This window comes from Pinus tabuliformis, chromosome 2_2, assembly GCF_031772625.1.
Source record: "Pinus tabuliformis cultivar Carrire ecotype Pingquan chromosome 2_2, CPIR1, whole genome shotgun sequence".
Classification (NCBI taxonomy): Eukaryota; Viridiplantae; Streptophyta; class Pinopsida; order Pinales; family Pinaceae; genus Pinus; species Pinus tabuliformis.
Window position 1 is genome coordinate 1,213,809,230 of NC_142300.1, and position 72,089 is coordinate 1,213,881,318.

Genomic DNA, 72,089 nt, shown 5'->3' on the forward strand with positions numbered 1-72,089 from the left:
CTATCAAACGAATCTGGAGGAGAGGAACTAGATAAAGCAGAAATAAGAAAATATTCAGATTGAGTAGCAGCTGCATTATTTCCATACCATGAGTTCCTTGATCTCTTGGGTGGATGATGGCCTTTGTCATCATCAACAAGAGCATCTCTTCTTCTTCTATTATTGAACTTGTTGTTGAAGCATCGGTTGTTGTTGTAGGACCTAGGAACATCTCCATTTTATGGGAATTCTTTAGCGAAGTGACCATACTTATGGCATTTGAAACATTGAACTTTGTCCTTTCTAAATCTCCTTTGGGAGTCCCTGGATACTTGTTGAACCTCAGAATTACCCTCTCCTTGATAGTTTTTCTCACCTTTTTCCCTCACTTTCTCATAATATTACAGACCCAATCAATGATAAATGCTAAGTTTTGTCTTAAGGAAAGCATTAAAATGGTTGCTATATTATATTTTCATGTTCTTGCTATTTGAGTATATTTTTGCAATTTAGCTACAGAACGCGGCCTATTTTGCAGCTAATTATGGATTTCGTAGCTACTCTCATGGTTTGGTAGGTTTCAGGTGTCAAATGAAGAATTGGGCCACATGGGCATTTCTAGAATCATCTCCACATGGATTCTATCCTATTCACTTGGTCCAGATTGATAGAAAAGTGAGCCTAAGGTCATGGTCAAAGATGGAGTCAAAATACGTTATCCGGAAGCAGTAGGACTCTTGATTTGCTATTTTGTAGGAAATCAAGAGTCCAACAGTCCTATTGCAAATCTAATTCAAATTAGCCACCTGTAGCAAGTTTATCTCACAAACAGTTATGTTATTTTCCTTTAAATATCAGTTACATAGAACCAAGAAATAATTCAGAAATTAAGTGTTAAATTCAGGCTTTTTGCTGATACTCTGTATTCAGACTTCATTTTATCATAATATAAAGTTTGTGTGGTGAATGATTGGTTAAGAGCATCTTTAACTAGCTAGCAGTCCAGCCAAATCAGTTGCAGAGGGCCCCTGCACTGGAGGAGGTTTTTCATTTGTTGTTTTTAGTTCAATTTGCATTACTCTGTTTTCAGCAAATCTGTTTTCTAATTAGGATAATATTTCATTCCAGTTTTTTATCAATAGCATAGTGATAATTCACAACTATGCAACCTTGTTCTTCTAAGATATTTCATGGAGAAAAATAACTCTGTTTCCAAATTGAATTAAGATTGAAGTGATAAGAATACACAGTTGCTTAGTTTTCTTACTGTTTTGTCATTCATTTTCTTAGAACAGAATTATCAATTAACTGTGTTAATGGATGTTTTCAAAAGCCATTTCAAGATGATGAGGATCCTAAACTAAATGGTTAAATGTCTAATTCATATAGTGATTGAAATTACTCGATACATTATTATTAGCTTCCTAGGAACTACAGAGCTAAGGCATAATTGACTTCTTACACAACACTTCAAGAGGGTAATGCTTCACATTTGAATGTTGGAGAAAGTCAAAATTGCATTAGTTGTTTACAATTATTTTTACATGCTTTCACTTTTTTTCTTTCAGATTCTCACTTAGTTGCATACTCTGCTTATTTTTCTAGGATGTTAAAGTATAGAAAATTGCATATACTCCATCTCAAGAAAATCATACTTCATAATTGAATGCTAAAGTAACCAGGAGTACTTTAATTGATTTCATTTTCTGTCTTTACTTCAAACAAACACCACAATTTCATTTTTGGTTTTAAGAATTAGATCCTTGGATTAGGACTAATGATAAGATAATATAGATTCTCTATTTTCCAAATTAGGTTCTAACTAGCCAACAATTTTTGGTTTAAAGAATTAGATTAACTTAGGAACATTTCTTTAGATTCACTTAAATCTTCTCATAGTTTTAGGTTGAACATTCTTAGACATCAAGGAACGAAACCACCCAAAACAACATAAAATACAAAAAAACAAAGTAAGAAAAGGTTAATTAAGCACATATAGTGCACCACACTTCATCAGTTTACAAACCTCAGTTGATATTTTATGCAAGTGATTTAGGACACTAAATTGACTAAACATTTTGGCACCGTTGCCAGGGAAGTGTAATTAGGTAACCTCATCTTACTTCTAAAAAAATGATATGCGTAGAGAAAGAGACTCTAGGGGTAAATTCATAGCTAGAGGCGGGAGTTCATTTCCCACAACACCACTTACTCCACCAAGACTAAGAAGAGATACACCTCCATCTCAAACTCATATTCCACATTTCACTAGCCATAGACTTCCTGAAGTTTTATGGTTAGAAATCCAATCAAGAGGATCTCCTACTTCATCCACTGAGGCAGCGCTAGAGGAAGAAAATCTTGGATCTCCAACAGAAAGAGTAACCTTTTTCACCTCTACAGGGGAACATATTTTAGCTGGAGAATTAGAATTCCTAGTGGAGAGGAAGAAAGAGAACCCTTCTTCAATACACCATTGATAGAGGAACCAGAGGAAGAGTAATTAACCTTGCAGGTTGAATCTTATATTAGCTCTGAAGAATCTATAATGGCAGGAAGAGAAGGAGAAGGAGAAGTTATAAATGGAGAAAATTTACTATTTGGAGGAGGAAGAGGTGGAGGAAATAGAGAACTTGATAATTCTTTTGGATGCCCTATAGTTGATGAAGATACAAATGCCACAATGAAAAATATCTCACCTTATGTCCTCCCAAACTTCCATGGATTAAAAAGTGAAGATCCTAAAACCTTTTTATTTGAATTTGAAGTCTTGTGCGGAACTTATGATTATTTACAAGACTCTCAAAAACTTAAGTTGTTTCCTTCAAAATTGAAAGGATATGCTTTAAAATGGTTCATGGGGTTGCTCACTCAGTCTATTAGGACATGGAATGACATGAATAAAGCATTTTTGGAAAGGTATTTGGATTAATGCAGGCCCATCAATCACAAAGATGAAGTGTTTAAAATGATGCAAAAAGAGGATGAAAATTTGGAGGATTTAATTGAAAGATTAAACTATAACATAAAAAGAGAAAAAATGAGAACTTAGATCATGATACTTTAAAATCTCTTTTATTAAAAGCCATTAGAGATGAGTGGATAGACATCCTTAATATCATGGGGAAGGGAGATATCTCTCAACTCCCATTAAATGATATTGGAGAATTATGTATTCATCTCTCAAGAGGAAAAGCCAAAACTGGGAAAGGTCCAAGAGATCCTTCTCTTACTAGAGTGAATAAATCTGCAACTGGATCAGTGAGTAGGGCAGAAATTGGAAACATGCTTGATGAATTTAAAACAGATATTCTAGGGAGCCTTAGTGAACAGATAGACTTCCTTAAGATACAAAGCAAGCAGAAAGCCAAGACTGATGCTTTAGTTATTTTCTTTTCCAAATGCAGAAAGAAGCATGCTTTAAGAGAATGCCCTTTGGATGCAAAAATCATAGAGACTTGTGTGATTTGTTCAGAAAATCATGAAACCAAGAGTTGTCCTTCAATTCCTGGTCTTAAGGTTGTTTTTCAAGAAGAAAATCTAACAGAATCTCTTTGCTTTGTCTCTAGAAGACCTTGGTAGGGGCCACAAACCCACGGTTTTAACAACCAAATGTATAATCAGCCCCAACCAAATTGGAATTCTTGGGAGAAACTTTGGAAGATTCTCTCAATACTATCAATATCCTCCATAGTATCCAAACTATCCTCCCCAACAAATTCCTCAACAAAATGAATAGCCCCAACTTCAAAACAAAAATTCTCAACTTTCACTACCATTCCCACAGAGACCAAATCAACTACCTGCCCAACCATTACCAAACCCCAACAATAAAAATCCTCAGAATAACTATATGGTGGAAGGAAAGCAATTTCCAACCTATATGATCACTCCTCTAGATCTCAATGATGTCTAACTAAGATCTGGGAGGATATTAGAAAAGAAAAAGTCTTTTGTAGTTATTCAAGAACAAGACAATTCTGAGGAAGATTCTCTACAGCCAAATAAAAGTTTTGAAGAAGGAACATCTCTTCAAAACCAAAACACTGAAAATGAAAAAAAAAAATAACCAATAAACTCAACTCCTATCATAGAGCAACCATCAATATCTACTTCTACACCTCCTTTTCCTGAAAGATTACAAGTTGATAGAGGGGTAGAAAAGCATATTATGTTGCCTAATTATGATATTCTAGATGAATTGAAAAATGTTTGTATCAAAATCCCTTTGTTACAAGCCATTAAGGAAATTCCAATTCTAGCGAAAACAAAAAAGGAGTTGAGCATGAAGAAACCAAGAAGAAAGATAAAAGAAGTAAAAAGAACTCAACTTGTAGGAAAAATAACAGAGATAATGATGGGAAAAATTTCCATACAAAAATATTTAGATCCAGGAAGTCCAGTTGTAAAAACACCTATCAATGGAGTTGAAATTCCGAATACATTGATTGATTTAGGAGCAACAATAAACATCATGAGCAAACAAACCATGGAACAACTCAAGCTTCTTAATCTTCTTTATAAACCTACATTACTGCAGTTGGCAGATAGATCTGTAATCAAACCAGATGGTGTGTTAGAAGATATTTCAGTGTCCTTAGAATCTTAGGAGTACCCTGTTGATTTTATGATCTTAACTCCTACGAAAAATCTAGGAGAACGTCCACTTATATTAGGAAGACCTTGGTTGGCTACAGTTGATGCTTTCATTAGCTGTAGATCTAGTGATATGTATATCTCTAATGGTAGCTCAACTAAGAAATTCACTCTATATCCTCCAGCAAGAACAATCATAGAGATAGATGACAAAGAATGGATTGATGATGAAAATGATATTCAGCATCTCTTTACTATTTCAACCATTAGTGAAGATAGTCAAATCTTAAATACAATGGAAAATTTTGAATCATCTCCATAATATGAACATGATCAATTTCAAGGAAAATCTAATATTGAATATTTGTCATCTAGGCAGATGTCTCTTTATTCTATGGAAGAATTTGGTAGCTCTACAGTTGAAATCTTTCTAGGAAAAACATTGAACATAAACAATAAATTGGAAAAAGTGCAATAGGAAAAGCTAATCAAAACATTACAACAACATTCTTCTGCATATGCATGGGAATACACTGGCATGAAAGGAATTAGTCATAAGACTTGTATACATCACATCTACATTGAGGAAAATTGTAACCTATCAGACAACCTCAAAGAAGGATGAACCCCAATCTTAGGGAAATAGTGAAGGAGTTGCAAAAAAGTGCTGAATGTAAACTTCATTTACTCAATTTCAGACAGCCAGTGGGTTTCCCATCTAGTGATTGTGCCTAAAAGGAATGGTAAATGGAGGGTATGCATTGATTATCGAGAATTGAAGAAAGCTACCCTAAAAGATCCTTTTCATTTTCCCTTTATAGATCAAGTGTTAGATACATTAGCAGGTAAGAAGTATTTCTCATTCCTGGATGGTTTTAGTGGTTACAATCAAATTCAGTTAGCACCTGAAGATCAAGATAAAACCACATTCACCTGTCCATGGGGAACTTATGCCTACCAAGTACTTCCTTTTGGATTGTGCCATGCACTTGCAACATTCCAAAGGGCAGTACTAGGAATTTTTGCTATCTAATACATGATTGTGTCGCGGTGTATATGGATGACTTCACAATTTATGGGAATACATTTGAAGAAGCTTTAGAAAATCTAGAAGATGTAAGGAAGAAAACCTTTCACTAAGCCATGAAAACTGTTTTATGATGTTTACAGAAGGGATAGTTTTAGGACATCACATTTCAGGAGATGGAATTAAAGTTGATAAATCTAAAGTTGAAGTCATCTCTAAACTACCAATTCCAAATTGTCAGAAGGATGTTAGAAGTTTTCTAGGATTCACAGGATACTATTGAAGATTTATAGAAAATTTCACTAAACTAGCATCCCCACTCTTCGAATTACTCACCAAAGATTGTGAATTCAAATGGAATCCTGATTGCCAGTTGGCCATTTAAGACTTTAAAAGTAAAAATTTTTGAAGCACCCATCCTAAAAGGTAAAAATTTTAAACTACCCTTTCACATTTCAACAGATGCTTCAAATACAGCTCTAGGAGCTGTATTAGGACAAAAATATGTGATCCCCTACGCCATCTATTACATAAGCAAGAATTTGACTCCCACTAAGTTAAATTACACTGTAACTGAAAAGGAATTCTTAGTTGTTGTTCATGCTATCAACAAATTCAGACATTACATAACGGGCTATGAAACCTTTGTTCATACAGACCACTTTGCAGTTAGGTACTTAATAAATAAACCTATTACTAATGGCAGAGTTACAAGATGGCTATTACTCTTGCAAGAATTCAACATCACTGTTCTAGATAGAACGGGAAAACAAAACACAGTTGCTGATTTCTTGTCTAGAATTCAAAATATCAAAGATGACACTCCAGTTGAAGATAAATTTCCTGATGAATATCTTTTTGCAGTAACTACTCAAACTCCTTGGTTCACAGATATTGCCAATTACTTAGTCACAGGAAAATTAACTTCACATTTTTTTCCTAGGGAGAAAAGAAAAATCATTCAAATAAGTGCAAGATACTCATGGATTACTAATGAATTGTATAAAACAGGTCTAGATCTCATGATCAGAAGATGTGTTCAAGAAGATAAAGTGCCTGAAATTCTTAAGGAATGTCATGATGAACCTTGTGGTGGACACTTTGCTGACAAGAGGATAGCCTATAAAATCCTTCATTTAGGATATTATTGGCCATCCATCTTCAAAGATGCCAAAGAATATGTCAAAAGGTGTGATAGCTGCAAAAGGGTAGGAAAACCTGCTCCTTCAGATGAAATGCCACTGCAAACTCAGGTACTCATTGAACCTTTTGAAAAATGGGCCTTGGATTTTGTTGGACCAATTAATCATCCATCTAAAAAAAAGAAGTATATTTTGGTATGCATTGATTATGTCACTAAATGGGTAGAGGCTAAAGCATTACCTTTTGCTAATGAAAAATATGTAGTTAATTTTCTTTTTGAGGATATATTCACTCGCTTTGGTGCTCTAAGAGAAATTGTGACAGATCGGGACTCTCAATTTACATCTAAAATGATGAAAAGGCTTGTGGAAGATTACAATATAAAACACAAAAAGTCTACTCCTTATCACCCATAAGCAAATGGTCAAGTTGAATCTACCAATAAGGTGATTGAAGGAATTCTCACTAAGATTGTACATCTACATAGAAGAGATTGGGCAGAAAGGCTTCTTGAAGCCTTATGGGCCTACAGAACTACATGGAGGAACATAATAGAACATACTCCCTATGAACTTGTTTATGCGAAGCAAGTCCTGTTCCCTATAGAGTTTTAAATCATAACTTTCAAGATGGCAGCCCAATTGGGACTTGATATATCAGAAGCACAGAAACATAGATTGGAGCAACTCATTGACCTTGATGAAATCAGACAAGATGTAGTTCAAAGAACTAGTATAGTCCAGTAGCAAAGGGCTAAATGGCATGATACGTATATCAAAGGAAAGAAGTTTCAAGCAGGGGATTGAGCACTTTTGGTCGATTCAAAATTCAAATATTTTCAAGGAAAGTTTCAGACTCATTGGCTTGGGCCATATGAGATTGAAAAAGTCTTTGATAATGGAGCAGTGAAGATACAGACAATAGATGAAAGACATGTACCTGTTCTTGTGAATGGCCATCGGTTGAAGATATATCATTAGCCAATTTCAAGAGAGGATTTTATCAAGATTTTCCAGGATAACACTGAAATGAAGTTGGTGAAGAAGAATTCTTCTTCACTAACTTAGATTTTATTTTTCCTATATATATATATATATATATATATATCGAGAGAGAGAGAGAGAGAGAGAGAGAGAGATAAGTATGAAAACCAATCATTGATTGGCATACTTATACAGAAAATACAGGGCGAAAATCAGAGATTTCTCACATCTTATATTTTCCATTTCTTTTCTGTAATAAGTAGTGACATAAAGCTACATTCATTTGCAGTTCATAACTTGAAAATCCATTTCATTTTACAGTTTCATTCCATTTCACCATCATATTCCATTTCCATTTCATTTCACATTCATGTTCCATAGCCATACTTCATTTTTTTTACAAATCATGTTCTGCAATTGATTCCATTATGCAGCCATATCTCATTCAGCAACTCTGACACAATTGTACAGCTTACAAACAAATGATGATTGCAAGGAGTTGAAGAATTATGTTTTGAAGACCAACACGCTAAAAGGGTACCTAAGTATCAACACCAAAGAAAACAATGAACGAAAAGCTTAAGTTCTAAAAGGTAAAGTGAAAAAAATTATTTTAATAGCAAGGTTGAAACATAAAGCATGTATAATATGGATGTTCATATGTTTCCTTGAAAAATCATCATTTGATTTGATTGAAATCTCCATCATACTACATATCCGCCACATCCTCAATATTTTGTTGCATAACGGTCCATAATTGACTCCCTCGTTGATCATTAACGGTCATGACTACAACGTGACATACTTGTCTATGTTTCTCCAAAACCCCTACCATCTATTTATTCATACCAACCCACAATTCCTTTCACCATATTCGTAGACAATTCATAAAACAGGGAAGGGTAATTCTGAAGGTTGAGAACTTTGCACAGTAGAAGGCATGGGGCTAATTGTCAGATCAGAACCGGTAGGAGCAAAGTACATGGAAGGATACCCACAACTCAAAGAAATGTTGCAGAAAGCTGGATGGCTTAAATTCATTGAGAAATTTGATGATTTTCATAAGGAGATTACAAAATCCTTTGCTCGATCTTTTGATGGCACAGAGGTAGAAATTGGAGATATCAAATTTGCAGTGACTAAGTCATTCATGGCCAAGGCTACAGAACTTCCCAGGCATGGTGAAAGATGGTTCAAGAACAAGGAGTTCCACAATGAATCATGGAAAGTAATACTCAAAAACCCAGGTATGGATGTCTCCGTTTTTAGAAAAGGTATCCCTAACTTAGCTCTTAAAAGTAAATGGAGGAACATGCTCTTGATTTTACATAAATTTATCACTTGTGAAGGGAGGTTTGGTTGTATGTATGTCTACCATATCCATTTACTGATGAATTACTTAAAAAAAGGGAAATTAATCTTCCCTTCTTCCTGCTAAATAGTTTAAAAAGGATGGCCTCAAATGTGCAAAAGAAAATACAGTCCATAGATACAACCATGCATCATCATGGGTTGATAAAGATATTGGTTGAGTTTCATTTAAAGAGCATAGGTGATACCTGGGAGAATTTCCTTATTAGAAACCATTTTCAAGAAGCACCAGAGTCACCTAAAGAAGATAATGTCAGAAGAAGTAGAAGAAAGAAAACATAGATAACTATTGAAAACAAACCTGAACCTTCATTGCAGAAGGATGATGAAAAGCTAATCTCTGAAGAAATGATAGAGATCAGAAAGCAAATCAAGACAAAAGGGAAGATAAGAAAGGAAAAAAAGGTTACAAATGAAGAAAATTTAAGTCCTCCACCACCTAGAAGGAGCTCTAGACTCTGAGGTTTGATGAAGAAAACATCATCAAAAGAGACAGAGTTTATAAATTTAGACGAGGAAACCCCAGTACCATCTCTTGTTAACATCTCTTCTGCACACAGTCCTCAAAATTCTCTTGTTTATTAGTTTAAAGGTAGCCCTAGCAGAAGATCTCTAGGCATAGACCCATTACAACAGCAAATATATGATTATATAGAATCACTGGAGAAGAGAAGTGCCTTAATGAACCCATAACCTTCTGTCAATCCACAATAACCTCTAATTGATGCTCTCAAACAAAATATTTATGAATTAGAGATATTGAACAGACATATCAAACAGGAAAATGAGACCTTGAAGGAACAAAATAAATTGGACAAGACAATTCATGATAATACCATTTTTCATCTAGGACTATGGTATAAGAAAAATAGGAAATTGAAAAGAAAGAATAAAGTTTTGAACAAAACAGTCAATAAAAAATACAAGCTTTTTATGAGAAGGTCCAGAATGGCAGTCACTTCAAAAGAGAACAAAAGAAGGAAATTGGATGTACTAGCAAAGGTGTCTGAGCAAATGTAATAGGGAAGAAGAACTCACATTTTTGACAAAATGCATGAGGACATGCAATGATTTTGCAGTGGGGGTATATTGAACCTCAAAATTACCCTCTCCTTGACAGTTTTTCTCACATTTTTCCCTCACTTTCTCATAATATTATAGACTCCAATCAATGATAAATGCTAATTTTTGTCTTAAGGAAAGCATTAAAATGATTGCCATATAATATTTTCATGTTCTTGCTATTTGAGTAGATTTTTTGCAATTTAGCTACAGAACGCAACCTATTTTGCAACTAATTGTGGTTTTTTTAGCTACTTTCATGGTTTGGCGGGTTCTAGGTGTTAAATGAAGAATTGGGCCACATGGGCATTTCTAGAATCATTTCCACATGGATTCTATCCTATTCAATTGGTCTAGATCGACACAAAAGCGAATCTAAGGTCATGGTCAAAGATGGAGTCAGAATACTTATCTAGAAGTAGTAGGACTCTTAATTTGCTCTTTCATAGGAAATCAAGAGTCCAATAGTCCTATTGCAAATCTAATTCGAATTAGCCACCTGTAGCAAGTTTATCTCACAAACATTTATGTTATTTTCCTTTAAATATTAGTTACATAGAACCGAGAAACAGTTCAGAAATTAAGTGTTACATTCAAGGTTTTTGTTGATACTCTGTATTCATACTTCGCTTTATCATAATATAAAGTTTGTGTGGTAAATGATTGGTCAAGAGCATCTTTAACTAGCTAGCAGTCTAGCCAAATCAGTCGCAGAGGGCCCCTGCACTGGAGGAGGTTTTTTGTTATTTTTAGTTCAATTTGCATTACTCTGTTTTCAACAAATCTGTTTTCTAATTAGGATAATATTTCATTCTAGTTTTTTATCAATAGCATAGTGATAATTCACAACTGTGCAACCTTGTTCTTCTAAGATATTTCATGGAGAAAAATATATCTGTTTCCAAATTGAATTAAGATTGAAGTGATAAGAATACACAGTTGCTTAGTTTTCTTACTATTTTGTCATTCATTTTCTTAGAACAGAATTGTCAATTAACTGTGTTAATGGATGTTTTCAAAAGCCATTTCAAGATGATGATGATCCTAAACTAAATGGTTAAATGTCTAATTCATACAGTGATTGAAATTACTCAGTACATTGTTATTAGCTTCCTAGGAACTTAGGAACTAAGGCATAATTGACTTCTTACACAACACTTCAAGAGGGTAATGCTTCACATTTGAATGTTGGAGAAAGTCAAAATTGCATTAGTTGTTTACAATTATTTTTACATGCTTTCACCTTTTTGCTTTTAGATTCTCACTTAATTGCATACTTTGCTTATTTTTCTAGGACATTAAAGTACAAACAATTGCTTATACTCCATCTCAAGAAGATCATACTTCATAATTGAATGCTAAAGTAACCAGAAGTACTTTAATTGATTTCATTTTCTGTATTTACTTCAAACAAACACTGCAATTTCATTTTTGGTTTTAAGAATTAGATCCATGGACTAGGACTAATGATAAGATAAGATAGATGCTATGTTTTCCAAATTAGGTTCTAACAAGCCAACGGTTTTTGGTTTAAAGAAGTAGATTAACTTAGGAACATTTCTTTAGATTCACTTAAATCTTCTCATAGTTTTAGGTTGAACATTCTTAGACATCAAGGAATGAAAACCCCCAAAACAACATAAAATACAAAACAACGAAGTAAGAAAAGGTTAACTAAGAACATATTGTGCACCACACTTCATCAGTTTACAAACCTCGGTTGATAATTTATGCAAGCAATTTAGGACACTAAATTGACTAAACAATACTGGTGCAACTTTTTTTTAATTAGATGGTCTCCCTCTTCCTTTCTTCTTCTTGTCTTGAGTAGTAAATGCAAAGGGTTCTCCTTCTTCATGCTTTTGAATCTTTCCTTTAGAAATGATCCTAGTCTCTTCTTGAGTGCACTTGTTGCTCTCCTTCTTCGTGCTTTTGAATCTTTCCTTTAGAAATGATCCTAGTCTCTTCTTGAGTGCACTTGCCAACAAGTTCATCAAATGAAGGAAACCTGTCATTGTTGCTTATGGTAGTAATGAATGTCTCCCAAATCGGAGGAAGACCTCCAAGTGCAATGAGTACAAGTTCTCTGTCAGATGTAGTTTCTCCAGCAGATGCTAGTTGATCCTTGAGTTGGGATATCCACATAAAGTATGACTGCGTAGTTTCTCCCTTGTTCATCTTAATGTCCTTGAGATGATTCTTCAAAGGGAGGACCTCATACATCCCAACCAACTTATCATACATTTCTTTGGACTTATTCAATTTAGCAATATAAGTAATCAGATGATCTCTCAAGGAATCAATAATAATTTTCTCGGCCTTGACCTTACCTTTCTTATATTTGGCTTTGACAACAGCGGAAGCATTCTCCGGAGGCACAAGAACTTTTCCTTTAACATATTCCAAAACATCATTTTCATCCAAAGTCACTTCCAACCTAGTCCTCCTACAACATAGTTAGATGAGTCATTTAGCTTCTCTTCAATCTTGAAATATGAAATAGACATCTTGGCAAAATCAAATATTCTTCAGCAGCAGATATGGTATCTTCCAAATTAGTGATTTCTCTTTCTCTTGCCTCCTTGGGCTTGTCTTCACTTCAACTCTGATACCATGTTAATTTTCCAGTGTTTTATGCTTAACATAATCACTTATTCCAATTATTCTTCAATTAGAAATCAATTTCTAATCTAGTTAAATATTCCAACAACAGTAAACAATTGTAGATGGAATAGTAAATCAAATGCGCAATAGAAGACTCCCAAGAACAATAGACATAGTGGTTTGGTCAAAGACCAAGGAAAAAACTCCACAAGGGGTAAACACTTTCCAAATTCTTCTTCTATTAGATTTTCATTAAAATTTCAGCAGAGAGATACAATATCCAAGTACACCAACGATGAGTCAAAGTCCAATCAATATTAACCAATCAATATACAATCAAAGATGAGCCTAAAAGTCAAATCTGATTGATAGTTAAAGTCTGCAATTCTTGTCAAAGTCAACAACAGTCAAAGATGCCCTAACCAGTCTTGGTCAGTGGTCAAATCTACCTTCAAAAAGCTTGATCAAACAGTTAAAGAACTCAGCCTTCTTTCCTTAGTCAAACCCTGTCAAAGCAGCCTCCAAAAGCTTGGTCAAAGGAGAGATAGAACCTGCGGTCAAACTTCAACAAATCTGCGGTCAACTGTGGTCAAAGTTTGCGGTCAACCTTGGTCAAATAGCCCAGAAAAGTTTAGTCTCTTGTCCCTTGGTTAATGGAACCTTGTAACATTTCTTAATGTGTGATCCAAAGCCTTTGTGTTTCAAATCACTTGAAATTGTTTTAATTGGCAAACACAATTTTTGTTTGAAATTTGAATGCCTTATTCAGATTGATAAGTATGCATGTTTCCTAAATCAATTAGTATGGTAAGTGTCATCTTTTTCACATTGCCAAAATTTTTAAAAGTTTCAACACTTGTCCAGGAAACACTTGTTCCCTTCATACAAAGTATTGATCCAACTTCGCTTTCTTTGCTTGACGTGTTTTTGAGTTGACATAATTATCAAAGCACAATGATTAATAACAACTACCATTCCTTGAATAGGGATCCTTTAAGCAGAGTTTGGGAAATTCACTCCGAATGCCAACCTGGAGGTGTCATTAGCTAGAGCTTCATTCTATCCTTCGAACTGACTCTCGAAGGGCGTGGTCGAAGCCTCTGTAGAAATCCCTGCTATGGCCAGAAGAACTGAGTTAGGGTTTGTAAAATTTGTGCAAGAAAATCAAGGAAATTTGACAGTCGATTAAAGATTTAAGTAAACCCTCACCGTACCTGAGTCGACCGAAAGGCGAAGTGTTGTATTCTGGGTTGGTTGCTGCTACAAGAACAAGATTTACATTCCGCATGGCGAAAGGAGTTAACAGTCAACATTATGATGAGCTTACCGCGAACTTTGCGAAGCCTTGTAGCTCGGATGGTCGGACACTGTGAGCGTAACAATCTTTCCTGCCACCATCTCAATAAAATCCTCGTCGGGATTAGTTGAGATCTCAGGGAAGAAAACAAAGAAATAGAACTGCTGAGAAGTTAACACATTAGGATCGAAATCATACCCTATACTGAGTCAGTTAATTATCCTCCAAGAAATTGGAAACGATCGTCCAACAGAATACCACTTGCAGAGCCGCCTCCTTGCAGCGGAAATGAACCAAATGACTTCTCTCCTGGGCTATCCTCGGGGTAGTTACCCTAAAGTCCAAACAATAAACAGGAGTTGTTGGATGAACCTGAGTGAGATCAAGCATGGTGAGAAGCCCATCTGTCAAGCTGCATATCACTTGGAGAACAACGTCGGAAGCATCGAGAAATCTCAAGTGTATCGGCGGTAGGTGAGGTGTTTAGAGTTGAGTTGGAACCACAAATGGTTACCCAACCCAACCTATGGTAATGCGCAATAAAAAAAAATAACAATATTACATATGACCACTGTTAACTATATGTTTATTGCTATTAAGAATGGTAAAAAAAATATGTATCTGATGTTATGGTTATAAAAAAAAAAAAATTATGGATAATTATTTGTTAAGTGAACAGGTTCATTTCATAAAATTCATAAGTTTGGATAATTATTTGTAAAGTGAACATGTTCTCTACCAAATTTTAAATAAAATTCATTTCATTTCAAAAAATATATAGGAGTTTTTTTTAGTGCTATTTTTTGGACTTTACCCATCAAGCTTGTGATTTCAATAAATTTCTATAGTATTTTAGAGAAATTAGACCGAAAACACCCACTAAAAAACTTCCAAAAAATAACGCTAAAAACAACTCTAAATATATATAGCAACATTTAAACTAATTGCATTACCAGTGTCCAGTACGAGCGAGTGAGATGATTAAGGTGGTGCTTGTAAATTGCATTACCAGTGTCCGGTACCAGCCAGGGAGAAGATTAAAGTCTGCGATATTTTTGATTCGATGTTGTAGACCCCCAAATTCTTATCTTTTCATGCAGAATTTGCAATCCCCGTAGTATTCCACATAGATTTGACTATTTTGGTCCACCCTTAACAACATCACTCATTTCACCGAATCTGCTGTGCAGTGGCTGCAAGGGTGAAGGCATTGGATACGTCTAGAATTTGACACCGTAAATTTTACGTGAGTACGACATATATTTCATTAAAAAAATTCAATATTATAAAACTAAACTAATAAGCTACTATGCCTAGAAGAAGAAAATTCTTCTTCTGAATATAACTATCTGCACATAAATTTGAAATGTTGTAGGAGGAATTGCTCGGAAAGTTATGGAAATTTCGGTTATATTTAGAGAAAATCCGGCAAGGATTTTGGTAAATCCAATTTATAGTTGTTAAACTTCACAATTTTAGGTGTCCTAGACATTTTTGATGACGCTCAATCCATTTCCACCATCAAAAACACAATTCAAACACTGCATCTACAAGATTTTTTGAAATTTTTTTGCCTGGATTCCGGCCACTTTTTGCCGTCTGGGCAATTCCTCCACTCAATAGATGACTCCAATTTGAAATTTCCAAACTTGGCAATTGTAGTGGAGAATTAGTCGCTGCAATTCGCAATTTCCTGGAATCTACCACACCTCCCTCACTTTCCTCATTTTTTCTATTACTAATAAGTCAAAACATCTCTCGCGTCCATTTTTTCTACCTTCCTACAATGTTTGTTAGTCCCTGCCATCTGGAAATGCCCAGGGACTATAGTAATCGAAATGTGCTGCTATAGCATTAGTTTAAGGTGCTATGTTATTAATTTAAGCTGATTAATGGCGGGTAACCAAAGTTTTTAAATGCAACGTTGTTTGGCATTGCTGGAGTAACGAAATTTTTTAAATGCAAACTTGTTTGCCATCTTATTTGGCCTCTTCCTGAGGCGGAAGAGGTTGGACCATAGGTTTGTCCTACTTTACCTAGTTCATTATTAGTGGCTGTCAAACAATTGATATTAATGCTAACATTAGTTTGCCTACTTTGCCTAGCATTTTAGTTTGAGCGTTTGTTTGCAGGTTTGCATAGTTTGAGCATATTAGTTTGAGCGTTTTTTTGTAGGTTGGCATTTTAGTTTGAGCATAGGTTGGCATTTTAGTTTGAACATAGTTTGAGCATGTTAGTTTGAGCGTTTATTTACAGGTTGGCAAGTGTAGATGTGCATGCAGGTGGTGTAGGTGTCCATGCAGGGTGTAGGTGTGCATGGTGCAGGTGTTCTTTTGCTGCCCTCCCTTCCTGGTTTCCTCTTTCTGCTGCCCTTCCTTCCCGGAATCTAAGGGCTCAGTTCTAATTTAGGTCAGGTCCAGGCTATTAGCAAGCAGGTCCAGCGCAAGAAGGGCTGATAGTTAGGGAAGGGCTAAGAGTCAAGGAGGTACCATACTTCTCAAGGATCCTACCTTTTGGCTTTTCTTGTCGGCAATGGTACGGGCGTATTTGGGTGGGTGGTTTTCTCGGCTTGCAGATTGGTATGGGTTCAAGGTGATTTTCTAGGTCTTCTTCGGCTTGCGATATAAGGAGGGGTCTAAGGAAGGGTGATAAAGGGGGGAAATTTATCTCTGAAGAAGGGAAGGAGGTGCCGGAAGGAGGAGGATCAGGAAGGTTAGACTGTTAAATAGCCAATAGGGCATCCTTGGCACCATGGGCTGCTGGTCCGGGGAGATCTCGCTGGTGCCTACCCCCACCCCCTGGTAACTCTGGACAGGAAAGAAACCAATTCCTTGTCAGCCTCTTCCAGATTCGTCGGTGGGGGGGCAGAGTCATCCCCTCCAAATGCCTATTTAGAGGCGCCAGTTTCAGAGCCAATTCTAGGCACCAGCACCAGTAAATCCAACAGTAACAAATGCAGGAACTGGGTAGGCATGCTATGAAACCCCTATTGAGCTCATCAGCTTGAGCCCAAGCAACTTTAGCTAGTCTGTGTCGAGATCTAAATGATGGCAAAAAAAATGAAACCTAAGTGATGGCAGGCTTACCGAGACTGAAAGGGAGGTACCATACTTCGCAAGGATGGTCGAGCGGCTAATCTCAGTCCAGCTAATGAAGGACAATCCTACCTTGGGCTTTCCTAACTAAGTTCTCTAGGCTTGCCTTCCTATGCATTCATGCCAGCCTGACGGACAGATTGTCCCGACACTCTCTGAACAGGCAGTGGAACTGACTATGTATCTCATAGTAACAGTGCAGGGAAGGGCTGATAGTCAGGGAAGGGCTGACAGTCAGGGAGGTTAGACTGTTAAACAGCCAACAAGGCATGGAGCTTAGATGGTTAAACAACTTAGACGGTTAAACAGCCAAGAGTTTAAACATTTGAGACAACAGCTAAGGTAGCAAGAAGAGCAATGGTTCTGACATCTGTTTGGGAAGCTATGACATTTGTGCTAGTTAACCTGCAGGCTGATTTGATGGAGGTTAATGTAAGTGAGGGCATTTTTATGTGTTGGTTAAGAGTTTAAACATTTGAGCCAGCAGCTAAGGTAGCAAGAAGAGCAATGGTGGAGCCATCTATTTGGGAAGCTATGATATTTGTGCTGGTTAACCTGCGACGCTGATTTGATGGAGGTTAACGTAGGTCAGGGCATTTGTACATGTTAGCTGCTAATTATTCATTGTGTACACATTTCATTCTATTCAGCATTATGCATGCAGCATCTGCTACGTGTAAGTTACTTTTGTTGTTATATAATAAAGTTAGAAATGATTTCGTGGTTACCTCACTTCGACTTTTATTTTTGCTTCAACTCCACTACATTGGTTTATATCAGGTACTGTTTATGTTATTACATTGTATTGACATATTTTAGCCTCTGTAGGGTTTGAGTTTTTTACCTAGGCTGTGTACAATTTCAGTTTTTGAGCTACGGGAAACTTGTGTTTTCATCAGTGGCGTGAGTTGTCCTAACGTTCTTTTTTATCTTGGCAGTGGTTTTTTTTTGTCTGTAAACAAACGATTGGTTAGGAAGGGACCTCAAACTGTAGGACCCTCGCAAGTTACGGTTACCATTTACCGTGGCAAGCACTCCATACAATAGTGATGACTATAGAGCCTCTGTTGAGTGTTAAATCAATACTGTTAGATTCTAACCGGCACTTAAGAGCTTGAAGGAGAATATGTATTAGTTTCGGTCCTCGAGGGTATGCTTTCGGTCATCAAATTACCTCAAGTGCTTCGAGACATGCCCCTGACTTGACTTTGATTGACCTTAATACTGAGATTACGCATTGCCTTGAAGGTCTGGAGATTCTTGCTATGGCTCCGCCAAATCTCCCCTTGAAGGTATGCTTTCGAAGAAGCCCTGATCTGACTTGGTTCTCACCTTGATGGATCGAAATCCTTGCCCCTCCGTCTCTTACTGACCGACGCTCTCTGGTCCATTAGGCCCCCGATCTTTTTTCTGGCTGAACAAGGGACATGATTCTTTTTTACATTGATTTAACAATGGAATGCATACATAGAGTCAATGCCAATAATTGGTTTAGATAACCTCTTGAATTGCTCTGGTAGGGATATATAATTTTGTGTGGAAGGTTCACAACTAAACTTTATTTTGCTGACCTTAATTAATTTATATTTACACGAAAGATTAGTTTTTTGTCGAGAACTTTGGACCAGAAGTTTGAGTTTTTGAGAGCCGGACACAAGCTGTTCTCAAATTTTTAGTATTTGGGGATTCCTAAACAGAAGTTTGAGTTATTGAGAGCCGGACACAAGCGTATTTTAGCCTCTGTAGGGTTTGAGTTTTTTACCTGGGCTATGTACAATTTCAGTTTTTGAGCTACGGGAAACTTGTGTTTTTATTAGTAGCGTGGGTTGTCGTAACGTTCTTTTTTATCTTGGCAGTGGTTGTTTTTTGTCTGTAAACAAACGATTGGTTAGGAAGGGACCTCAAACTGTAGTACCTTCGCAAGTTACGATTACCATTTGCTCTCGCAAGCACTACATACAATAGTGATGACTATAGAGCCTCTATTGAGTGCTAAATTAGTACTGTTATATTCTAACCGGCACTTAGGAGCCTGAAGGAGAATATGTATTAGTTTCGGTCCTCGAGGGTACGCTTTCGGTCATCGGATGACCTCAAGCGCTTCGAGACATGCCCCTGACTTGACTTTGATCGACCTTAATACTGAGATTACGCATTGCCTCGAAGGTCTGGAGATTCTTGCTACAGCGCCGCCAAATCTCCCCTTGAAGGTACGCTTTCGAAGAAGCCCTGATCCGACCTGGTTCTCACCTTGATGGATCGAAATCCTTGCCCCTCCGTCTCTTATTGACTGACGCTCTCTGGTCCGTTAGGCCCCCGATCTTTTTTCAGGATTTCTCGCTTTTGGAGGCAATGCAACCTCATTTTGTCATATCGAGAAGTTGATTAAGGAACTCCAGAACATTGGTTCCTGCATAATTGCGTGGTCTTGGCCGGAAAATCCATATGAAAACATAGTCACACCTAGATATTTGGAATACTGTGTCTGGACTCTGAAACCATTTGCAACAAGATATCTGTATGCTCAATCTATCTCCCATTTAGCCACTCTTTTCCTTACCTCCAACACTAAAATATCCTTCAACATGCCAGGTGTGTGAACTAACTGTTGTTTAGAGGAAAACATAGAAATAGACCTTTTGCATGGAATGAACATGTTTGAAAATAGGCCAGGCTATAATGCTTGAAACCACATGATAGAACCCTCAACATAACCATAGCATAATGAATATTCAAGAGCAGACCATCCATGTCCATACCTTTTATTGGGCCTGCAATAAGTAGCTTAGCCAATCAGATTTCATCAACCATTACAGGCCTAAACTAGTGCTGCAAGATAAACCTCAATCAATCTAGAAATGATTCCTTTACTGCTGCCACAAAAAGTCTGAAAATAGTAGCATCATTTTTTGCCATCAAAACAATACTTTCTTTAAATAGGGTCTTAGCATGCCTTGTATAAACCTCAAAATGGACCTGTATTTTGAGGGGTGACAATAAGCACAAAAGTACAACAAAAAACAAGCCCGAGGTATTGACAATGTTATTCACTCAATTAACAATTTCAAATTCACAACCAAGGAATGAGTCAATGCACCAAACTCAATATCTAGTATCTCTTACCCTTCATTTTGTATGAGGCCTATTACCATGTAAATTACAAAAGCTAAAATCCACAAGGCACAATTCAAAGGAAAACTATTAAGACAATCACCACTATCATCTCAATATGGGCAACTATTGAGACTATCACCACTATCATCTCAGTAACCTATCCTATTCATTTTAGGCCAGCTATCATCCAGCTCATGTGGGGAATACCTAGTAGGATTACTAAGACCTAACAATGAGCACAAAGTGACACTAAGAGTAGCCTTAGTAAAATAGAGTTTTGGAGCTTTTAGGGTTTTAAAATAGGTGATGGAAGAAAGTAGAGAACAGTGCCAAATCCAACAAGAGAAATGGAGTTAAGGTGAATCAAATGGCTTACCAGATCAAAATGAAAACCTCTTACGAATTGGTCTATTTCATTCAAAGATTAAAACCTAAAAGGAAAAGTAATCTTTCATGTTATCAAGATTAACAATGGATATCAAGGTTCAACAAAAATAAATTCTCAAAAGAATAAACTTCACCAACGAGATCAACTATGGTTTGATAAACTTTGTATTTTTGCTAGGGATCCAAAGGAAAACATATCTAGGCACAAAATATTCACCAAACCGACAAAGGAAGAGGGAAGTGTCTACCCCAAAAGCTACCTTTGGAAATGTAAACTTCCCTGGGAACCATGAAAATGCCTAGAAACTTGAATGAATCCAAAGACATGCACAAACCCTAGGGTGCTTCAACAAAGAGCCTATTCATCTTCAAGTAGTCATCAACCAATATGTCATCAAATATTCTAGCCCATCATAATATGGAAACAAATGAGTCCTTCAAACATCCAAAGCTCTTAGTGATGAAAATCGCTAAGGTAATGAGAAAATTCACTAGGATTACTCCCATGCAAACTAATGGTTAACAACTAGCTCGAACTCGGGGACATGTGCTCTTCTTGGGAGTGCATGAGAACCTCAGAATCTCGCCACGTACATGTGAATCCAACAAAAAATACATCAAAATATGGCTTTTACAAAGCAAGGCACAAGCCCTCAATGCCTATGATATTTGCAATCAAATACTGCTCAAATATAGCTTATTCATACTACATTAGTGCTAAAAGGTGCTTATTCCTTTCCTATCCTACTCTAGCATGTCCAAGATGAGGCTACTGGGTGAAATTAGATATCAAATGTAGCCACATTAGCACTTCATTAATCCAATGGCCCTTTCCACTATGTTAGGTCAACGTCCAAAACAAGCACACATTAAAGTCTGAACGCGTGTATTTTGGAGTCTCTGTCACCGTTGGGCTGAACCTGAAACTGAGTACTAGCAAATGAAAGATGTGATGAAGTATATGTAAAACTTGACATGGGCTATACACAAGTCCTCTATCCAAAAGTCTGAACAGTGCTGCGATAATGAGTGCCCAGCCATCAAACACCCCCTAGCCTTCTAGCACTTCTCTTTTGCTGTTCCATAAGGGTGCACGACAGTGTTCAAATTGTTGTTGTTCCAACATACCTGGTAGTTTTGTATCAAAGCATGTAGTTGACAGGTATGCATCAATACTATTTGTTTTCCTATCCACATGGTTTTTTCTGAAGGTCAATCCACTTTGCATAGAATTGTTGTTAACTACCAAATGCTTTAAACATAGGGAAGAAAACATTCAAATTTATAGGTTGGCCCTACCAGTTCCTGTAGCATATGGAGAGCTCTTAAAAAACATTTCAAAGGAAAAAATGTTGTCATTGCAGATCCTTGTATTGGTTGGAGTGAAATTGATTTCCTCCTTTAAAGCATGTAACAGAAAGAGGGGGGAGGAGGGGGTATTCATTTACTATATGTTTTCTAGCAATGTTGTTAAGGGCCAGACCTGTAACTTCATGTATGCTATCACAAAAGACTGTTAGTGGTCATGGTGTGAGGGTTGTTTGTCACACTATGAACTCCTGCTAAAACTCAATTATGGAAATCCACAATTATCATGTTATGCTACTATTGTTCACCATTAAGGCGGCTTGTACCCGGTACCCAATGCTTTGGAATTATTGGATAATTAGTCCAACTATGACACATAATTCTTGAGAAGGTAGCTCCTCACTTCAAAATTAACTCTTTTCCATTTGCTTTTATATGACATAGAATTTTGAACTCTTGATTACATCAACCTTGGTCGTCCATCAAATACAGATCCCAATAATGAGAACACTAGTGAAACTAAGCTCTATAACAGGGTATGTGTTGTAATATAAACCAAGCTGGTAGCTTGTTTTATCAGCTAATGACAGAATATGTACTGATTCTTTTTGACATTGATTTAACAATGGAATGCATACATAGAGTCAATGCCAATAATTCCTTTAGATATCCTCTTGAACCCAGGGCTATTCACCCAGCCTCTTCCTTGTGGGAGGGGTTAGAATCAATCAAAATTCCTTTGATAAGAATGCAAGCATCATAAATTGATTTGATTTACAATGAAATTTGTGAGTTTCCATGGCCTTCCTACAATAATTTAGAATAGTGACAAGATATTTGTCCTCCTCTCCTACGTCCTCACCCTTGTCAAAGACAAGCTAGGTGAATGATAGCAATGATTTGATTGTTTCATTGTTGAGATATCATGGTGTGAGGGTTGTTTGTCACACCATGAACTCCTGCTAAAACTCAATTATGGAAATCCACAATTGTCATATTGTGCTACTATTGTTCACCATTAAGGCAGCTTGTACCCTGTACCCTCCAGCCCTTCCAGCCCTAGGTGCAGATTGCTGGCTGAATGAGGGACATGATTCTTTTTGACATTGATTTAACAATGGAATGCATACATAGAGTCAATGCCAATAATTGGTACCTCTTGAATTTCTCTGGTAGGGATATATAATTTTGTGTGCAAGGTTCACAACTAAACTTTATTTTACTGCCCTTAATTACTTTATATTTACAAGAAAGATGAGTTTTCTGTCAAGAACTTTGGATTCTTCTGCTTCTTATTTTTGAATGAATGGTGAAAAATATCAATATAGTAGGCAAGATGTGAGATGTACCATTTCAAAAATTTACCTTTGCTAAACTGACCAGAAGTTTTAGTTTTGGAGAGCCAGACACAAGCTGTTCTCAAATTTTTAGTATTTGGGGATTTGTAAACATAAGTTTGAGTTTTTGAGAGTCGAACACCATACATAGAGCCAATGCCAATAATTCCTTTAGATATCCTCTTGAACCCAGGGCTATTCACCCAGCCAATAGTGACAAGATATTTGTCCTCCTCTCCTTCCTCCTCATCCTTGTCAAAGACAAGCTAGGTGAATGATAGCAATGACTTGATTGTTTCATTGTTGAGATATCATGGTGTGAGGGTTGTTTATCACACTATGAACTCCTACTAAAACTCAATTATGGAAATCCACAATTGTCATATTATGCTACTATTGTTCACCATTAAAGCAGCTTTTACCCTGTACCTTCCAGCCCTTCTAGCCCCAGGTGTAGATTGCTGGTTGGACGAGGGACATGATTCTTTTTGACATTGATTTAACAATGGAATGCATACATATATTCAATGCCAATAATTGGTTTAGATAACCTCTTGAATTGCTCTGGTAGAGATATATAAGTGTGGAAGGTTCACAACTAAACTTTATTTTGCTGACCTTAATTACTTTATATTTACACGAAAGATTAGTTTTCTGTCAATAACTTTGGATTCTTCTGCTTCTTATTTCTGAATGAATGGTAAAAAATATCAATATAGTAGGCAAGATGTGAGATGTACCATTTCAAAAATTTACCTTCGCTAAACTAACCAGAAGTTTGAGTTTTTGAGAGCCGGACACAAGCTGTTCTCAAATTTTTAGTATTTGGGGATTCGTAAACAAAAGTTTGAGATTTTGAGAGGCAGACACCATACATAGAGTCAATGCCAATAATTCCTTTAGATATCCTCTTGAACCCAGGGCTATTCACCTAGCCTCTACCTTGTGGGAGGGGTTAGAATCAATCAAAATTACTTTGATAAAAATGCAAGCATCATAAATTGATTTACACCGAAATTTGTGAATTTCCATGGCCTTCCTACAATAATTTAGAATAGTGACAAGATATTTGTCCTCCTCTCCTACCTCATCATCCTTGTCAAAGACAAGCTAGGTGAATGATAGCAATGACTTGATTGTTTCATTGTTGAGATATCATGGTGTGAGGGTTGTTTGTCACACTATGAACTCCTGCTAAAACACAATTATGGAAATCCACAATTGTCATAATATGCTACTATTGTTCACCATTAAGACAACTTGTACCCTGTACCTTCCAGCCCCAAGTGCAGATTGTTGGCTGAACGAGGGACATGATTATTTTTGACATTGATTTAACAATGGAATGCATACATAGAGTCAATGATTAATTTTTAGCTGTCTCTGATAGTGGACTGATTTTCTTGACAGTGGTCTTTTTAAATTTTCTCTAAGGTCTGGTGCATTCCTGTCATTAGTTTGATTATGCAGTATTGGTCATTTGGATTGCAGAACCTAGCCACACTTAATATCATAATAACAAGCCTAGGTGCACTAAATTTGACACACATAATAACAAGAAAACTCATGCAAGTATCTAATTTCTTGATTTCACTGATTAATTATAAGTTGTCTGTGACTGGTTAGTGGATTGATATACATTTACAATGACTAATCCTAACGTACAGCAGGTTATTTTTTTATCTTGGCAATGGTATTTTGAACTCTCGTATCAAAACTGTGCATTGGATGTTAACTGACATAAGCAGTCTGAGCAGCTCAGTAGACATTTGCAGTCCCAAAGGTACACACAATCACTTCCTGTTCTATATCCATTTTCATTGTTCAACTTGCTATTATGATTCTGTGACTTGTAATTGCATTGCATTACTAAACATAATATTGCATTGAACACTTAGTCGTCATCATGTCTCCTATGTTTGAGAAACACAATTTGCAATTAGTCTTGCAAAAGCATCACTTATTTCGTGTGGACAATTTCTCATGTCTAATTGGAGACTATTTATTCGATAGTTTAGAACTTTGCTAGATTTCTGATACATATCAGTAGAGCTAAGGAAAGGAACAATAGAGTATTTTAGAGACTGATTCGAAAAACAAGATAGAGACGCAATTTTGTCTTATGAACATGAACTGCATGAAGCGTCACTTAAAGAAATGCATAACATTAGCAACCGTGAAATCTATTTAGACAAAATGGCTAGATCTGCCTCAAACAATATACCTCTCTAATATGAAGTACATAAAGGAGTCCCTCATCTCCTAGATGGCTTCATAAACCCAGTTGATGTATAAAGTGACTTTCACATGCACATTTAAGGGTTACAACTAATGTTCTTGTTCTTGTAATGATTAGGCTCGCTTGTAAAAATGTTTTACTGGCAGCTACTGGATTGAATTATCTTGAATTGATTTATACATTGCTTCGATAACAAATAATTCTAATGGAGTGAATTGTGTGTATTAGCTAATCTCATTGATGTGTGTATTAGCTAATTTCATTGATATAACCTAGCATGCAGGAGTGGCACTTTCTTAGCATCTAGTTCACATTTATTGCTATAATAAGACTCGTGAGTTGAGGCAACACCTTGAGGTTCGTATTCTAGCTCAAAAATATGTTACATTTTGTTGTAGTTCTTTTTTGGAAACATTTTTATAAGTGATTAGTAGTTGTATAGAGTTTTGGATGACTCATACTTATTTCATGTTATGTTCCGGCCGCTCTTTCTAAAGAATCAGTGCCAGTGACCTTAATTCAGAAGTGCATTCATAATAACATTGTTTTCCTCTCTCACCAACAGTGCTTACAATTTTAATACCAATTTTGCTCGTAATACCAACTCAATGTTCCTTGAAAAATCAACTCAACGATGCTTGCAATACTTCTACCAAAAAGTTTCAACCAACTTTGTTTTCACTATCAAAAAGATGCAATGCCAATGCAATATCAACGCTGCAATGTATATCAATGTTGGAGCATTTGTCGGTAGATTAAAGCTGGAACCGTTCATTGATATAACCTAGCATCCAGGAGTGGCACTTTCTCAGCATCTAGTTCACACTTATTGCCATTAAGAGAACAGTGCTTGATTTATACTTTCCTTGGATAACAAATAATTCTAATGGAGTGAATTGTGTGTATTAGCTAATTTCATTGATGTGTGGATAGTTCTCTGCAATGAACTATGTATATTCAATTCACCAAGGTCTGGTGAAAGCAATCTTCAAATCTGATCTCATTGATATAACCTAGCATGCAGGAGTGGCACTTTCTCAGCATCTAGTTCACATTTATTGCTATAATGAGACTCGTGAGTTGAAGCAACACCTTGAGGTTCGTATTCTAGCTCAAAAATATGTTACATTTTGTTGTAGTTCTTTTTTGGAAACATCGTTATAAGTGATTATTAGCTGTATAGAGTTTTGGATGACTCATACTTATTTCATGTTATGTTCAGGCCGCTCTTTCAAAAGAATCAGTGCCAGTGACCTTAATTCAAAAGTGCATTCATAATAACATTGTTTTCCTCTCTCACCAACAGTGCTTACAATTTTAATACCAATTTTTCTCGTAATACCAACTCAATGCTCCTTGCAAAATCAACTCAACGCTGCTTGTAATAATTCTACCAAAAAGTTGCAACCAACTTTGTTTGTACTATCAAAACGATGCAATGTCAATGCAATATCAACGCTGCAATGTATATCAATGTTGGAGCATTTGTAGGTAGACTAAAGCTGGAACCGTTCATTGATATAACCTAGCATCCAGGAGTGGCACTTTCTCAACATCTAGTTCACACTTATCGCTATTAAGAGAACAGTGCTTGATTTATAGTTTGCTTGGATAAAAAATAATTCTAATGGAGTGAATTGTGTGTGTTAGCTAATTTCATTGATGTGTGGATAGTTCTCTGCAATGAACTGTGTATAGGTCTTCCAGCCCACACAAGCAGCTTCTTTTGTACAACCTTGAAAGCTAAACTTCATTTTTTGTTAGCATGAGTTGGGTTCTCTTATGGACGTAGTTCCACCAATGGTCTTCATTCATAGAGCATATAACATTGATGCAAGTAGGAAACTAGAGAATGCCATTTTCTGGTGGCTATTCTTCGCTGGATTTCAATTTTCTTGGAAGTTTGACATCTTTGAATTGTAGGTACCCAGATCCTTACCCTTTACCGGATCCTTACACAGTGGTTTGGCTTAAGCCTCACAAATGATTTTGCATATTAGATTATCACATGCATGATAGATTTTGACATTTGAGCTGTATATTTGTCTAGTTGTATCTTTTAGATGTTACGTTGTGCAATTCAGTTGGTTTGGATTTTGATTATCTGGTCCTTGCTTATTCTGTATGTATATTGAACAGCGGCCAGCAGAGTAGCTGCAAAAGAGTTGGACCATATAGATATCTTGTTTGGGAAATTTGTGGACAAGGATGCAGAAGGCATAATAGGGTTAGTGATTATAATATTTGTTAAAACTTAATAGTAAATACATTGTGATTTTCTTAAATTATTAGTGATAGTTGTTTCAACTGGTTATTGCTTTATTCAGTTGCTAACTCTCTCAAATGTCTATTTAATGAATTTAGATTTTGGTTTGCAATTGCTAGGACTAACAAATATATTTCATCAGTGTTTTTATCCAAACCAAAGTATAATTCAGTGGTTTAGCAAGAGCTGGACGTTGTCCTGTTTCACAAGTCCTTCACAGTCTCGCAAAAATAACAAAGGAGCAGTAGGGGCTTCCAATGCATTGTTGGAATATTTATATTGAGATGATAGTTTTGCAGAAACATTAGTCTCCTTGGCCACAAGAACCCATCGTTGCACAGGCAAACAGTTAGGGTGTACAATATGGCCTAGGCTGACAAAGCCTGCCGGTAAGTTAGTAGGCTTATAGAAAGTGGATCCCTGATCATACTACCCTCCATCATAGCAACTCCACACCTTTTCAAATGTGGATACCTGAGCAACTTCAATCTCCCCCAAATAGATACTGCCCTTTGCAAATCCCGTGCCTACAAAATCAAGGCATTGTATGTGGTTATTGCAAAAATGAAAGTACATTCCAATTTGGAAGAGGGTTTTATTAGAAGACATAGATTTATGCACAGTAACAAAGGCTAGTAGGTTTCTGAAAAATCAGTTGGAAGATAGACAATGAAGCTTAAATTGAACAAATGTGCTCTCCTTTCGGAAACACTGTAGATGTAAAAGCAAAATTTGAAAGCACTAGAATTTGAAAAAGGCTCTTTCTATGAAGATAGATTTTTATTAACACAATGTACTTTCCTTTCTGATTTTTATCACTAGAATGCCATTTTCTGGTGGCTATTCTTTGCTGGATTTCAATTTTCTTGGAAGTTTGACATTTTTGAATTGCAGGTACCTAGATCCTTACCCTTTACCAGATCCTTACACAGTTCTTTTCTACACGAAGTTTGTGCAATCATCCACGAATCAGAGTTCAGTTTGACAGAATACACTTTTTTTGGTGACTTGTATTATTTGCATTCTCAGGCTTTGTCAGCAGATTTTGGAGGGGTTACCAGTTGAATACCAATGTCACACAAGACTATAATCATGTCTTTTATTTGCTTTTCAGTGCTGGGCAGCAGCTGAATCTCTGAAATACAACATTGATCTGGAAAAATCTAGAGAACAGTCCTTGAATCTAAGCAGAAGCTGCTTAAGTGTATACACACTCTCCTCAATCATTTTGCTCTTTCCAATCCTCTCATGTGGGATGCTCTGTGAAATACTAGTACGAGCACTCTTGCTAAAACTCAACTATGGAAATCCACAATTGTCATATTATGCTACTATTATTCACCATTAAGGTAGCATGTACCCTGTACCTTCCAGCCCCTGATGTAGATGGCAGAGCGTTCCATCAATTCTGTAGTTATCAACAGTTCTTTTCTACACGAAGTTTGTGCAATCATCCATGAATCAGAGTTCAGTTTGACAGAATACACTTTTTTTGGTGACTTGTATTATCTGCGTTCTCAGGCTTGTCATCTTGCTTAACCCGAAGCTAATCCCACCCTTTTCATTGTCACTGTACTCGATGAAGTGCCAACTGGTTACCAAGGAGGTGAACCTAGTTCATCCAAGCATTCTACCACATTGAACTTTTACTGTACTCGATGAAGTCCCAACTGGTTACCAAGGAGGTGAACCTAGTTCATCCAAGCATTCTACCACACTCAATGTAAGGACTTGCTGCCTTGCAGCGTCCCTTGTTTAAAGATAAAATTAATTACACCTGTAAGGGTTATCAAAGAAAATCCACATAAATTCAGAAAAATTGTCGTAAATAAATAAATCAAAACATTTTAAAATTATAATAAAAATAAATATATAATATTAAATTATGAAAAAACGGATGTTAAATTCATAAATGGCAAAGTTAATAAATTCATATTACAGTAAAGTGATATATTTTATAGATAAAAATAATTTATTTAATTGTAAAATGTTATTATAAGAATATAATGAATATTAAATTGTATAATTTTTTTATTTTTCACTTTTTATTTTCATCTTCTTTTCTATAAAATTTCAATTAGGACTTAATATATTTAGTTAAGAAAACAATGTTCACGTAAATTGCAATAATTTATTTCAAACTCTTCATTATTAAATTTGAATTTGAAACTTCAACCCCAAGTTTTTTGATAATCCACTCTTTTGATAAGGAACGAGTTGCCTAATAACTTGGAAGAAGAATCATTTTAATATTAACTATTTAATCAAATATCCAGCGCTGATACGACAACTTGCAATAATTTTAGATTTATTTCGCTTCATTCACATAATTTATGGAAAGCAAGAAATGGTATATCATACACCTGCTTTACCTGACCATCAACAAATTTCGTTCTATATATACTCTGCCACGATTTTATCCGCTGAATAACAAGTAAATCTCAATTGCGACTATTGAGAAAGAGAAAACAATGGGTAGCCACTTTGCTAGTTGGGTTTTCTAGCAAGCACTTAGCTATTTTATGTCTTTACGAGGTTTATATTTCCTTATACAAATTTGAGCTAATTGGAGCTTCTAAATAATAGGAAAGTTTTTATTTCTTTGCACAATTCCCAGGGAATTGATGTTCTGCTTGCATGTAATAATTGTACACTCAATTAGTATACAATTAATATTTAAGTGCCTTGGAATTTCCATCACAACTGAACAATTCAAATTCCTTGTATGCATTAGTTATTTTGGGTTGATTGATCAGTTCACTGACAGATCTCTTAGTTAGACTCTTGTTTCACTACACAAGTGGTCCTCCACTCACTCTATTAATTGTTAGAGGTCAACTAACTAAGTACAATAGCAAATAACTGAACTAGATTGTTATAAATTAGCAATCAACACATGCATAACTAAACTCCAAGCTCGCTAACTCGAATTTGTTGATCTCACTGAGTGACAAGGTCCATGTCACACAAGTTAACTGCCTCCAAGTTGTCCTACTAATGTGGAATTTCGATTTACTCAATTTGACTAAGGCTAAAGTCAAATTGAGCCTTCCTTTCTACACTTTCTAACATTCCCTCTTAGCAAGAAAGGGATTTTGAACCACCCTTATCCAACACATGTGGAATGTATTGTAGCACTACCTCTCATTATTGTTGCTTCCACTGCAATAATTGCAACTAAGAAGCATCCAAAACATTGAGTCAACTATGTATGCAACTGTCTACTGAGAAAATTGTGTTGTTCTTGACTCTACTATTGAGCCTCCTACTTTGTTGTCAAGAATACTCTGCACTCCTCAGTATCTGACTAACATTGATCCTCCTGTTGTTGAATACTTTGGGCCCATGTAGTAAGGTAATGATCCATGAGGAGGACATCTCAATGGACCTTGCCCAAATCTCTGCAACTCTGGGGCTAAGGCTTTACATCGCCCCACCTCACCCTTGGAGGTATAACTATAATTTCTCCCTCTTCCCTTGGCTTGAACTCTTCTTCTACTAGACACCTCTGACTAGTCATCATCATCATCATCTTGTTGGTCAGCCAAACTTCCAACTGGCTTAGGCTCCATCTTGAGAGCTCTATCCTGCTCCCTCTCAACCACCACATCTCTAATATCTAATTTTCTCCTCAAAGTTGTAAATGCATCTTCCTCTAATGTGTAAAGGATCTTTATCTTGACACCAATTTGCTTGATCTCACCTAAAGCAAAATTCTTGAGGTATGCCTTCCCATTGCTGAAGACTACCTCATACGCTTTGTCTTCAATCCTCAATTTGTTCATCAAACCAGGTTTTATGGTGCCATTTTTATTTTCAAATAGCTCAATGAGGGTCTTACACATATAAAAGGGAGTCTCCTTGCCATTTATCTTTGTGACTGCATGGTCTCTCACACCCTCCAAGATGATCCTCTTGGCTCTAGCAACATCCTTCTTCCATTGGGCCATTTTTTGTGCATTAGACTACTGGGATTTTACAATGTCATTTTTAACATATTCTAACACAACATTATCATCAAGCATTGCCTCCATGCAGTCCTTCCAAGCAATGAAATTCGAGCTTTCTTCAAGCGCATACTCTAATCTTAGTTCATTGAAGGCCATGCTCCCAACTCTTAAGAAAGCCTGCTACATTGAAGCTGCAAATTCAAACCTCCTGGGGAAGAACTTTGAAATATTGGTTCTAATGTGAATCCAACTCTGATACCATGTAGAATTTCCACAAAATTTGATATGTTAATATGAGCAATCTGAAATAATATTTCTTCTCACATAAACCGAAAATTTCTCTGTTAGATGCCACAAAATAGAAATTTTGTGATAAAATTGCAACTGGTCAAGAAATTAAAATAAATGAAGAGACACAATTATACTTACTAATCTGCGAAAAGGAATTCACAATTTATAACAACATGCATAAACATTCAACAATCAAAACCACAAGTACACAATATTTTCTAGGGGAACCCAAATGGGAAAAACCCCTTCCAATCTATTGCATTAATATAGAAGAATAGAGAAGCAATTACAATTTCATGCTCCAACTTTGAGCAGAACTTGCAAAGGTAAAATTATTCTCCCTCTGAATGAGAACTTCTAGCCAACACTTAGCCACTTTATGCCCTCACCAACCTCCTATTTCCTTGCGCAAATCTGAGCTAATTGGAGCTCCTAAACAATAGGTAAGTCCTTATTTCCTTGTGCAATTCCCAAGGAATTGATCTCCTGTTTGCATGCAACAACTGTACGCTCAACTAGTATACAATTAATGTTACACTTCCTTGGAATCTCCACCACGACTGAGTAATTTGAGTTCCTTGCATGCATTAGCTATTTTGGGTTGATTGATCAGTTAACTAACAGATCTCCGAGTTAGACTATTTTCCCACTACACAATTGATCCTCTACTGACTCTATTAACTGTTAGAGGTAAATTAACTAAGCACAACTGAAAAGAAATGAACTAGATTGCTATAAAATAGTAATTAACACGTGCATAACTAAACTCCAAGCCCACTAACTCAAATTTGTTGATCTAACTAAGTGACAAGATCCATGTCACACAAGTTACCTGCCTCCAAGTTGTCCTACTGATGTTTAATTTTGATTTACTAATTTTGACTAAGGCTACATTCAAATTGAGCCTTTCATGCTACTCTTTCTAACAAACTATAGCCCCAAAGTCCTAACACTAAAGGATTTCCTTTTTAGTTGTTGATATATATTTATTTTTGTAATTCTTATTAGTAAAAGTTTTGGAGACATTATAATAAAGGACAATTTATGACAATATTTGTTTTTATCTAATACTAATAAATACATATTTCCTTGTTGGGGGTGACGAACTTGGTAAGTATGCCAAAGTGGGGCATTAATCGCCCTACCACGCGACAACAATGACAATTAAGTGTGTTGAGTATGAAGGTCCTAGTGGCCTGTTGATACGGATTTAAACAGGAATGCAACAAATTATAGAGATAACCATAAATACAGAGATGCAACATAAATAATACTTCATTTCATTAATGTAAAATACTGAAATATGCTTACAAACATAAATGCAAATAAACTAGCTCGAGTGATGGTAGCTGATTTCTGAGGAGAGATGTGGTGGCTACATGCCTTTGAACTATCTTAAAATGAGGCTCGAAGGTTTATTTATTGTTGAGAAACAATGGAAAACCTTAAACATCCAAAAACTTAACCCTAGGAGATAGAGCACCAAACTATGGGCCCCCTTTTGGGTAATTGGTACATCAACTTCCTGGGGTCGTAACTTTGGCATACGATCTCCGTTTGATGCGCACAATACCTCGTTAGAAAGATCTATCTGAGGAATGCAACTTTGGGATGAGAAAAATCGGTCCATGGAGCCATGTTACTCCCAGTTTTCCCAAAAAACGTCGTTTAGGGCCTCAAAACGGCTCCGGAAGTTTAGGACCCAAAAACTGCTAAAAATAGTAAACCGTGCTACAATTAAGGAAACTGAAAAACTGAAAGAAACAATGGTGGGGGTCCAAGTGGAATTGGCGGGTGGCCACCAATATCCACCTGGATCATTCCTCCCCCCTTAGGAAGCAATGGTCCCCATTGCGTTGAGTTCCTCCATGAGATGAGGAAACTTCTGTTGAACTTGGTCCTGGTGAGCCACTTGCCCCGGAAGGAGTTGACCTGCTTTGACAGCTTGACACAGTTGGATCTTTTGCTGGTGAGTGTGCTTGATCTGCGTGTCCATGATCCGATCAGTTGCAGCTTGTTCCATGCAATCTGGATTTAACTCTGTTGGTGTGAGTTGTTCTGCAATGGTGGAAAGAATGGTCGAAGGCTGTCCACATTGAACACTAGGTGCAAGCCAAGGAATGGGGGAATGCTGAGGTCAAATGTATTGTCTCTGACAACCTTGGTAATGGTGTAAGGACCATATCGGAGTGGTCTGAGTTTCTGATAGGCTCCGTTAAGGTGTTCCTTTTGTAAATGCAACCAAACTTTGTCGCCCACCTGAAACTTGTATGGCACCCGATGTTGATCATGTCGCTGCTTGTACTTGGCATTTGATTTCTCCAGAATGTCATGGACCTGCTGGCGGATATGTTGGATGTGTTCAATGAAGTTTTTTGCCTTATCTGTTTCAAATTGGACATGAGCCGAATCTGCTTGAGTAGCTACAAATGGCATGGCTACATCAATGGGACATAGTGGCTGGAATCCCAAGCCCACCTAAAAAGGGTTGTGGCTAGTCGAGTTGTGAAGAGCCCGGTTATAACTGTGTTGAACATATGGAAGGCTCTCATCCCATGTGCGTGGATTCTTTGAGTTGTACACACGCAGAATGTGTATGATCATATCGTTGACAACCTCTGTCTGGCCATCAGTTTGGGGATGGAAGGATGTGGACTTAGTGAGTTTGGTGTCCAAAATGTACTGAGGAACTTGTTGTCTCGATCTGAGATGATATACCATGGGATCCCAAAGTGTACCCACACTCGTTCAATGAAGATTTTATCAGTGGCTTCTGCTGTGATATTCTTCTTGCAAGCCGCCATAATGGCCATCTTCGAGAACCTGTCAGCGACCACAAAAAAACAGTGGTTATGCTTAGTAGAAGGAAGGCCAGGCATGTAATCCATGGAGATGGATTCCCAAGGTTGACTAGGGGTAGGCAACGGGGTATAGAGGCCTTGCTTCTTAATGGTTGGTTTGGCAATGGCACAGGCAGTGTAGGATCTGATGTACTTCCCGACATCCTGTCGAAGATTCGGCCAATAGAAATACTTCTGCAGTACTGCCACCGTTTTCTCGACCCCGAAATGCCCAGCAGCCCGACTGTAGTGTGCTTCCCAAATCATCTTGGCACGCTCGCTTGAAGGAACACAAAGGTGACCCAGGTGGCATAGCAGGGCATCCTTGAGGTGAAAATATGGAACACACTGACACTCCAAGAGTGTCTGGTATATGTGGTCGAATTCCTAGTCGCTTTTGTAGAGAAGTGGCCAATCAGAAGTCTCGTGCCCATAAGAGTTAAGCACGGTGGTTAACGCCATGATCAGTGGTCGACTGAGGCAATCTGCAACATTATTGGTGTTGCCCTTCTTATACTTGATATTCAAATGGAACTGTTGCAGGTATGTGGACCACTTCTGATGGCGATCATTCTGCAACTTCCCTTGGGTTTGTATGAACTGTAGGGGCTGGTGGTCTGTGTGGATGACCATTTCCTTCCCCAAAATGTAATGCTTCCATTGTCGACAAGCCTACACAATGAAATACATTTCTTTGTCATAAGTGGGATACCTCCGGACTGTGTCTGAATGTGTCTCACTGTGATATGCCACTGGATGCCCATGTTGAGTAAGGATTGCCCCAATAGCATAGTCAGAGGCATATGTCTTGATCTCAAATGGTTGTTGCAAGTCTGGTAATGCAAGCATTGGTGTCGAGCAGAGGCGATGTTTCAGCTCTGTGAATTCCCTCTGTTGAGATTCAGACCAAAAGAATTTTTCTTTTACTCCTCCCTTAGTGACATGAATCAAGGGCCAAGTGATATGAGAAAATCCCAACACGAACTTGCGGTAGATGTTGCCAAGACCCAGAAAGCTGCGGAGCTCTGTTAGAGTGGTTGGAGATGGCCAATCATGAATGACTTGGATCTTGGTTAGATCCACATGCAACCCTCGTTCATCAATAATGTATCCAAATACTGAACCTCGGTCATGCTAAAAGTGCATTTCTCCACATTTGCACATAACTTGTGTTGCCACAGTGTTTAGAGAACCTGTCAGATATGGTGGAGGTTCTCTTCTCAACTCTGGCTGAAGGTCAGGATGTCATCCAAGTATACCACTACAAATGAGTTGGTGAATGGCTGCAAGATGTCATCCATTAGCCTCATGAAGGTTGCAGGAGCATTCGTCAACCTGAAAGGCATAACCAACCATTTGAAAAGCCCTCCTTGGCTTTGAAGGCAGTCTTCCACACATCGAAGGGTTCGATTGGTTCCTAGTGATATCTTGACTTCAAATCGATCTTGCTGAAATATTTTCCCCCCTTCAATTGGTCCAGAAGGTCATCAATCCATGGGATCGGGTACCTATTCCAGACAGCGATCTTGTTTAACGCCCGATAGTCAATACAAAGTCTCCAAGTCCCATCCTTCTTCTGTACCAACATGATCGGGCTCCCACAGGGAAATGAACTTGGTCGGATGTGACCTTTCTACAGTAGATCCTGAATTTTCCTCTTTGTTGCAACATTCTCTAGAACAGAGTGCCGATAGATTGGTCCATTGGGAAGCGACGCACCTGGGGTCAGATCGATGGAATGCTTGACCTGACAGTGCAGAGGAAACCCTGCGGGGGAGGTGAAGATGTCCTCATACTCCTCCACAATCGTGTCCATCTGTAGTTGTCATGCAGAGGAGCCATGTCTAGAGGTCATGGCCACCGTCTTCTTCTTTCCTTGAGGGCGTATCATCAGGAAAACAAATTTCTCAGTTTTGGAAATGAGCTTACTACATTGTTTTGAAGTAACCAAAGAGATGACGGTAGGCGATGTTACCTCCGGTATTCTGTACAACTTATTTCCCAATGTAACAATAATAGCACGAGGCCTTGATTCATACATAACATGTCACTTCCACAAGTATGGTTGGCCTAATAATACATCACAAAGATCAAGGGGATCAACGTCACACAATGCCTCATCTGTGAAGGGCTTGATGTTGTATGGAAGGCGAAACTGTTGGCTCATGCGAAGATCCCATCCTTGGTGAAGCCACCCGATGGTGTACGGTTGTGGATGTGATGTGGTCGTAAGCCTAGCCACTTCATGACCTCTGCCAAAATGAGGTTCTTTTGGCTCCCAATGTCGACAATGAACTGTAGCGGGGAGCCCTTTACCCACATTTGGGAATGGAAGAGGCACTCCTCCTCCTCTAGATCTCTGGGTTCCTCCTTATGGATCTTCGTAGTGGAAATAGTGGCATTGGGCTCCGCGTCGATAATCTGCTTCCCTTTGTCATTCCCCGTATCGGATTCTGACTCAGAGTTGGAACATGCATCTGATTTTGAAGACTTTAGCTCAACCACCAGTGACTGCTTGGCCCAACACTCACTTGTGTTGTGAGTGGAGCTCTTATGGAACTCACACCACTTTCTCGTGTCCTTCTTCAGTTTCGCAGTGTTGTTCTTTGCTTGCAGATTTGGCGGGTTGTCCTGGATCACCCCGCCTTAGCTTTGTCCTTTGTTCAGCAGTTTGGGGGTGCCTTTCCCTTGCTTCGGGTTTGTAGATCCAAAGTCTCGCTTCTTCTGTTTAAACTTTTGCTCGATCTCGATAGCGTATCGGTACACCGTGCCGAGTAAGGAGATGTCCAAGAACTTCATCTCGTCTTGGATGTACCTGTGTAGGCAACCGCAATATTTGAGGACCAAATGCAACTCAAAATCCTTGATACCCAACTTTGTGCAAATGGTATGAAAAATATTGGTAAACTCCTTTTTAGTTGTTGATATATATTTATTTTTGTAATTCTTATTAGTAAAGGTTTTGCAGACATTATAATAAAGGACAATTTATGACAATATTTGTTTATATCTAATAATAATAAATACATATTTCCCTGTTGGGGGTGACGAACTTGGTAAGTATGCCAGAGCGGGGCATTCATTTCCCTTCCACGTGGCAACAATGACAATTAAGTGTGTTGAGTATGAAGGTCCTAGTGGCCTATAGGGGAATGTTCTCGAAAACACTTGGGTTATTATTCATGGCGATGGCATTTGTGAGTAGATGTAGCAACCAGGAGATACGAGCTTGGATTTAAGCCAAAATTACCAGCTTGATTCATTCGTGGAGCCTCTCTAGAGACCCAAGCTAGGGTCTTGACTGGTGGAAAATAACGACTATGGTTTTAGATTGGCCTTATGAAGCCGCTATGCATGTAGTGGTAACTCAAACTGTAATATGGGACCCTAAGTCGAATCGTGCTTGGGAGTTGGATATTGCTGGTAGTCGAGCTCATGGCTTTGGCTTAGTCGGCGAGAGGATAACCTCGAGACCTAGGCGTAGTTATGTTGTGGCCATCAGTGAAGGGGATAGAGTCACCTCTTAGGTAATTCAAATATTCTTGCATGTTACAGAGTTTACATTTTATGCTTTAGTTGTGTGGCTTAACTGTCAATATGAGCAGTGGTTTCCAGTCGCACTTTCCTTTGGTGGGTAGCCCAAGCGAGTGTGTTTTCTTTGTTTCTCTAGTTTTAGTCTCAATTGGGAAGGTAGTCATTTTCAACCAAGAGAGGTTGGGGTACTGGTGATTTTGAAGCACCTCGTGTTTCAATTCAATTGTGAATGTTTGGGTGGAGTTTGGGCAGAGTGGTTCACCGAGGCATTCGTGGGTGCTACAATTGAACCTTCTTTGTGGACTTAGAGCAGGGATAGATTTGGAGTATCCAATAATCTAGGCATGTTGTGGCCACCTCGTGCCCTGGAAGTAGAAGATGGTGGTTCCTCAAGGAAGGGAGTGGAGATCATTGGCTGGGGAGAGGGTGTTTTGTTGATCTAGTGAGGGGCAGAGACATTTTGTACCCCTCTTCATGGATGTGCATGAGAGCTAAGGGTGTAGGAAGCTGGGTTTTTACTTGGTGGTGTGGCCTGGTGTTGGGAGGCAGTGTGTGTAGCCTCCCCATGCAACATTAATGAGGCAGGTCGTGGTGAGGTGGCAGAAAGAGGGGTCAACGGGACTGTCAATCTGTGGGGAAACAAGAAGACGAGGGTGAGTTGGAACAACCGATTGGCACTTCTCCTAGATGGGTGGACCTGCCCCCCTTTTGATTATTTTGAATCTCAAATCTGCCTTGTCTAGGTATCAGTTGAGGGGCACGCCCCAAATTAACACAATGATAGGAATGAAATTATCAATTTTCTCAACGATATTCAACATAACCAGTGGCATTTTCTTGGCCGATAGGACTCACTTCGTCACGGCCAAAAGGGGCTCCAAGATCAGATGGACAACTTTGAGGGCCACATGGCTCATAAGGAATCCCATGTTCATGATGCTTTTCACCGCCTTACCAAGGGAGGTACTGTTGACCAAGGTCTCGATAATGCTAATGTATAGTGAGAAGAGAAGAGAGGGCTGCATTTTGTTTTTTGAACAATTTTGGGCCTTCTAGGCCATCGACATGTGGTCCTATAGATTTGTTTTGATGATCTCGATGTTCTTTTGTTTGTACTTGATGGCCGGAAAATCCAGTAGGAGTGAAGCCTTAATTATATGGCAGAAGATCTCCTCAAGATGTATCATTTTCAAGAATTAATAGAAAATTTTGACTTAAAAATAATAATAATAGCAAATACATATTAACAGTTATACATGTGAGTATCGAGGATTTTTTAAGCTAGGACGATGGCGACCATGGAAATCAGCTCTAGCTCTGCGACAATCCACATTGGTTGCAGGAAGTTTGTTTTCGTCTCCATCACATCGTCGTTAGTTTGATTTGAGTTTAATGGATTGCGACGGCTAGATTCAGTGTCTGAAAAGGGTACCAGGTTCTATTTTTTTGCCCAATTGCAGAGGAATTTTGAAGCCGTTGGCAATGGTTATCGCTGAGTTGTTACTATGGTGGGCACTACGAATTTCTTCATTGGGGGCAACTAGAAATGTGAGAAAGGAGACACGATGGAGGCAAGAAGAGATAGATTCTGTAGCGTTGCTTCTTTCGACACCTCAAAGTCTGCGTACACCCATTGTTCTCAGCAAGAATCTTAGATCCAGTTACGCGCAGAGATATCAATTTCAGAGTTTGCGTACGCCCTTTGTTCTCGCCCAAATACCCAGATTTGTTTATGAGCAGAGAGATGGGTTGAAGAAAATGTGTTTTCTTCCTTTGGGACAGTGTATGCCCATGCAATAGTGAATCCATGGTTAAGCCATGGTTATGTGTTGCATGCAAAGCACAAATCCATCAGCTACGAGCATAGTTCAATGGAACCCCCCAATCCCACTAGCTTGGATCTGAGACTAAAGACATTGCAATCAGGGTTGGAGGAGCATCGATCAACATCGTCGCTGCTGTGACTAATGGCATTGGAAGAGCAAAGGCCGAGAAGAGAAATAACCCATGCAACTTGGGGTTTTGTTCCCAACCATCAAACAGAGAGAAAATCAATACTAATTTAAATCGGGGACAAAAATCCAGAGGTGAGGACCCAATTTCGGAGGTTTTGTTTCATATTTTTATCAAAACCATTCCTGGAAAATCGATATTGTTAAGGGCCTGGGGAACGGATCTGGTGACAGATCTGAAAAAAAGGCCCAAAATGTTACAGGTATTCCTGCTTTATTACAAGTTTGAATTTTTCAAGAAAAATCTTGCAGGATGAGATAAATTTGAAACATTATGGTATTCAAAGGAACTCTACCATTATCCACAATTTAAGACTACAAGGAGGTGCCCTAGGAGCAAGCACACCATTTAGATCATCTTCGACAGACAAGGGTCTGGCTTCGTTCAAGGATGCATTGAGAGGGAACGCTGCCACATAGGACAAACAAAATCCAAATCTGACAATCTCAGGAATGTACATTGTAGAGAAGATGGAAAAAGCCCTGGATCTATCCATAGAATTACCAGAAGTAAGTGGTTTGTTCATTATTTTACAAGCAAAAGCTATTATTTGTTGATTTAATGGTTTTTGGCCCAAATATGAAGATTTGAAAGAGTGGATCTACCTCAACATGACTAGAGATTGCGATATTTATCTATGTGCAAAAGGTTTTTTTGTAGTTCAATTTGATACTCAAAAAGACATCAATTATGTCATAAATGACAGACCATGGTTTTGGGGAAGGGCGGGTCTCTTTGTAACCCCATTGTTTCTTGGTTTTGATGCAAACTGAATGGTGGTTACAAAAATGTTGGTTTGTGTAAGGCTACATAATTTTCTGCTCCCTTTTTGGCACGACCAGGTTCTAGAAGGCATTGGAAACTCTTTGGGAAGGTTCCTAAATATGGATCGAGAAAGAATGGACAAAGGGATCTTCACTTTTGCCTGTATTTGTGTGGAGATGGATTTAAGCAAAGGCCTTCCGAATTGTATTCACCTGACACATCAAGACTTCAAGTGGACATAGTGGTTAGATTTCGAAAACACTGCCTTTAGATGTCGGGTTTGCCATCAAACAGGGCACTTGCAGAACACATGCAAACAAGCAAAGAAAAGAACAAAGAAGACCCTCCATCATTTGATGATGAGGATGAAGAAATGGATGAGAATCAACAAACATATAAAGACACAAAAACAACAAAGCTCTCAAGAAGAGGGAGAAGAGAAGGAGGAGGAACAAGCAGAGAATTCAAATAACTCAGCAATAGTTTTGATCCTTGAAAACCAATTCAAGGGAGAGAACAACAATCAAGGTACAGGTGGAACTAAGCGAGATCATTTATCTCAGAGCTCGGACTCAGATAAAGAAATCCCAAATATTACAAGAAATAATGAGTTGGCAATTGTTACTACTACTCCATCACTTGGGGTTTGACAAAAAGTCCAAAAGAAAAAAGGCAAAAAAAGAAAAGTCTAGTTTATCTGGCAAATTGTAATTTTATTTTTTATTTCTATTTTTTTGTAGCTCTACTACTATGTGTGTGTCAAGCACATACACTGGTCCCTTCGACCATTCCTGAATGCTTTGTGCATCTACTCTATGTAACTTTTTTTTTAATAGAAAATCGTTGATTTTTTCTTTGGGAAAAAAATACAGTGATACAAAAAAATTGTATGAAGATAAAGTATGATAATTTTGGGAAAAAACAATTATAACTATTTTTCATATTTATGTAAAAAATGAATAATAAAATGGTTTAAAATGAAATAAATAAATATTTTTAAAAATGAAAATTAAATTAATCCAAAAACTCATTGTATATTAAATTTGTTGGAATTTAATTCCATATATATTAAATTTGTTGAAGTTTTAGTCACAAATTTGTTTTTAAGTAAGTTTTTAAAGTCTTTTATATATTTGCATTTGATAATTATATGTGTGTGTTTAGACATGGGTTTTGTACTATCCTCACATGATGTCAATTTTTATTTTTACCACTATAATTATTTAGGTGAACAATCTTAAGCTTCAATATATGATTAGAATTTGAGCATAAAACATTGTATTCGTATTTATTTTATATTCTTACCTAATAAATTAACATTTAATAATAAAAATATTAGTTTAAATTAATTAATAACATTATTTAAAGAATTTAAAATATTTATTAATTATTTTTAAATAATAATATAAATTTTTAATGGTATTATTTATTTATAGTTAATAGCCTACATTTTTAATAATGTTATTTGTTAATATTATGAGATGATTATGATAGTTGCTGGTTTGATTATGATAAATTTTTTGGGAAATTCCTATTTCCACCTCTATAGTATTATAAATGCCCTTTGACATGCGAGGGAAATAGCGCTCGCCCTCTCTCTCCATGCTCCATTCATTTGTTCGCTGAGTGACAGCACGTGAACAAATGAATGGAGCGTGGAGAGAGAGGGCAAGCGCTATTTGCCTGGCATGTCAAAGGGCATTTATACTGCTATAGAGGTGGAAATATGAATCGCTAATTTTCTCACCCAAAAAAAAAAATTACATTATATTTATAAAAACCATAAATAAATAAAATAAATAATGCTCGTTAACTCACTTACTTGTGGCTGAGAAAGATAAGTGCCGACAGTTGTTCCGCACGTTGTCTGAAATTTCTAGTGTGAGCAGGAGGTACGACCGACCTACAATGTCTGAAATATATTTTTGATGAGATGTTGTACACCCCAATTCCTTATCTTTTCACCCGTGATTTGCCATCCCTATATTCCACACAGATTTGACTGAACCCTGCGTTCACATATTCCTTATCTTTTCACGCGTGATTTGCCATCCCTATATTCCACACGGATTTGACTCACCCCTATATTCCACACGGATTGGACTGAACCCTGCATTATGACAAATTATGTAAAAGGCAGAAATGGTTTATCATTATCTTTTCACGCGTGATTTGCCATCCCTATATTCCACACGGATTTGACTCACCCCTATATTCCACACGGATTGGACTGAACCCTGCATTATGACAAATTATGTAAAAGGCAGAAATGGTTTATCATGACACGTCTCCTTTACCAGACCATCAACAGATTTCGTTCTTTATATACTCTGCGACGATTTAGTCTGCCGAACAAAACAAGTACATCTCAATTGCGAGTATTGAGAAAGAGAGATCAGCGGGTAGCCACTTTGCCGTTTGAGAGATCAGCCAGACGAGGAGGAGACTCTTGAGGTTATTGCAGCTACTCTGTGTTCCATGGCATCCACCTCATATGGATCTTCCAGCACCAACAACTATGTCTTTGATATCTTTATCAACCACAGGGGTCCGGACTGCAAGAAAACCCTCGCCAAACATCTCTATGACCGCCTTAACAAACACGGACTGCGAGTATTTCTCGACGAAGATGAATTGCAAGCAGGAGAGTATATAACTCCTCAAATCCAGAGTGCCATTCGAACAGCTTCGGTGCATATCGCTATTTTCTCTCCCCGATATGCAGAGTCAAATTGGTGTCTTGATGAGCTCTTGCTCATGTTCGAATCGGGGTCAACTATTATTCCAGTCTTCTATGGTGGTGTCAAGCCTGCAGATCTTCGATGGGGAACGCAGGGCGAAAAAGGAGTCTATGGTCGAGCCCTGCAAACACTCGAAAAGAAGACAACGTTCGATTCTAAACCACGATACGACCCCAGCACCATCCAGAAATGGAGGAAGGCTCTCACTGATGCTGCAGAAATAAAAGGTTTCGATATGGAGACGTATAATGGGTCAGTACTCCAACTCTCCCTCTTACTCTTTACCTTCTTCCTTGTTGGATTGATAGAGAGTTTAATATTGTAGGCATTTCTGACTAGTAATTTCATTTCAGCGATGAGCAGCAGCTCCTTGAACAGGTCGTGGAAGGAGTGTTGAAAAAAGTTAAAAGACCATTACATGTGTCTAGATATCCAACTGGGTTGGATGAGAAAGTTGCAGAATTTGAAGGGGCGATGTTACTCGACCAACAAAGCAGAGAGACTAGAGTTATAGGAATTGTCGGGCTTGGTGGTGTTGGCAAAACCACCCTAGCAAAGGAGATCTTTAACCGTCGGACATCAAATTACAATCAAACTTACTTTCAATTCGATGTCAGAGAAATCGCAGCGAGAAAATCTTTAAAATCTTTGCAGAAAATGATTCTTAAGGGCTTGGCTAAAGTGCATGTCGGAATAGAGAAGCTCCAAAGGTATCTTCGATCTTCTCATGCTTTCCTAATTTTAGATGATGTGGACCATCTTCAGCAGGTGGAAGCATTACTTTTACCCGTGAGAGATGTGGTTAGGCAAGGTAGCTTAATTCTAGTCACATCTCGAAACAAGGATATACTTCAAAGCTCAGGGATTGCGGAGTCTTCCATTTTCAAGCTAACAGGATTCAGACGACCACAATCGCGAGAGCTATTCTGCTGCCATGCGTTCGACCAGCGATATCCTCCTATAGAATTTGAACAAGTGGTCGAAGAGTTTGTGCATGCTTGCGCTGGATTGCCCTTATCCCTTAAAGTGCTCGGAGGTCTTCTTCGTGGAAAAGATTTGGAGTATGGGAAAGCGCAATTGCACAAAATCTCCAAAATTCTTCCCGAAGATATACTGGCTACACTTAAAATTAGCTATGACGGTCTGGATAAAATAGAGAAGCAGATTTTCTTAGACATTGTCTGCTTTTTTATAGGAGAAAACAAAGATAGAGCTATAAGAATGTGGGATGGAATGGAGTGGGGAGGATGGCTTGGTCTTCGGAACCTGGAGAGCAGATGTCTGGTTGAAGTAGACGATCGAAACTGTATTAGAATACACGACCACCTGAGAGACCTGGGCAGACATATTGCCGAGACAGAACCTCCGGAATGGACGCTTCGCCTTTCGTGCCCAATCCACAGCCTTCGTCATCTGTCCGACAAATCTCTGGTATGTATTTTGAAGCTTTAGATTGACATTCAAATTAGTGTTTTCTCAAAATTGTGTCCATTATGTCTTGAATTCTTAACCTTTTCAAGGATCTCAATCAACTTTATTCTAACATTTCACTGAGAAAACAATTTAGGTGCACGGAATTAGCACGATACACTCATCTGGCTGCGAAAGGGCTCACCCAGTGTTCAGAAACCTTGCGGACTTCGCAGGCAGTAGTTTCACAAATTATGTGAGGGAGTTGCAGCTGATTAGGACTGAAGGTGATTTTGCAGAAAGCGAATTCATGAAAAGCATATTCAGCGTTGCTGTCTCACTAAAATGGCTCAAGTGGAACAAATTTCCGTACTCTTGCATACCTTCTTGGATTCCACTCAACAATTTAAAATTTCTACAGATATCTGGGACCAAGCTTGAAACACTCTGGCTGCATGAATCGCAGGTAGTCATTTGAAGTCCTTGACATAATGTGTTTTGTTTTTTCTAATTGGTTTGATATATAGTATTATTAGCATACGAGGGAGGAAACCCACTTCGAAAATGTAAACATTGCAGGCACCAGAGCGATTGAGAGAATTGTTTATTGAGGCTCTGTCTGATGAAAGTATGGGCTTTGGACCGCCCATTGTGAATTTGAAGGTTCCAAGGTCCATTGGGAATTTGAAGCATCTCGAAAAAATTGTGCTCCTGTGTTTTGAGCGTCCAAGTTTACCAGATGAACTTTGGCATCTGCAGTCGTTGAAACACTTGGAAATACGGACCTTTGCAGGTATAATTTCCTTTTCTATATTTGTGTTCCTATCTAAAAATGGTCTGCATACCAAATTTCTTTTGCGAACTTAAGGACCCGTTTCGAAATGGAGTCCTTGCCACATTCCTTTGGGAGCTTAACGAACTTCATATCTTACCTTGCAGGTACCGCTTTTTTCAGGTCTAAGCCGGAGCGGCCCTCAAATTCGCGGCCCTCAAATTCGATTACAAATGCAATGAGCCTGTTAACCCATGACTTTGTGAGGTCTGGGATGGAGGAGGTTCAGAGGTCTCTGAACTGGATCGAGAGGTGCATTATCCCAGATTCGGTAAATTTAATGAGCTTGGAAAACCTTACCTTGACTAACTGTTTTGGTCTAGAGATGCTTCCAGGTTCGTTTGGGGGCTTGACGAATCTCAAAACCATTGATCTGCAAGGGAGCCGTAATCTGCGGGCGCTTCCAGAATCGTTTGGGAACTTAACGAATCTCCAAACTGTTAACCTGCACAGCTGCTGGCATCTGGGGGCGCTTCCAGATTCGTTTGGGAACTTGAAGAATCTCCAAACTATTGACCTGTCCAACTGCTATAGTCTGCAGGCACTTCCAGATTCGTTTGGGAACTTGACGAATCTACAAACTATTTCCCTACGCCGAAAGTATGCACCTCTTCCAGATTCGTTTCTTCCAGTTTCGTTTCTCAATTTGACGAATCTCCGAGATATTGACTTTTGAGGTGCATAAGACTGCAGATGCTTCCCAATTCATTTGGGAACCTGACGAATCTCCAAACTATCGACCTGCAAATGTGCTGTAGCCTGCAGGTGCTTCCAGATTCGTTTGGAGACTTAACGAGCCTCCGAACTATTGACCTGTGCGGGTGCTCTAGTCTGCAGGTGCTTCCAGATTCGTTCGGTAACTTGAAGAATCTCCAAAGTATTAGCCTGACCTGGTGCCGGAGTCTGCTGGTGCTTCCTGAATCGTTTGGGAACTTAACACAACTGGAAAATCTAGATTTCGACACATTGACAGTCTACAGGGAAGTCTTTGAAAAGATGCACACATTCAAATGCTCAGGTGTCATTAATTTCGACAAAGTAGCAATATGGCCTTCCCAATGGGCAACTACTTTGGTTCGCGTTTTGGTGGAAGGTTTAGGCCAGCTTTTTTGAAATTGAGCCCGTTTGCAATCAATATGCCGTTGAATTGATGCCTTAAATGTAGTGGGAGTGTTTTTTTGGTCACAATTATTATTAGCACACTTCATATTCGTGGAATTTTTTTTACAAGCACTTTCATGCTCTTCTATGTCACAGTCTGGAATTCGATTATTGTGTTAAGTGGATAAATCATATATTAAATATTTTAATATATTTATATATTTTTAATACGATATAAATTATATTATACAGTAATAATTTATATTATATTATATATTAATATAGGATAATAATAATAATAAATTATTTTATAAAATATAATATAAAAATATAATTAATTAAAAATATTATTTAATTAAAATATTAATAATAATATAATGAGAGATGGTATGTTTTCGGATTTTTTTTTTGGGATAAAATTGTGCAAAGGATTTTATATTTTTTCGATATGAAACTACGTAGAAGATTTTATGTTTTTTTGGCGGAAAGAATATAAAATCCTCTGTAAATTTTTATCCAAAAAAGTTCTCCCAATAATATAATTACAAGGTTATAATTAAATTAGATTTAAAATTAAAATAGATATAAAAAATAGTGTATGAAGATTTTTTTTTTAATTTTTTTGAATTTTTAAGACAATTTTTTCTCTATATAAAAAATATGTATATTTTTATAAGTAGGTTATAATTAAATTAGATATAAAAAATAGTGTATGAAGTTTGTTTGTTTATTTTTAATTTGGAAGACAATTTCTTTTCTATATAACAATTAATGTAAAAAAATAATATGTATATTAATGTAAAAAAATTATGTATATTTTTACAAGTATTATTTTTTAAGTGGACTTTTTGGAGTATCATGGGGGATTTTGATTGGAATCGGGTGAAAATAAAATAAAATTGTAAAACAGTTTCTTCTCTATATAACAAACAACATAAAAAAATAAAAAAATAATATGTATTTAATGTAAAAAATATGTATAGTTTTATAATATAACAAATAATGTAAAAAAATAATATATAACAAACAACATAAAAAAATAATATCTATTTAATGTAAAAAATATGTATAGTTTTATAATATAACAAATAATGTAAAAAGATAATATGTATTTAATGTAAAAAAATATGTATATTTTTATAAGTAGTAGTTTTTAAGTGCAACTTTTGGAGTTTCAAAGAGATTTTGATTTGTGATGTTTAAATTGGTTTTTTGAGTGCATATATGGATTAAACGTTTGGGCACTTTCTTAAATGTGGATAGACATCAATCCAATCCATAACAAGAGATGCATGCAAAGTAGTCCATGCCAAATAATTTTTAATATAAAAATTCTTAAATGTATGTCAATAATTTGAAGATATCTATTAACTTACTTTATGTGCAATAAAATTGTTTGTATAACACTACTTATAAATATTAAATGTACAACTATTATTATTCTTATTATTTAATAATAAGTTAATATATATTAAATAATAACAATTAATAATATTAATTGGTAGCAAAATAATATATCACAATGAGTAATATTAATTATTAATTAACAACAAAACATCTAGAAATTACCAATAAATATCGTATCCAAAATCATAATAATATATTGAAATGGAAAGGTGCCCATATTGATTGGCATGAAAGAATGGTGCTCGTAACCTAATCCCTGTGTCGGTGCTCTTCGTAGCCTCCCCTAGTGCGTCTGGTCTGGGCCTCGCTATGCCCCGGTCGTCATGGTGGAACCGCATCTGAACCTTGGTGCCCACTCTTTCAAGGACATGGCCATTGGTCGGCCTTCAGACCGAGATTCATTTTTCACAAAGTTTGCCTCCAGCTCGGCCTTCTCCTCTCTGGGAGGAAACTTGGATAAATATGAAACAAGACACTCTAAGCAAAAAGAACCGCCTCAGAGAAATAGAGAAAGGGAAAAACAAACATACTCACACAGCAAATGGAAAGGCCTCAGACACGCCCTCCCTTGCAGACACAAATTCTACAAAAACTCAAGAGCAAACGCAAGAACAGAGGAAAAAAACTAAGAATAACTGCAACCCCATAGCCAAAAAAATCCCGGAACTAGAAATCCAGGACCCAGGAGTAGCAGTCTACAGAGAATACATGTAAGAACATGCAGTAATATGCAAGTTTATGGGCATCTGGCCAACTGAAATAGCTCTGAACTGGTGGATACAAAGCAAATGGACACCCAAGGGGGAGATAAGACTTTAGCTGGGATCCAAATTATTCTTCATAGTCATCTTTGACCTCTTAGAAGATAGAGATAGAATATTTGAAGGATGTCCCAATCTCTATAAATCGACTGGTTTATACATGAGATTTTGGAAAGACAAGTTCACACTAGAAAATGAGGATTTCACAAGAGTTCTAGTCTAGGTTTGCCTCTACTCTTTACCTACTGATTACTAGGCTCCTTCGATCTTAAAAGGTATAGGAGACCAGTTGGGGGAGTATATCAAAATGTTTGAAGGTACCGGAGATGGTCACTATGTTTCCTATGCCCGTACCTGAGTATACATAGATGTCTCTGGAGCCCTTCCAGAAGCAATACAATTAATCTTTAGGAATGAAGTCTGGCTTCAAAGTATAGACTATGAACATATCCCCTTCAGCCACGAACATGATCATCTCTTTCGAGACTGTCCTCTAAACAAATCCCCTCATTTTCCTGAGTAGGCAAGCGAAACAAAAGATATGAATGATACACTAAAGTCATCTCCAGGAATAAGAACAAGGAAAAAGGCGATCCACAAGAAGAATCAATACAAAGAGGCAAGTAAGAACCAGTGCGATGCATTGAACATCACTCAGGAGAAAATGGACCCCAACTACCCGACAAGAAATGAAGTAGGAAAAGAGGAACTGAACCAAGCAAACAAAGAATATGATGATATGGACACAGTCTACACTAACAGCGGGAAGGAGCACTTCCAAGAGGACACATAAATGGAGAAAATAGGGTCAGAGGAAGAAGCCATAGAAGAAGCTTTGGAGGGGGTAGACCTAGCAACCATTGCATAGGAATGGAAATTAAATGGAATAAATGCCATATCAGAACACCAACTACAAAAATTGAAGGTGCTTACCTCCTCCAAGAAGATTTAAAACTCAAATCACTCCACCCCGCACAAGATAGCACATAATCAAATGGAATCTTAGTAAACATTCCAGTAGGAGGACTCAACCTCAAAGGCCCAAGTTGGAAAAGAGACCGAAAGACTACCAATCAGCTCCTCCAAGAATTGGGAGCCAAGCTAATCAATGAAGGGAAGGTAAAAGCTCTAGTCCTAAACCCCTCTCCATGTCAATGAATTGCATTTCTTGGAATATTAGAGGACTGAACAGTCCTGGGAAGAAACATATATTGAAAAACAGAATCCTGTTTGAGAATCCTGATATCCTTCTAATTCAAGAAACCAAACTTGAGTCGGTACACCCTCCTCTCCTTCTCAACTCCTGCTTCAAGCCCAATAGCTTCTTAGCCAACTCGGCCACAGGTTCAGTGGGAGGAATAATGACCTTATGGAAAAACTCCAAGTTCGACCTCATATCCTCTTTGGCCACTCATCATTCCATAATAGTGGTCCTAAGAATTATTGGCACCAATGAGAGTCTCTGCATAACCAAAGTCTACGCCTCGCGCAAGGTCATAGAGAGAATAAAATGCTCCAATTCATCTCCAACCTTCTTCACCTCATTCACCTCCCTTTCAAAATCATAGCAGGTGATTTTAATATGATAACTAATCTGGCTGAGAAGAGAGGTGGCATCTGAAAGCTCGATAAGGATTCAGAGGCTTTCCTTACAACCATAGAAAACCTCAACCTCATCGACATACCCACTAGTAATGGCATTTTCAGATGGAATAGCAAAAGAGGATGAGATCGTCAAATTGCCTCCTGATTAGACCACTTCCTTTTATCAGAGGCAACTTATCTCACCTCTTGGGAAACGGAGGCACGAATCCTTCTGCAAGCAGGCCAAGATCATTGGCCTATCTCTCTCAAGATTCAAATTTCCAATGGTCCTAAAATTAAGCCTTTCAGGTTCGAAGCCTTCTGGTTGGATCCCCCGGACTTCATGGATAAAATGAAACAATGGTGGACCAACCCTCCCACCATATCTGGCAACAAAATGTATACGTTCCAACAAAAGCGAAAACATATCAAAGAGGAAATCAAAAAATGGAATAGAGAATCATTTGGCAACATCACCACGAAAAAAAAAAACCTGGAACACAAATTGGAACTTCTCCAACAAAACATAATTTAAGAAGGGCTCACGGAGAGCAACAAGCAAGAGGAACAAATATTACAACAAAGCCAAGAGGAAAGAGGTATCCAGGAAGAGAAAAAAAAATCTAGAGTCAATTGGCTAAAATGTGGGGAAAAGAACACCACGTTTTTCCATAAATCAATGATACAGCACAAGGGAAAGAACAGAATTTTGGCTCTAAAGAACCAAGAGGGTCATCTCACTCACTCTCAAGAGGAGTTGGAAGTAGAGCTTGCTCATTACTTCATTTCTCTTCTCAAAGAGCCAAGGAATGAACAAGAGCATGATATTAAAAATATCACCAACCACATCCCCAAAATCTTCACTGAAGAGCAAAACAAAATGCTCCTAAGAAAAGTGTGGAAGATGTGGTCATGGGAATGCCCAACGGAAAAGCCCTAGGTCTAGACAGTTTCACCATTTATTTTTACAAAGCTTTCGAGCCCATCCTCAAATTGGAAGTCCATGCCCTTGTGGAAGAATCCTGCATTTAGAACTCTGTCCTAAAAGACCTAAACTCCACTTTCCTAACCTTGATTCCCAAGGGAAAATCTGTTGACTCCCTGGAAAAATTCAGGTAGCCCTCTGCAATGCCATCTACAAAATTATCTCCAAAGTCCTCACCAATCGGTTAAAATTCATTCCCCCTCTCCTTATCTCCCACCACCAATCTGGCTACATGGAAGGTAAGCAAATTATGGATAATATCATCCTTTCTCATGAGCTCATCCACTCTCTCAAAACCCTAAAGAAACCTGTTATGATGATTCAGTTAGACATGTCCAAAGCCTTTGACAAGATTAGCTGGGATTACATGAGACAACTACTGGATGCGTTTGATTTCCACAAAGACAACATTAAATGGATCATGGCAATGGTGTCAAGAGAATTTTTCTCCATCCTCATGAATGGTTCCCCTTTGCCACCCTTCAATTCTTCTAGGGGTATCAAGCAAGGGGATCCTATCTCTTCCTTCCTCTTTGTCGTCATGGTTGAAGGGCTAAGCTGCTAAATTATTGTTGTTTTGCATGCTAAAAAACTCTCAAGCCTCCAGCCTCATGCCTCTTCTCCACCCTCCACACACTAGCGATTTGTGGAGGACACACTGCTTATGGGGCTCCCGACTATCAGAGAAGCTTCCTCTTTTAAGACCATTATGTATGATTTATCTGCGGCCTATGGTATCACTATAAACCCTGAAAAGTCCAAGTTGTTCTTCTTTAACACCCCACTTCCAATCCGCAGGAACATTGCTAGACTCCTTGACTTCCCCATCAACACCCTCCCCTCCAACAACCTCGAGGCCCCCCTGACAGACATGCCACTCTCTTGAGCTACTTGGGAAGACCTAATCAATAAGTTGGAGAAAAGAATTGCCAATTGGACCTTCATATCCCTCAATCTGGCAAGCCATCTTATCCTTGTCAAATTTGTCTTACATGCAATCCCGCTCTACTTGTACTCGGCTCTGGCTGCCCCTAAAGTGATCTCAAACAAAATCATAAACCTGTAGAGGAATTTCTTTTGGAGAGGCATAGAGGTTAAGCAGAAATGAACTTTGGTTGCATGGGAAAATAATTGCAAGCCCAAATAAGACGGAGGCCTTGGTCTTAGAGATACAAACCTCCCGGGGAAGGCCCTAGGCGCCAAAACCTTATGGAGATGGATTGCAAATCCCAAATCCCCTTGGGGAATCCTTTGGAAAGCTAAGTACACCCTTTCCCTCTCACATGAGCAAATTATCAGGCTAAACGGAAGCATCAAAGAATTAGTTACCTGGAATCTTCGCTCTTAGTTCTCCTCCCCTCTCATCCTTCGCTCTTTGGTTCCTCTCGCGCCCTAGCTCCTCTGTTTTTCCCATGGCCTCGAAGCACAGCTCCATCCCTAGCTCTAATCAGGGGGGTGGCTGCAGTCGCGCATCCTCCTGATGACAATCATTGGATTTTCCCCCCACTACTTGTGTGGAGACCTCTGCGAGGTGCACAACTTTGAACTACGTGGCAGTTGTTAATTCAGAAACTCAAGAGTGCATAGCCAATTTGGAAGCCCAAGCAAACGTTCTTCGCAAATAGGTCACGATTGAGGAAGTTGACGCAGAATTCGCCTAGATCCCTGATCCTGCCCTCACCAGAGCGCACGAAAACCTTTATGCGTGAACCATAGAAATGTGGTGGCAGATGGAAAAAATCATCAGGCTTGTAATGCTGGAGAAGGAGGAGCGCACCAAGGCACTCGAAACAAAGATTGACAGTCTGATGGAGAAGTTTGTAATCTATGTCAAAGTCGTCCACCACTATCGTTTCATAACTCGAGACTCACCACATACATTCATCAAGAATAAATCAATGGCGAAGGTCCATTCTGCAACTGAAGGCTCACCTAGCATCAAGAAAGAGACCGCAGGTGCCTCCACCAGTCATCCGAACACTACTGCGCAGCAGGAGGGGAGTACTCAAGAGACTCCCATTAGCCTGGATGAAGATCTGGTTACCACCAACCAAGAATGACTTCTACAAACTCTTTTTTGTCTCTTTTTCCTCCATGGAGGCCTGACTGTTGTGGACTTCTTAGTCTCGGAAATAAAAACCTTAGGCCTAGTATGCTCTGCTACGGCTATAATCTATACTCTCTTTTTTGAGTATGTTGTAAAAGGGGTTCCGATTTGGTTTCTGAAAATTCTCCATTGTATCTACCATAGGCCACAAAATCCATTTTTTCCATGGCTGCAATGTAAAAACGAAAAAACTAAGGCCAAATCAGGCTACTTTGTTGGTCCTTGTGTCGGGCTCTCTCCCCCGCACAACCCATACATTGTAATTTCTCGATTCTTTCGGTAATATATTATATCTTATTCACAATATATATATACATATACATATACATATACATATATTGAAATGGAAAAGCTATAAATACTATTTGATCCACATTATTAACAAAAACTAATAACAACTAACCAATTCCAATGATAATTTTCTAAGTCCAAAATTATTTATATATAAACTATTTAATATTAACATGAGGACAAAAATATATAATATTAACTAAAATAAATAAATAAATTAGTTTGTAAAACTTCACTTGATTACAATAACTGCAATTTAGTAAGTGGCTAAATTTCAAATTACAAGTAACTGTATTGATAACATTTATGGAAACAACACAAAAATCATTAACAATATATGGAATGTCCACAATTTTAAGAGCTTGAGAAGTAGGATAATGTGTAAAATACATGTCATTGCTAAACAAAATATTTCCCTATATTTTCAATTGATATTCTGCATTCCATAAACATGATTAGCCATCTCTAATCAAAGAAGTTGAACACAAATATTTTTCGATCAAGAAAAAAATATAATAATATAAAAACATACAATAATATTAGTGTAATAAAATAGTTTCCATACTAACAAATAAAATATTTTTTTTGATATAAAAATAATTTTAATCAAATACCTATTACTAATGTGGAAGGAATTTAGAAATACACGATCCAAATCCAAATTTGATATACATAATCTATATGGAAGGAATTTACAGATAACAATGCATATGTCCTTATACATGAAGAAAACACCTCCTTTCTCATGTAAGGCATTGGCAATGGACTTCGAGGCTTTCACTTTCTCATGTAAGGCATTGGCAATGGACTTCGAGGCTTTCACTTTCTCATGTAAGGCATTGGCAATGGACTTCGAGGCTTTCACTTTCTCATCCTTCCATATTCGAGGTGTACCTGTGGATGCAATTACACATTTCATCATCGAATAACTTAGAAGTTGAGGCATATTTAAGATAAATAATATCAAGATTGTGAATACAAAATATATATTTGTAATTCCTCATACAATCTCACAAAAAAAAATCCAATGTTCCACAATTTATATCAAGACTGTGAATATAAACTATATATTTGTAATTGTTCTTCATATAATGTTGCAAAAACAAAAATCTAATGTTCCACTCTCTATATGTGTTATACCCTTGAGTAGTCTGGTATGACAACAACTTTTGCAATGAGAAAACCTATGATTCAACAAACACAAAACTTAAAAGAAATGTTCAACATGCATGTACTCGACCTGATGGATAAGAACAACCATACTCTAGCTTACAATTATTCCCATGTAGTTAGGTCAGTTATGGGGTAGAGAAAAGAACATGCTAAAAAAAACCAGTTTCTCTTTTCACGAAGGTAAATGCATCACAAGACTAGGGAAGCTTAGTCCCTGCCAATTAATTGGAAATTATGTTTTCATACAAATTGAAAATTGATCTATGAAATGGAAAAATTAATTGTCAACTAAGGGGAAAAGAGTTTCATAATGTAGGTTTTAACCCCGTACAAAAATTACCTGCATATGAATTCTAAAACACAAAAAATAAACAGTGCGAGAGCAGAACACATAAAACACATAGACACAGAGATTTTCCCTTGGATCCCAAAACCGGGACTACCAGCTCGATTTTTCATTATGTTCCTTTCTATGTTACAATACATATTTATACATGCCAAAGCATCCAATACCATGGACCGAAAAACCATCGCGTTCAATACCATGGACCGAAAAACATCGCGTCCAAAAAACATGTGCGAAAATCATGCACAAAGCCATAGGTGGGTCCGCCCAACCTAACATAGGGTCCAAAACCAAAAATTTCCGGGGCGCTGCCCCAGACCCCATAAAGTGGGGTTACGGGTGCCCTTCAAACCCCCTGTTAACTACGTGGAAATAATATAACACAACCCAACATTCTCCCACTTGTTGTTTTCTTTCCATAGGGGGCCACAAGAGAGCTTAGTCATTTTCCTAGCCCTGAAATGCCCATTGTCTCTCTACACCAAGAGAACTTCTCAGAGCTCATAGATTTTGTCAATGCATCTGCAGTATTCTTCAAAGTTTCCATCTTTACCAGTAACACCCTTTTGTCTTCTATCATATCCCTCACAAAGTGATACTGAACATCAATGTGCTTTGTCTTTGAATGATATGCAGGGTTCTTTGCCAAGAAAATTGCACTTCGGCTGTCATAGTCTATCCTTATAGCTTCCTGTACTAACCCCATACTTGAACACAATCTCTGCAACCAAACTGCTTCCTTTCTTGCATGAGTAGCTGCCATGTGTTCTGCCTCTGTAGTTGATAGTGCCACTATAGATTATTTCTTACTCATCCAACTAACTGCACCTCCAAATAGGTTAAACACATACCCACTTGTAGATCTTCTCTGATCCAGATCTCCAGCCCAGTTTGCATCAACAAAGCCACGAATATCCAACACTCTGTCCAATCCTGGTCTTCCTTGGTAGCACAGACCATAATCACTAGTGCCACGCAAATACCTGAAAACCCGCTTCACTGTTGTCCAATGCTCCTTTACTGGTTTTGACATAAACCTGCTCAATACTCCCACTACATGTGCAATGTCTGGTCTAGTATAGACCATTGCATACATTAGGCTACCAACTGCACTTGCATATGGAACATGGGACATGTCCTCTTCCTCTTCTTGTGTCTTGGGACATTGTTCAACAGATAACCTCACACCTACAGGAATAGGAACCTTCACCAGTTTACTATCCTACATGTTAAACCTCTGCAATATTGTCTCGACATACTTCCTATGGTTTAACCAGATCTGCCTCTTTGCCCGATCTCTTTTAATTTCCATGCCCAAAATATAGTTTGCAGCACCAAGATATTTCATGTCGAATTTGGAGGACAATTGGGTCTTCAAATCCTGGATAATTTCTTTGTCATTTCCAACCAACAACATATCATCCACATACAAGACCAGATAAATAACACGGTCACCAATTAATTTAAAATACACACAATGATCTGCTTTGCTTTTGGTGAAGCCAAGTCCCCGTATAAATGTATCAAATTTCTGATACCACATCCTTGGTGTCTGTTTTAACCCATACAAAGAATTCTTTAACTTGCATACCAGTTCTTTCTTACCCTTCGCTGCAAAGCCTCCAAGTTGCTTCATGTAGATTTCCTCTTCCAGATCCCCATGAAGAAATGTTGTCTTCACATCCATCTGTTCTACCTCAAAATCAAAAGCAACAGCAACAGATAAAAGTAATCTAATAGAAGTTACCTTGGCAGCAGGAGAAAAAATATCACCAAAATCAATTCCTGGCACCTAGGAATAACCTTTTTCTACCAACCGAGCTTTGTATTTCTCCACTTTTCCTTCTGCATTTGTCTTCTTTTTGAACACCCATTTGCTGCAAATGGGTTTCCTTCCAGCCGGTAACTCCACCAGATCCCAAGCCTCATTTTTGTGCAAAGATGCCATTTCATCAACCATGGCCCCTTTCTAAAGTTTTCCATCCTCTGAATCTACTGCTTCCTTCAAGTTCTGGGATCATTGTCAGTAATAGATAAAGAAAAATTTGAACAGAAAGTAGATGGACTATACCTTTCAGGCTGCCTTCTTTCTCGAATTGATCTTCTCACAACGGGAGTTTGTGGCTCTTCATCTTCTGATTCCTCCTCTGTTGTAGAGTTTGATTCTTCCTCCTTTAGCTCAAACTCTATCTTCTCAGGTTCCTTTCGTTGGATTTCATGTTTAATAACATCTTTCACCTCTCTGAACACCACATCTCGGCTGTACACAACCTTCCGTGTGACTGGGTTCCAAAGCTTATAACCCTTTAAACCATCCTTATACCCAATAAAGATGCACTTTTCGGATTTACTATCCAACTTGGTTCGTTTCTCCTTTGGAACATGTACATATGCATCACATCCAAATACCTTCAGATGTGAAAGAGAGGGTTTCTTACCAGTCCATACCTCTTGTGGAGTCTTATCCTCCAATGCTGATGATGGTGACCTGTTGACCAGGTAACATGCAGTATCCACCGCCTCTGCCCAGAATTCCTGTCCTAACCCAATACCATTGAGCATGCTTCTTGCCCTTTCCATCAACATCTTATTCATTCTTTCTGCAACTCCATTTTGCTGAGGAGTATATGGAGTAGTATTCTGCCGTGCTATACCACACTTCTTACAAAATTATTCAAATTCCTTACAGCAAAACTCTCCACCGTTATCTGTCCTCAGCACCTTTATTTTCTTCTATGTTTGGTTTTCCACCAGAGCCTTAAATTCTTTAAACCTGTCAAAGACTTCAGATTTATTTTTAAGGAAATATATCCATGTATTCCTTGAGAAGTAATCTATAAATGATACATAGTACACAGACTTACCCAGTGATGGAACCTTCACAGGTCCCAACACATCACTGTGCACAAGTTCTAATATCTGTTTCGCCCTCTTACTAACAGAGGGGAAACTCATCTGATTCTGCTTCCCATATACACAATTTTCACAGAAATCAAAATCTAGAGAGCTATTACTCATACCTTCTACCATACCTTTATCATGAAGTATCTGAAGGCCCTTTTCTCCAATATGTCCAAGCCTTTGATGCCACAGCATGATCTTCTCTCCAGAGACCACTAGATTTTCTGCTCCACTTTTAGGAACCACAGAACTATTGCACCCATCAATAACAGTGCTACCTTGCAGCTTGTACAGAGTTCCAATTCGAACTCCCGCATCAATACCAGTGCTCCCCGAACCATCTTGCAGGTATCCTTCTCGAACACTATTTTTACACCTGCATCATCCAACTTGATAACAGAAATCATATTTCTGGGTAATGCAGGAATATGTAGAACACCTGGAAGCATTCTAACCCTTCCACCTTGCAACTTCAACTTTGCTTTTCCACGACCAACGATTCTAGCCTTCCTTTCATCCCCTAAGAAGACATCACCACCATCATATTTCTCATATTCGCAGAACCACTCTCTATGGGGAGTGAAGTGAAAGGATGCACCTGAGTCAATCAGCCATGCCTCATGAACTACATTTGTACTTGAAGAAGTCAAGTACACATCCCCACCTTCATCTGAGGTGGTTTTTGCCTCTACAAAAGGAGTCTCATCAGATCCCTTTCCTTTGTCATGAGCTTTAGATTTACAGTCCCTTTTGTAGTGCCCTTCCTTTCCCTTCCTTTCCACTTTTCCAGCACACCACCTTTACAGGTTTTCCTAGAGATTTAGATCTCCCTTTAGATTTAGATCTCCCACTCGATGACTTATTTTTGTTTCTGTTCTGGGTCTACCCTCGTACAGACAAGGCATCACCATTTTGGCTCTCTATATTTTTCCGTCTCATCTCCTCTGTCAGAAAGGATGAGACTATTTCATCAAAATGCAAGGCAGTTGCATTGCTACTTATTGCAATAACCAGACTATCCCACGAATCTAGTAGAGAACGCAACAAACTGATGCGCTTATCTTCATCTAAAATTTTAATATCAACAGATGCTAATTGACTTAACACAATATTAAATGCATTTAGATGCTCTGTCACCGAGTCTCCATCTTTCATCTTCAAGTTATACAACTTTTTCCACAGGAGCAGTTTATTCACTAGAGACTTAGATTGGTACAAAGTCCCTAACTTGTCCCACAAAGCCTTCGCTGTAGCTTCCCCTGATACATTCAGCAATAATGAATCTGAGACACACAATCGTATTGTGCTCTTTGCTTTTCGATCCAACTTCTTCCATTCTTCATCGGACACTCTCGTTGGTTTAGTACCCGGATCTACTGTGATCCACTGGTCTTTATCCACCAACAGACCCTCCATCTTAATTTTTCACAACTCAAAACTCTGACCATTAAATTTCTCGATCTCTATCTTTCCACTGTTCGCCATCTTCTTTCACCACCATAATCGATCTCACAGATCTCCCACTGAATAGGGTCTACCACAAGCCTGAGCGAAACCCCTCAGCAACAAAGGCGTCCTCTTGAAGCCAAAACTTCTCTGATACCAAGTGTAGGTTTTAACTCTGTACAAAAATTACCTGCATATGAATTCTAAAACGCAGAAAATAAACAGTGCGAGAGCAGAGCACATAAAACACATATACACAGAGATTTTCCCCTGGATCCCAAAACCAGGACTACTAGCTTGATTTTTCATTATGTTCCTTTCAATGTTACAATACATATTTATACATGCCAAAGCATCTAATACCATGGACCGAAAAACATCGCGTCCAAAAAACATGTGCGAAAATCATGCACAAAACCATAGGTGGGTCCGCCCAACCTAACATAGGGTCCAAAACAAAAAATTTCCGGGGTGCTGCCCGGACCCCATAAAGTGGGGTTACGGGTGCCCTTCAAATCCCCTGTTAACTACGTGGAAATAATATAACACAACCCAACACATAAATGTTGTAGGGATTTGTACTTGGTAGGATGAACAGAAAACACTCTTAGGTTGTCCCAGAAACCTAGGGCAAATAAGGTAAGGTTAAGATGGTTCTAGGGTTTGATATTTTCCATAAGGCAAGAAGTAGGGTAGATATTAAGAGGATGAGAAGAAATTGAGCCTATGAATCCTCACATGCAGATCTGTTGGAGTGGTCAGTGTAGCTAGGAAGCGCTCCTAGCTAGCTCCAAAGCCTAGTCTTGCACATAAAATGAAACAAGAAAACTATCACAACATAATAATCATGATAGCCAAAACTATAATAAATGAAGAACTATGCATTACTAAATAAAATAATACAAGACAAACTTCTAAGCACTCATTAGTTAGACATAGGAAAATGAACAATAAACAATAATTAGGAAGCAAGAACAATTAATCTATCTTTATTGAATAAGAAGGATATTACAACCATAATGTGTAGTTGCAACAACACCTCCTCCAATTCCTAGCTCCTCAAACTCTCTCTTTCAAGTTAGATCTCAACAGCATAAAAATACAAGAATTCCCCTCCCTTTCTCAGTGGTCAAGCCTCTAATATATAGGAATGTGGAGGCTATGAAGATTTCCAAATTCCTCCTTAGTTCAATTTGGGAAAAGGCTTTGGGGTGAATAATGTTTCCTCGTATAAAAATTATTTTATCCTCTTTTTAGATACTTTAATGCTTAGGAAAAAGATTCCCATATGGCTCTTTCCCGCGTTTGTATACTTTGTTTGTTTAGGAAAAAGCTGAAGATGAGGATAAAGATATCACATTCCGCCATGTGAGTTTCCATAAGTGAACAAGAGTGTCAAAGTTCAGTTAAATTGAGCTTTTTGCCTCGTGACTGAGTGAGACTTTGGTAACACAAGTTAGATGAATGGGAAAAGTGTTATAGACTAGGTTAACATTGTCCTAATGGTATACAACTTGCATTATAGTCTTAAATAGGCCAGACAAGGGGTGTAAATGGGTGTATTTCAACCAAAATATAACACCCCCACCACAGATTTAACCACTTTAACATACTTACCAAGGTAGATATGAGCTGAGAGTTACTATTCATGACCCAAATTCCCATGTGTAGCTACGGAAACAAGGTCTAACTTTCCAACGCATGCTGTTAATTTTTACAATCACTTTGCATACATAGTCCTTGTAAGTCATGGATGCATAGTTTGACCACTGTTTACATTACTTTCACTACATGTTCATCAGGAAGACTTGCTTCCTTTGCATACTTGCTACAAGAAACACATATTATCTCATGCATCCATGTAAAATAAACAAGAGCCTGTCAAACCATGAATTACATCTAGATCAAGAGCACATTGTATAATAGTAAATACACCATGCATGTAGCATATAATTATCCAGCGATAAAGCCATGAAAAACCAGTCATGTAAACAATAGTAAATCAACAACTATGATCAATGATAATCAATAAAGAATAGCATATATTAACACATGCAAAGTACCAACCAAGTTAAGGACTTCCATGTACCACCCGACCATAGATTGGGCTTAACCAAATATTTCTTTCATCCAATCACCCCCGTTCCATATTCCAAACATGAATGTGGGATCTCATGGAATAAACCAAGACAAAACCAACTAGGGCTTCAAGAGGCCAAACTATCTCAACCCTCAACTACAGTGATTCCACCTCCGTGGTCGGACATCACTAACACCAACTAGATCGGTCTCTACCCAAGTTTTTCAGGGATCCAAAACGTTTGTTCCAACCATGGCTCCAAGAACTAATAAATCAACCCACAAACTTCCAGGGCTCCAAAGCGTTTATTCAACTCGAATCCAAGGACTAGTAACTCAACCCACCAAGGGCTCTAGAGCACTTGTCCCAACCTAGGCTCCAGGACTAGTAACTCAACCCAAGTTGTTCTAGGGCTTCTAGAGTGTTTATTCCAACCAACAACTCGAGGAACTAGTAACTAAATCCACAACCACGGGGAGCTTGAGCACCAATCAGAAAACAAAAAGTGGAAAATCCCTCAACATCATGGCTATCCAGGAAATGGCAAGGAAAGGCTAAAACCATTGTCAATATAGGTGAATTTCCATTCCAATTACAACTCATAACCAAGGAACGTTGTCTTCTTCTCTAGCATTTGCAGTGTTCGACCATATACTCCTTTTTCGACCTGTGTTCTTCATCTAAGATCTAAAGGCTTGACACCATCATAGAAGACTAGAATAATAGTTGACCCCGATTTGAACATGAGCAAGAGCTCATCAAGACACCAATATGACTATACATATGTGGGAGAGAAAATAGTGATATGCACAGAAGTTGTTCGAATGAAACTGTGGATTTGAGAAGTTATATACTCTCCATCTTGCAATTATATATGTCCATAACTACTCGCAGTTCATGTTTGTTAAGGCAGTCGTAGAGATGTTTGGCGAGGGTTTTCTTGTAGTCGGGACCCTTGTGGTTAATGGAGATATCAAATACATAGTTGTTGTCACTAGAGGATCCATATGAGGTGGGGGCCATGGAACACAGAGTAGCAATAACAGTGTAACGTCAATATTATCCTCCTCGTCCGGCTGATCTCTTAAGAGGCAAAGTGGCTACCCGTCAATCTCTCTTTCTCAACACTCGCAGAAAAATTCATGGCAGAGCATATATATAGAACGAAATTTGTTGATGACTAGGTAAAGCAGGCGTATGATGTACCATTTCTGGCTTTACATAATTTCTGTGTATGCAAGCGCGTGTCTAAAATAAAATAAATATAAAATTATTACAAGTTGTCACATCAATGCAAGATGTTTTGTCAAATTATTTTTATTAAAATTATTATTGTCCAACTTATTAGGCAACTCCGCTTTAGCGAAATATTCAAACTTTACAACGAGTTTTATGCCGTATAACATTTATGATCCTAGTTAATTTATGTGACTTATGATCCCAGTGAATTTAGGCAACCAATATTTAACTGACTATACCAATATTTAACAGGCTACCCGTCTATTAATGCAAGGGGTTGTATATGCCTTGCTGGATTTAAGAAAGTATATAATTTGAGGGTGGGCATATACAACATGTCTTATTAATGGGCCAAATTTATTGTAGGAATTTACAGGGTAAGTTCCTCAGATAGAACACCAAAGGACATTGCTCACACACAGATCACAGATCAATACACCAATATTCTTGACGTGGTTAAAACCCTCAAAGAGGGAAACAGTCCACGGCCTGAGCCAACACAGCCACTTCAGGCAATTTATTAGTAAAAGAATGAAAATTTACATAAGCTTCTCTCATGAACAGTTAACCTAAAAATGACCCTCCATGCTCTTTCAATAGAGATCATGGACCAATCGGGTGTTAAGCCACGGATCAAGTGTTGGTAATACCGAGGAGAGAATGAACCGTCGGATCACTTCATCTCTAGAACATATCGTGACCGTCGGATTGTATGTTACAAAAGTACATAGTAAAGAAACACACTTACCTAACTCTACACTAGACCAAGTTATACTTAACTATTTCCTATGTGTCGGAATATCCTAACATCCCCCCTTAAGAACAACTTGGGATAGGATTGAAGGATGTACAAATATGACACAATAGGAGAAGGAAGGAGGCACTAGAGCCTATCCCCCCTTAGTGAAAAATTCCTGAATTCCAACCATAAATCGAAGTTTAGTAAACTTCACCTCTGTGAGAGCCTGTGTAAGGATGTATGCAACTTGATCATCTGTTGAACAATATTGCACTTCAAGAACATGGTCATGAATGAGCTTTCTGATGAAGTGCATGTGCAGTTCAATGTGTTTGCTGTGCTGATGTTGGACCAGATCTTTTCATAGTTGAATGGCACTTTTATTATCACACCAAAGTGTAGTCGGATGTTGTTGCTGAAAGCCAAACTCTGACAAGATATGACGAAGCCACAAGGCCTCCTTACTAGCTTCTATGACACCACGATACTCTGCTTCTGCTGAAGAAAGAGAAATGACATTTTGTTTCTTGCAAGCCCATGTAATAGGTCCTGAACCAAGACTGAACTCATAACCTGCAGTAGACTTCTGATCATCAGGGTCACCAGCCCAATTAGAATCAGTGAAGCCAACCAATAGAGGAGATGCTTCTACACTGTAATGAATCCCAAACTGAACTGCACCTCAAACATAACGAAGTATTATTTTAGCTACTTTCCAATGACCTTCATGTGGATTTTGCATAAACCTAGCAATAAGGCCAACAACAAAGGAAAGTTTGGGACGAGTATGGGTCAGATACAAAATTTTTCCTACAAGTTGATGGTATAAGGTAGCATCAACTTCAGGGGAAGTACAAGTGACTGAAAGTTTAGCTCTAGACTAAAAGGGAGAAGGGGTTGGCTTACAGTCTTCCATGTGAAAATGGCATAGAATATCACATGCATACTTGGACTGGGAAAGGGGAATACCTTCCTTGGATTGCAAGACTTGAAGACCAAGAAAATAGTGCAAGTGTCCTAAGTCTGTCATTTCAAACTTCTTTTTAAGGCTAGACTTCACATAGTTTCTAAGGTTGGGATCACTACCAGTAAGAATAAGATCACCAGTATAAAGAACAAGAATGATAAGAGACTTGCCCACTTTCTTGGTGTAGACAGTATTTTCATAATGACACCCAGAAAAGCCAATTTCTAAAAGAAAGCTATCCATTTTGGCATACCAAGCTCGAGGGGCTTGCTTGAGACCATAAAGGGATTTCTTAAGCCGACATACAAGGCTGGAGTCTGTTTGTATAAAGCCAGTAGGTTTTTCCATGTAGATTTCTTCATGCAAGTCTCCATGCAAGAAGGCAGATTTATCATCCATCTGATGGACTTCCCATTTGAAAGAGGTAGCAAGGGAAAGAACAAGGCGGATAGAGTTCATTTTGGCAACAGGGGAGAAGGTTTTAGTTTAGTCAATGCCTTCAACTTGTTAAAACCCTTAGTAACAAGACGGGATTTATGTTTATCAACTTTTCCATTTGGGCCATACTTCGTTCTGTAAACCCATTTGCATCTAACAAGTTTTTGTCCCTTTGGAAGAGGAACAAGATCCCATGTATCATTTGCCAATAACGAATGATATTCTTCATTCATAGTTGCGTCCCAATATGGATAGCCTGAAGCTTCTGCAAAGGTGTCAGGATCATACTTCGCTGAAGCTTGAGCCAGTAAAGAAGAGGCTCTATTGAACTGAGAACGTGTACAACGTTGATCTGTAGGATCACTGACAAGAGCACCTGCGGCATCCCGAGTAGCACAGACCCATCTTGGAAGCTGAGGAGCTGAAGGAGAATCCTGAGAAGGTGGGGGAGGATTGTCATCCTCGCTGTCATCATCTGAAGAAGAAATATTTTCATAAGTAGAAGGGATAGAGAGAGGTGGCACATCCGCCGAACTAGGCTCATAGGCTGATATATTTTCAGCAAACTTTACATCTCTTCTAATGATAACATTTTTGGACTTAAGTGGAATAAGTCTATATCCTTTGACATCTTCAGAATATCCAACAAAATTACATTTTTCACTCTTAGGTTCTAAAGATTTATGTTTCTCATCTGGAATATGGGCCCATGCTTCACTTCCAAAAACATGAAAGTGACTTACATCTGGTTTAATTGAGCTCCATGCTTCTTTTGGAGTGATATCCTTTAAAACCTTAGTAGGAGTGCAATTTACTATGTAATTTGCATAGTTAATTGCTTCTGCCCAAAAAATAAAACTAAGTCCTTTAGATTGAAGCATACAATTAGCCATTTCCTTTAAGGTGTTATTCTTCCTTTCAGCTACACTATTTTGTTGTGGAGTGTATGGAACAATATGTTGCATTTGAATTCCACTCTCAATGCAAAAGTTGATGAATTTTTTGTTAACATATTCTACGCCATTATCAGATCTTAGCTTAAGAATTTGATGTCCAGATTGTTTTTCAACAAAGGCCTTAAAGGCCAAGAACATGTTAAATACTTCACTCTTGAGTTTTAAGAAGTATACCCAAGTGCGTTTGGAGAAATCATCAATGAAAGTTAAGAAATACTTGTAGCCAGAGAATGAAACAACTAGAAGTGGACCACATAAATCACTATACACAAGCTGTAAAAGGACTGATGCGTGCCAAGAGGCACGTTTTTCAAAACTATCCCGATGATGTTTTCCGAGTACACATCCGGAACAAACACCATCTCTACAAGATACCACTGGAAGACCTGTCACCATATTTTCTTTACATAGATTCTGAAGGGAGAAATAGTTTAAGTGACCAAATTGTTCATGCCAAAGTTTTCTCACTTCATCATTATGAGCAAAAAATACTGAGGGAAGATTTGATGACCCAAAATTTTTAAACTTATACAACCTTGTAGAATCATCAACAATGCCAGTAGCTAAAATCTGTCTAGGATCTCTTAGGTCCTTAATTACAACATCGTGAGGTAAAAATTCAACGCTTTTGCCTTCACCTGAATGAGTTATCTGATATACATATACAAGGTTGCAGGATAAGCTTGGAACACATAATACATCATTAAATTGACCATTGTCTAGATGAACAATTCCAGTCCCTACAACACTAAGAGATCTATCATCACCAACATATATATTTTTGGTGTTACAATCATTTAATGAAGAAAACATGGCTTTGTTTTTTTCCATGTGATAAGAAGCTCCAGAATTAATGAGCCACTCATGAGAATGAGAAGAAGAAGATACATTTAGTGCATAACCAGACCGAGATGCTTGACAACCACATGCAGAAAGTGTTATTCCTGAAGATGAAGTTGAAGTAGAAGAGTGCTCCAAATGGATGTTATGCTTCTTCATTGCTGCTTCCAAGGCTTCCATCTTTTTAAAGCATTTGGATTCTAAGTGGCCATATCGATTACAAAAGTGGCAATGTCTATCAGTCTTCTTCCCTTTGTTTTTATTTGCCTTATCATTTTGTTGAAATGATTTTTCATTTTGAGGCTGAAATTGCTTAGGACCCTTGTTTGTTTTAGGACCATTCTTTTTAGGATACTGCTTCTTAGGATTCTTTGAATTTGGTTGCTGCTGGGCGGCTAAGGCTTTCTTAGAAGAGTTTCCAAGATTAAGAAGACCAAGATATAAGAGCTTTTCTTGTTCTCTTATTAAAGAATCACAAAAGGCATCAAAAGAGGGAGACTTGTAGTCTTGTCCTTGAGAAATAAAGGCTTCTCTAGTAGAATGGAAGGTGGAAACAAACACAGAGTATGTTGGTCCCAACTTAGTAAGAATGGAATAGATAAGGCTACCATCATCTTTCTTAACCTTAACACCTTCCAAGAGAAGTTTAAAGGTCTTAAACTTGGACAAAAAATATTCAATGGAAGAAAAATTATTGGGGTCCAATGTAAGCAACTCATTTTCGAGTTGATGGGCTATAATTTCATTTTTAATTCCAAAAACTTTAGTGATTTGTTTCGTTGCTTCATTAGGAGTATCAAGTTCTGCGATATGGAATCTAAGGTTTTGAAAAATAGACATCCCTATCAACCCATGTGCTTGGTCTTGCCTATTTTCCCATTTGGCTACCTTATCTTCATCTTGAGGTTTGGTTTCTGTCCCGAGGCTATTCTGTAAGGACCTTTACTTTTAAGTAAATCCACAATGTAGGGCCACCATTGGAAGTAGTTGGTGCTGTCAAGAATAACTTGGCATTGACTTTCCATTTTAATAGAAACTGAAACTGTAGATGTTGAAACTAAGTGTTCCAATGGAAATATCTCAAAAAATTAGGCCGATTAAGAAAAACGGCTCTGAAAACAGCTTTCGGATGAAGAAGTTATGGCTTTTTGAAGAAAAGTTGTTGAAGATGCCGATGAAGTGCATGAATGTGCGGAAATGAATGATAATATTATATTTAAAAAAAATCTCCCCCTTTCCAAACATAAATCTAATTAGCTCACTTGAAAAAAAAATAATTATGTGACTCACTTTTATAAATAAGTAAAAGTCACTTTTACAATGATACTTTATGGGCTACCCACTAAATTGTAACTTAAATAAAAGATAAAGAGACTTTAGAATTATAATTGACTCACTTTTTATAATGGGTGAGAACACTTTTACACAAAGTAACTTTAAAAAATAAGCTACATGTGCTTTTTGAAAAAGTAACTCAACAAAAAGAAAGACTTGAACCCAAGACCTCTATTCTCATCAAGTAACTTTGGACCAAGTGAGCTAGTTTAAAAGGTTAGTAATTTTTGGAAAGGAGGAAGGGGTTTTTTTTCTTTTTTCGTAGTCACTGAAGCTTTGGGGTGTGTACTTACTCGAGAAAACTCTTTTTTTGCCTACAAAACAAAAAACACAAAACCCAACATGGACATACAAAAAAAACAAACCTTACGGCTTGAAGTTAGCTTTAGCCGGAAACTAAATATTTTCTTCAATGTTTCTGATTTTCCGAGATCACACTAAGGCGCGACGGATAAGAGCATACGCATGAGAAAAATCATTCCTTTTTGTTTTTGATTTGCCCAGATCGTATATAGTCGCGGGGCAAAGAGCATACACGTAAATGAAAGGTATAGATCCGGTAATAAAAAACAGAGAGCTAAATAAACCGAAACAAACTGAGAGAAAATAACTAAAAACTGCAAATAAACACTGTATACCTCCACATCTTAAAAATGACGTAGCTAGGGCTACCATAAAATTTTTCACGTCAAACGAAAGGGGTTCCTCACTGGAACAGATGCTCCTAATGCAATAGAGCAGTCCCCTCGGCCCGAAAGCAGTCAGAAACAATAGATCTAGGAAACGATAGTTGGATGCAGTTCTACCGACTTAAGATTTGGATCACCAACAGATGCGGCCCTAAAATAACTCTGATACCATGTAGGAATTTATAGGGTAAGTTCGTCAGACAGAACACCAAAGGACAACACTCATAAACAGATCATAGATCAATACACCAGTATTCTTGACGTGGTTAAAACCCTCAAAGAGGGAAACAATCCATGGTCTGAGCCAACGCTGCCACTTCAGGTAATTTATTAATAAAAGAATGAAAATTTACATAAGCTTCTCTCATTAATGGTTAACCTACAAATGACCTTCCATGCTCTTTAAATAGAGATCATGGACCAATCGGGTGTTAAGCCACAGATCAAGTGTCGGTAATACCAAGGAGAGAATGAACCTTCGGATCACTTCATGTCTAGGACATATTGTTACCGTTAGATTGTAAGTTACAAAAGTACATAGTAAATAAACACACTTTACCTAACTCTACACTAGACCAATTTATACTTAACTATTTCCTACGCGTCGGAATATCTTAACATTTATGTGGGGTTTAAGTGTAAAAAAGTTGAAGTTTTATAAGGTAGAGTTTCAAATAAATTATTTAAATTTTAATGTACATGGTTTCCTTATTAGTAATATCTATTATTGGTTAATTTTAACTATTTATGAAAAATATATATATAAAATATAAACTATCATTTGCACCGAGAGGCGTAAAGCAGCGATGATCGGAGAAGTGGGGAATGTGGAAGTAAAACCAACATTTGAATAAAATGCCATCAAATAAATTTAATTTGCATTTCCAACTGCAACGCCTAAAAAATCTTGACCAGTTGCTTAAAACTCAGGTCCATCTCTTTTCACATTCTACATATGCTTGAAATCCATGAATATGGTACAAACTTCAAATATCTTTATGAAAGAATGCCCATGACTTCATGTAACCACCAGAGCCAAACTTGAATAGGTTTTAAATATGCAAACTATGGCATGCTCTTGCCTCAAAAAGACCTAAAAACTATATATAGTTGGAATATTATTAGATTTAGGCACTTTCAACACAACATTTGGTAAAGTTCAAAGCTTCGCATCTAAGAAATCCAGAGATTTGATCCATAAGTAGTTCCTACATGGGGAATGGTTTCACATTAAAAGATTCCATAGCATGTTTTTTTGGTGGAAATTGTTGAACCCTGAAACTACACATCTCCTACACACTTTCTTATATTTTTTTCCCTCACCTGGACCTCATAAGCTATCAAAAAATCATTGCACATTGATTCTAAAAGAGCATTGAAATGGTTTTCTAGCTATGTTTTTGTGTTTGCTGTTTGAATTAGATTTTTCTCATTAGCTGCGGAATGCAACCACTTTCCGCAGCTGTTTTTGTTAAACTCTAGGTTGCAGGTAACATCAAGCAAAACAAGGCACGTGGGCAAGTTAGAAATGACCTGGACATGAATTAGGTCCTATTGGTTCAGCCGAATTCGTTAAGGAAAGCCATGGTCAATGGTGGTCAAACGGTGGCCAAACGAAGAAGTCCTACGGCAACAGGACTCTGTTTTCAAACACGTGAAGGATTCGTGGCCATTCCTAGATCCCTGGGGTCATGATGACAACTATAGACTACCCCACAATGCGAATCCAACAGCCACTTTTGATAGATTGAATAATCTCGGCAACCAATATGCTAAGCTTACAGACACTGTCCTTTTACGTGTCCTCAGTTAAAGACATTTCATAAAAAACAATTATGAATTTTTGTTATAAATAACACGTTTCCAAACGCATAGAGTTAGTCTTTTTTTATGTAATTTCGCTGTTAAGTTTACTGTGCCGTGACATTAGTTCTACTGTGGTAACGAGAGGATTCTTCCTCTGTTTTGAAATATAAAGAAGACTCTGTTTCTATATGACTGTGTGAGCATAATTTGAGACTGATAGCCTGTTGACCAAGGCCGTGCAGAGGGCCCCTGCACGCTGAGGTTTTGTTTTTCTTATTGCTGTAAAGTTTTTATGTATTGTTTCCTTATTTCCATTGTATATATTTCATAGTTATCCACCTGTGTATATTTAATTTGTTATGGTATTAACATTTCATTTATGTACATGATTTTTCAAGCTTTGTATATTGTTGTTAACACTGATCAGTGTGTGTATGTTTCAGGATAGAGTAGGCCCGGGCATTTTCATACAATTTCTTGCAATAACTAGTGATATGAGATTAGCCTCTTTGCTGACTTTGTTTTTTTTTTAGTTTTTTTAATTCCAGTTATGCTTTGATTTCAGTCTTATTCACTTGCTTTGTTAGTTAGTTTAGATATCAAATTGCTCATATCATTAACGTTATCTCCTAAAACCATAGCTTAGACTACTTGGCGAGCTATTGGACTATGAATGATGTGATTTGATTTTAGTTTTACTTTTTTGCAATTAGA

General features: G+C 37.8%; 2 protein-coding genes and 1 long non-coding RNA gene across 3 annotated transcripts; 2 read left to right on the forward strand and 1 right to left on the reverse strand.

Moving 5' to 3' along the window:
- Positions 1–13,595: 13,595 nt before the first annotated feature.
- On the reverse strand, positions 13,596–14,438 carry LOC149197860 (uncharacterized). Its single transcript, XR_016254236.1, has 3 exons — positions 14,261–14,438; positions 13,980–14,153; positions 13,596–13,877 (listed from the first exon to the last, which is right to left on the reverse strand). It is a non-coding gene; the product is annotated as an uncharacterized LOC149197860 (long non-coding RNA).
- A 12,956-nt stretch (positions 14,439–27,394) lies between these two features.
- On the forward strand, positions 27,395–44,267 carry LOC149197861 (disease resistance protein L6-like). Its single transcript, XM_089408834.1, has 5 exons — positions 27,395–27,461; positions 27,682–27,769; positions 28,703–28,787; positions 28,923–29,012; positions 43,632–44,267. The coding sequence occupies exons 1-5, from the start codon at positions 27,395–27,397 to the stop codon at positions 44,265–44,267; spliced, it is 966 nt and encodes a 321-aa protein (XP_089264960.1).
- Positions 44,268–44,300: 33 nt separating this feature from the next.
- On the forward strand, positions 44,301–46,996 carry LOC149197862 (disease resistance protein RUN1-like). Its single transcript, XM_089405994.1, has 4 exons — positions 44,301–45,373; positions 45,510–45,818; positions 45,932–46,145; positions 46,292–46,996. The coding sequence occupies exons 1-4, from the start codon at positions 44,417–44,419 to the stop codon at positions 46,858–46,860; spliced, it is 2,049 nt and encodes a 682-aa protein (XP_089262120.1). The 5' UTR covers positions 44,301–44,416; the 3' UTR covers positions 46,861–46,996.
- The last annotated feature ends 25,093 nt before the right edge of the window (positions 46,997–72,089 follow it).

Coding starts and splice junctions, on each gene's coding strand:
- LOC149197862 (XM_089405994.1), top strand. CDS start 44,417: ATGTTACTCGACCAACAAAGCAGAGAGACTAGAGTTATAGGAATTGTC. Junction 45,374..45,509: donor ATCTGTCCGACAAATCTCTG/GTATGTATTTTG, acceptor AAAACAATTTAG/GTGCACGGAATTAGCACGAT. Junction 46,146..46,291: donor GGAAATACGGACCTTTGCAG/GTATAATTTCCT, acceptor CTTACCTTGCAG/GTACCGCTTTTTTCAGGTCT.
- LOC149197861 (XM_089408834.1), top strand. CDS start 27,395: ATGCCATTTTCTGGTGGCTATTCTTCGCTGGATTTCAATTTTCTTGGA. Junction 27,462..27,681: donor AAGTTTGACATCTTTGAATT/GTAGGTACCCAG, acceptor TATATTGAACAG/CGGCCAGCAGAGTAGCTGCA. Junction 27,770..28,702: donor GATGCAGAAGGCATAATAGG/GTTAGTGATTAT, acceptor TTTGAATTGCAG/GTACCTAGATCCTTACCCTT.